Raw genomic sequence first — 72089 nt, 5'->3', positions numbered from 1 at the left:
TTGCGAAACCTCTTACTACATCAACCCAGAAAGGCGTGGCCTTTGACTGGGAAGTAAAACAAGAGAAGGCATTCCAAACACTGAAACAGGCTTTGTGCACCGCGCAGATACTATCCCTCCCCGAAGGGATAGAAGATTTTGTAGTGTATTGCGATGCATCAAACCAAGGACTTGGTTGTGTTCTTATGAAAAGAGGGAAGGTTATTGCTTATTCCTCCCGTCAGCTTAAGACACATGAAGTGAACTATACAACACACAATCTTGAGTTAGGAGCAGTGGTATTTGCTCTGAAGATCTGGAGACACTACTTGAACGGAACAAAGAGCACTATCTTCACCGATCACAAGAGCCTTCAACACATTTTCGATCAGAAGGAGCTCAACATGCGACAACGACGATGGGTCGAGTTACTCAATGACTACGAATGTGAAATTCGTTATCATCCTGGCAAGGCCAATGTGGTAGCTGACGACCTTAGTCGAAAAGAATACACTGGTCGGAGAGTCAAATCTCTGACTATGACTATGCATTCCCACTTATCCACCCAAATTAAGGAGGCTCAACTAGAAGCTTTGCAACCTAAAAATGTGGCGGGTGAATGCCTGAGAGGAATGGAAAAGAATCTAGAAATCAAGGGTGGCAGAGCATATTACCTCATGGACCGTATCTGGACATCGAAACATGGTGGTTTCAGAGACGTAGTCATGGCCGAAGCACACAACATGAGATATTCCGTTCACCCAGGTTCAGATAAAATGTATCTGGATCTTAAGATACTATACTGGTGGCCTAACATGAAAGCAGAAATTGCTACCTTCATAAGTAAATGCCTTACTTGCGCTAAGGTTAAGGTCGAGTATCAGAAACCGTCAGGATTACTACAACAGCCGGAGATACCAGAATAGAAATGGGAACGAATTACTATGGACTTCATAACCAATTTGCCCTAGACGACGGGTGGACTCGATACCATATGGGTCATCGTCGACAGATTGACCAAATGTGCGCATTTCCTACCAATCAAGGAGACTGACAAAATGGAAAGGCTTACAAGAACTTACATAAGGGAAATAGTGCGACTGCATGGTGTTCCAATATCCATTATCTCCGATAGAGATAGTAGATTTACTTCAAGGTTCTGGCAGTCACTACAAAGTTCCCTGGGGACTAGGCTAGACATGAGTACAGCCTACCATCCACAAACAAACGGGCAAAGTGAAAGAACGATACAAACTTTGGAATATATGCTGAGAGCCTGTGTGATTGACTTTGGAAAGGCATGGGATATCCATTTACCCCTTGTCGAATTTTCATACAACAATAGTTATCATACGAGCATAAAGGCTGCTCCATTTGAAGCCCTTTATGGCCGTAAGTGCAGGTCCCTTCTGTGTTGGACTGAAGTTGGCGACACCCAGTTAGCTAAAGGACGAGTTCCTGAAAGCACTATCACTGGTCCGTAAATCATACGGGAAACGACAGAGAAGATCGTTCATATTCGTGAATGGTTGAAAGCCTCTAGAGACCGACAGAAAAGCTACGCTGACCAAAGGAGGAAACCTTTGGAATTCCAGGTAGGAGACCGTTTTCTATTGAAAGTCTCACCGTGGAAGGGCTTAATACGCTTTGGAAAGCGTGGGAAACTAAATCCAAGATACGTAGGGCCTTTCGATATTCTCGCCAGAATCGGCCCTGTAGCTTACAAGCTTAATCTACCACGTGAACTTAGTAACATACATCCAACCTTCCATGTCTCGAACTTGAAAAAGTGTCTATCCGATGAGACTCTTGTTATTCCACTCGACTAGATCAAGATCAACGAAAGCCTCAACTTTGTGGAAGAACCGGAAGAAATCATGGACCGAGAGGTCAAACAAACGAAACAAAGTCGCATACCCATCGTGAAGGTTCGCTGGACGCCAAGCGAGGACCTGAATTCACATGGGAACGCAAAGATCAGATGAAACAAAAGTACCATCATCTTTTTCTCTGATTCACTAGTATCTTTACTACTTTAAATTTCGGGACAAAATTCCCTCTAACGGGGGGATGATGTGACAACCCGATATTTCAACTCTCTGTAATGACCTAAAAAGTCAAGTATTGTAACCACTTTTGATATAATGAAATTAACTTCGAAAATAAAATGTCCAAAAAGTCTCTAAATAATTACCTACTGTGTTTGATGTCATTAAACCGTGATCGTACATAAAAAGAACGCCCAAATCTGACTTCGTATAAAGAAGTTACGATTTTTCCAAGTTCGGCTTAGCGACAGACAGCTAAAACCTTGAAACGGAGATCAAGCGACTTTTGGTCGGAATGACCTAAATGAGAATCGAAGGTCTCGACAATAGTATTTCAACGGTAAAAAGTCTGGCAAAAACAGACGTCAGATAAAGACGTTATGAATTTCTAATGAAATTTTCTTACCGCGACCTTTTAAAAATAAATAATAAAAATAATTTCAAAATATGCCGACAGAATCTAAACGAAAGTTGTAGAGCGTAGTCTCACCTTCGCGTGGATATAATGAACGTCGAAAACGAAGTTTGTATGAAGAAGATATGAATTATTGAAGTTTATTAAATAATTAATATATAAATTTTATTAATAAACCTTGGTATTATCCGAAGGAGGAGTCATCAGGTCGGGCCGAGTTACGCCCAGCGTACGCTCGTATGCCCAGCGTACTCGAGGCCTAGGCCTCGGATTGTCCACGTCACGCCCTATGCGAAGCTAGGCCGTCCCATCCGGAGTCCGAAGCAGTTGAGGATGCGCTCATGTGTGACGCACGAGTACGCCCAGCGTACCGAGGCGGTTCCCACACCCTATAAAAGGGATGCGAGGGTTCCGAAGAAAGGGCTCAATATCTCCCAACTTTCTTGCGTTCTTGCCTCGTTTTCCGTGCCCGTGCTAACCCGAAGCCCCAGTTACCTTGCTCAAGTCCCGAAGGTTGTTTGTGCTCCCGAGATTCCCGAAAATCCCGAGAAAATCCGTTTTCTCGAGTCGAAATTCTGCTCGGTTTTCATCTCGCCTTTTCCGATTTTTTAAGTGAGTTCATACCCTTATAATCCACACTTTTTAATGTTTTTTAAATGCTTTTATATGCTTTTAAGGGGGGAAATACAAGTAAAACACACGATTATTATCGTGTGTTATATAAAGTTTCATTATACACTTTTTATCAACGGAATCATATGTGATTTATAACTATTATAGGGAAACATTCGCATGCAAAATATATCATGATAACCTCATATCTTTTGTAATGAAAAATGTTGATATATATGTATAAATCAAACATTCTGCTTATACTGTATGTATATGTGTCCATCTTAGACACTATAAAAAATTACACTTTTCATAACAAGTGAGCATTTTACTAGGGATTACTATGCAAACGAGACACATTTTAAGAAAACTATAATAGGTATATTTTTACGAGAGCATTACGAACTTTTACATACTAGAAATACTATTTCAAGAAGTTTACTTTCATATACAAGAACAAACGAACATTTTCACACGTAAATTTGTTTTATACTAAGTTTTGTGAGACATCAACTTCACGTACGTTTGAGTACGTATTTCAAGTCCTGTATTATATACCAGAATCCCTTGGAGGGGGAGCATGGTGTTTGTGTATAGATCTATACGGGCTTGACAACCCCGTGCCCTGACTGTTAGCTACAGTCCACCATTTGGGGTGACAAACGTCAAAACATTCCAACGCCTGAAGAATGTTGTGTATAGGCATTTCTAGTCAATAGCATGGTTATAAAACTCACATGGAGTATTAAAAACACATTGATTTACGGGGTTTTTCAGATGTATTGGAAATTTTATACGTACATACATTTTCTAGAAACAAACATTGGTCTTGATAGAAGGCTACATTTATGCTAGTACAAAATATAGGATTTTCTAGGAACAAACAATCAAGAACAAAACATTTCATTTCATACAAACATTGTCGTTTAATACTTATGAAACTCACCAGCTTAAATGTTGATCTACTCTTTCAAAACTACTTGTATGTCCCATGGATTCAGTAATTACAGGTAACAAACAGCTTTTGAAGAAGGAACGCTGCGACACCAGTTTAAATTCATATTTTGGCATCATATTGTAATTGGTTTTTGAACATGTACGTTTTATCAATGTAAACTTTCAATTATATATATGATGGTTGTATTGCTTTCTTTACTATGTATTCATTTGTTACGTTACCACATGAAGTCATCCGCCCCCGAACGTTTCCGCCGTTCCGGTTTGGGGGTGTGACACCAACCTTTAGATCAGAACCAATATGATGCTTAGATAGATAAAGTTTCCAACTTTATCCATTACAAGGTCACAAACTTTCAAGATCTAAACTTTATGCAATAAAGTGACGAAAAGCTCATAACATCGAAAACTAGCTAGATGTAACAAATTCATCATCAAGATTCAAGCTTTATACCTCCAAAAGAAAGATCAAGGTGAACAAGGTATGGATCTACAAGCTCCAATGCAACCAACACTTCTCCAGTGAGTTGCTTCTTTTCCAAGATGCACCAAGCACATTCTAATGCACTCAAAACACATTCTTTAACTCACAAGGCTCAAACTAGGGTTAGGGTTTCATGGGAGGACGTTGGGGAGGTGGAGGCTGAGAATGGTAAGGGTTTGGGGGAGTTAAGAAGCTTTAAAAAAAATGCTACAAACCCTCAAATTAGGGCTTAGGGTCTAATCGCACACGCCTAACATACTCCTACTACTCCCAACATACTAGGTTGATCCCCCAAGATCTTTTTTGCCCAGTACATTGAGTGTACGCCCAACATAAGTGGCTTAAACAAAAACTGTCCTAACTTCAAACGATGATAATTTCTTCGTTCTAACTGCGATTTCGACGATCTTTGTATCCACAAAAAGGTATTGAAGAGCCACATAATATTATCTAGATATCTTGGACTAAAAAATTCTCAAACAATAATCCATTTTTCATGCAAGACCCCAATCCATGATTTTCCCATTTTACCCTTCAACACAAAACACAATTCAAATGTCAAGATCTCGCACTCATCATTACCTCCTTCTACAAGGACTAAACTTAGGCTCCTTAAGGCCCAAAGCCTTTACACAATTGACTTTTGGCCCACAGACCTGAATCACAGAATGATCCAGAACATGGTGTTACAATATAACATTGTTGAAATTGAACATATGACGTGTATACCAAAATGTTTGTGAAAAGACGTGTGTGAGGGTTTGGTTATAGGTTTTACGGGAGTCAAAAATTTAACAAAGTGGTCAACTTTAATATCATTTATTGCTAACTATAATGTTGTATTAATTTAGTAGTGTGTATTGATTGGGAAGATATCTTATTATTTATAGATATTTTAAAACATATGTTGGCTTACTTGAAGGAGATACACCAACGGTCAATTCCCATGAAAAACATTCTTTAAAGCCTAACTCAAAATGTGGGTATATATGTCATTTGGTCATATTTTCTGAAACAAAATTGTTCATTTCCACTAAACAAAATCCACAAACCACTTTTTTAATTAAATTTATCAAGGTAACCATCTTTTTTATGCATTATTGGTTTTTAATGGATTTATAGTTCATTGTTGTAAATTTCAAATTCTTTGTTCTTTGCTTGGTGTTATGATTATTTTTTTTAGTCATTTTGGTCCATTCCTTTTGTTGCAATAGTTGCATGTGGTTATTGTGATTTGTGAGGTAAGTGCAATTACTTTTGTTTCTTGATTGCAACCACGATGATTTTATTATCTTCTCATTTGGTCTTCTAAGGGTGCCCCTCTTATATGTTAAACACAATATGATAATTAAAAATAATATTATGTTGGTTTCATTCAACCGAGGCTCAAGGGACTTGGATGATATAAGGCGGATCTGTTGTTTAAAATTTAATATGTCATGTTTATTAATCTTTATTAATCTAAGTTGGAGAAATAGAGGTTACAAAACATTGTTTAAATAAGTATTTTACTTAATAAATGTTAGTAATCATGGCCTTAAACATAACATCCCCAAAACCATGAAAACAATTTCATTTTAATAAAAACATTTCCATGATAAAGCATAGATAAATAACCATTGTTTTCAGATCATATCCCAGAAAATTAGAGCATCAAATCGATCTCTCAAAACATAAAACAATAGGAGGTTGTTTACGACCATGCCTTCGCCTTACCCCGATCATCAGAAGTAACTGAAAACATGAAATCCAGAGCTGTAAGTCAAAAATTTGTGAGTTCCCCCAAAATACCCCACATAACAATATATATATATATATATATATATATATATATATATATATATATATATATATATATATACAATGCATTCACATCGGTCCTATAACATAAGACTGGAGTACCCCTGAGCCCACAACATAAGATTGGAATGCTCTTCCTGACCATCAACTTATGACTCAATTACTCTCGGGTTTGTTGGTGTAGAGCACAAAGCAGTACCGCCTTAACCCAAACACACTATGTCGACATATGGAAACAGATAAACAATAACCAGCAATACATGTAATCATACATATATACCAATCTAACATACCATTATAGCATATGAACATCCTATACACAAGGATACATAACATAATCTAGTGGGCCGACATTGGTTCCTTTGACCCATGAGTATAATGAGATACTCACCTCGAAGTCTAGCAGATAGCCGAACTGATCATATATCTAAATAACAACTCTACAGATCAACTAGATAAAAAATAGGGATCGAATCTCAAACTACATTCCAAAATCCTTAATTTGACCTAAAGTCAAACTTCATCAAAGTCAACGGTCAGTGGTCAAAAGTCAACAACCATGAAACAACCCAAAAATCATAAGTAATATTTTCATTTTTAATTCATCACAAAACCATCAATTATTCAAATCAAACCATCCAAAAGTATGTTATACTAAAATATTTATCAGAGCACAATCCCAAAATCATATAAGTGCGGAAAACATGGATGAATGTGTTGCAATCAAATCGGACCCTTCCCCTTCGAACTGGAAGTACCTGAAACATAAACTTAAACCGTAAGCACAAAGCTTAGTGAGTTCCCCAAATACTATATACTATACATATCATACATGCACATCATAGATACATATCATGCTAAATAAAGTACATGTGTATTCCACCCCTGAGCCCCTTCCGACTCTCTGAGTCGCTTTCGATTTCCTTCAATATCTTCCAATCGGTATGGATCTATTTCACTACAGCTAAGCATACAAGCATACTAGCAAGAGTCATAAAGACAACAAGCTCATACATACATACTAGTAAGTGTCACACAGATCACTACTATCCTACTATATAATCCAGTGGGCTGGCATTGGTGCCTTCGACTAACAAGTACAGTGACGAGACGCACCTCAGTCTAAAGATAGACAAATAACACTCTCGAGTCGCTGCTACCATGGCTCCTCATACTGAACATTCCACATTAACCCTAATAAATAATTAGGGTAATAACCCATAAAAGATCCGGATTACCATCTAACATGCTAAGGGTAAAAGACCATTTTACCCTTCTTTTAATGGGCCCCTCAATCCATGGCCCATGCTCAAAAGACCTAAGGTCCAACAAGGCCCAAAATACCTAAGGCCCTACAATGGCCCAAATGACCTAAGCTCAACAATGGATGCAAAGACCTAAGGACCAGGAATAGCCCAAAAGACCTAAGGCCCAACAAGGCCTAAAAGACCTAAGGCCCAATAATGGACCAAAAGACCTAAAGCCCAAAAAGGCTTCTAGTGAGTACACTAAGCATACCACCAGTACGCCCCACATACCAACTTAGATCGAAAAAAGGAAAACGGGGGCTCAGACGCGTATGCTTATGTACACCCCGTGTATGCTTTAGCTTGCCAAAATCCCATTAAGCACTTAATGCTTTTAGTATAAATGTCCAATTTGTAGATCTCGCTCTTAGGCAATGTCTTAAACGATAAAGTCATCAACTTGATGCATTTGCATGGCTCAAGGAGACCGAACATGCATTTCTAACATTCTAACTTTATATAAGGACTATCAACTCATGCATGGTTGAGCTTAACCCATCAAGATGTCATTTTTACGATTCTACAACTCCAAGAATACAAAGAAATAACCAATACAAGTTCTAGAGTAACTCCTACTCACAAGAACCAAACCAAGGTACCAAAACATACCAAATATAATCCCAAATCTAGATCTAAGCTAAGGAATCATAAAGTTTGAAGCTTTATACCTCCAGAAGTTTGCAAAGGTGAAGAGAGTGATGGATCTTTAATCTCCAAATCAACAAAGGATTATCCAAAGAGTTCTTCTTTCTTCAAGATGTGCCATACAAACACTAAAACACACTCAATGCTAAAATCTTCTAAAATGGATTAGGGTTTAATAAATAATGCTTTTTGGGACAATGATAGCTGGTAACCAGAGAAACTTGGGGAAAAGGTGTTCAAATAGGGTCCAAACCCTAAAATTTAGGGTTTACCATTGGGTCACATACGTTCAGCATACCATAGGTACGCCCAACGTACCAGGGGGAAAATCCTGTGTCCAAGATTCCTCGAGGTACACCTAGTATACCTCAATTACACCCAACGTACTGGGCCTTCAAGAAAAATAAATAGACACTTATATTTTAAGAATTTTACCTGCAAACCGAGCGTTACAAGCCAGTCGTCACGATGTAGACAAGCTTATGCCACGTCGTGGGGATAATAAGACAATATAGACGAGATTCTACCAAACGCCACGATGTGGAGACCAAACGTCCACGTTGTGGGAACTGTCCAGACCAGCTAAATACATTAAGCTTATAATCCTTTACCCCACCCATCTAAACTTTCCAGAATACTTCCATACTCTCAAAAGATCATAAATAATGTAGCTTTATAGATATGCATGTCCAATGCATGTCTTGAGCTCAAGCTAAGTTAAAATGGTGTAAAATGGGGCCAAGATCTAATGCAAAAGTTCAAAACTCTATCAAACTCCAGATCCATCACTTCTAACTATAAAGGGTCTCTAGGGATCTATAAAGTTGGAAATTTTATGGAACCCTAACGGTCCAACTAGCCTAAACATGAAGAAACGCACAAGAAAACCTAGATTTAAGCATATTGAGTCATAAATCTTTGAACTTTGAGGACTTACATGAGTCCAGAAAGTATGCACGAAGAGGTTGGTGAGGCTTGCAAGCTGAGATGATGCACTAACACTCCTTTTCTTCTTCTTCTTGGCTGGAAATCACCCAAAAAGCTCAAGGACTTCAACAAAGGATCTAGGGTTTCAATGAGGGAGGAAGGGATGTAATGGAGGTTGAGGGTGTGCAAACCCTAACCATTATATCCCTTAGATAGGGGCACAACCCCCATGAATTAAGGTTTCCCATAAAATAACGACCATGTCATGGCGAATAGACTGCCATGTTGTGGCGACAACTTAACTCTCATGTAAACTCAGGCCATGGCCACGTCGTGGCATAGCTTTTCTCCAAAAACCTCATATTTGATTTCGTTAAGTCTAAGTTGATCTATTCATGATAAACACGATGTTACAAATTTAGATTTTCGAAATTTTATAGCTTCGAACCAAAATCAATTTGTTTATATGGTTTTGTTTTGAAGTTTTAGTTTTGGTCCCCCTAGTTGTGGTGCTCGTGTTCCGCCCCTGTATAAGTTAAGACAAAAGTTTTGAATAAAAATTACTTATTGAATTATTGACTTTTCCCCGCTACAAAAGCTAATCCAAACATTGTTTAAAAAACATATTTTCCCATCACCATAAGTCAATAAATCATTTTGCTTAAAAGTCTTTTTAAATTTCAAAATGAAATCTCAAATACCCTTATAGAGTGCAATTGTCACGCAACCTATAAGCAACAAGAACGTGAGCATAGAATGTTACAACGTGGAAATACGTTGCATATTTGGTTGATTATGAACTAGTCAACAAAAAACTGAGAAGATATTTGAAAGCTACTTCATTCATTACCAAACAAAAATTAAAAAGATAATGCATTATGCATCGAACAAACCAAACGTTGAATCACGCCAAAAGAGATAGCAATCAATTAACATATCAATCTAAAGTAATTTATTTAAAATTCAGAAACTATGTAATAATTTTCAGGGTTGTTGTAACAAACACACATGCTAAACAAAACATAAAAAGCATGGTCTATCCAAATAATATTTATGCCCTCATGTGCCACAACAATACGTATACCAATTTTCTCCGCTTAAGTATAATCTATGTGTCGTCATAAAGATGATCAAATAAGTCCCAGTTTGATATCAGTTTTTAAATAACAAACCTTGTATCTTTTTAAATACAAATCGTGAGTTCTTACAAATAAAACTTTCGTTATTGAATTGATATGAATGTCTCTACTTTTATCTTTTTGACTTTAAAGGTGCTTTGATACATGTCCATAAATATTAAAGCGCAGAAAATATTTTGTAGGACCAAACTTTATGGAATATGGTTGAGTTGCCCTTCAATTATAGAAATGTCGTCGAGTCCATTATGAAAGGATGAATATGTCATGGGCTCCTCCAACTAAAATTAAATAAATAAATAAATAATATATATATATATATATATATATATATATATATATATATATATATATATATATATATATATATATATATATATATATATATATATATATATATATATATATATATATATATATATATATATATATGGAAAAGGGAATATATGGCTGTTATGTATGTAATGTTAGGTATAGAACTCAAAAAACTATGTCATTTAGATTTAAAACTACATAGTTTTCATACATATCCTAAACTTTAATATATTTTCTTTCCAATTTAAACTGTTTTACTTTATGTCGATTCTAAAAAAAAACTTATTTCCTCCATTTTGGCTTTAATTTTATCACCTAAACATTTTTCTGAATTCAATCGTAATGTTCATTATGTACATAATGAACACTATTTTTATTTTAAACAATTATGTTCATTATGAGAAACTTTAAATATCAAACACTCGATACATGCTACATTTGAATAAAAAATTATAAAAAACACGTCTGCAAATTCTCCATATATTTACTTCCATTTTGTTATATTGTATCAGTATATTTGTTAACTGCAATGAATTTTCTTTAATTATTTTTATTCAAGAGTGTGTATTAAGGAAATATCATAGAAATGGTAAGCTAAAATGATAAAAATATCATTTAAATGATATTTTTAATCAACACTACTTATTTTTAATAGGTTCTATATGTAACATTGCATACATGACAGCCACATATTCACTAACCCCATATATATATATATATATATATATATATATATATATATATATATATATATATATATATATATATATATATATATATATATATATATATATATATATATATATATATATTTATATTTGACAAGTGTTGCTGAAGACTAAGACTAATAGATGCTATTAGTTGTGAATGGTCGAATGCCACGTCTTGCCAAGTAGCCACAAGGAACTATAGTTGGCATAGGTGTTCTGAGCTATAGTTTGTGGCAATAATGAGGAGTCTATGGAGTTAAAACATGAGGACCTTATGAGAGTCTAACTGGAAATCCTCAACATTAGAGAAAATCTTAGAGTTGTGAATAAAGAGTCTCGAAAAACTATACACTTGAGGATTCGTATATTCTAGTGTCATACACTCTATGAATATATACCAAGTCGGTGCGAAAAGTATCCAAAGATTTCATATGAGCGCTTGCTATTTTTTTCATATAATCGGTGTTATGATTATTATGTGCACCATTGTTAGGGATTACTCACTAAGCTTTTATAGCTTCACTTTTCTGATGTTCTCGTGAATTTATTAGAAAGCAAGGATTCTAGAAGATAAGTTGTGATACACGACTCGGATTGTAACGTTGTGATTTTTACCATATTTTTTTTTACTTTTAAAACACTTTTTTAACAGAATAGATTAGAAAAAGAGTTTTGATTTATTTTAGAACGTTTTCAAATCACCACGTTACTTCAAAATAAAATCATAATTACAAACCATTTAAAACATAAAAAAAAATGTTTAAATGTGTCCAAAAGGGTATCATTTAATTAACATAACTACCCTATAAGTTACCATTCTCACCAAGGCCAAACTCTTAAGCTGCTTACACCAATCGTAAGACACAAATGTCAATGCCTGAGTGAGTTCATTAAGGTTGCATGTAAAACATACAAACCCAAAAATGATTGATTATTCATTTTACAATGAAGCATAAAAATGACGAACAAATACCACTTAGAAAACAAGCATATATCATAATCATTCAATAGCATGTTCAAACCCATACATGCATAAATATCTAACCACAATTCTACCACATAAACAACCGCATAGCATATAAAAACTAGATTTCATATAAACAACATTTCCTTATTTTGTTCAACCTTTATTTAAAAATAACAGGAATTAGATGTAATTTTTAAAGTTAACAGTCAGAAAACCAACTCTAGAGGTCACCTTTAAAAATAACAGTGACCAGCACTTAGACTACAACTTAAAATACCCAAAACACCCTTGGATCACACTTGGTCAAAGTCAACGGTGAAAAGTCAACCTAGCTAGTCGCCACATCGTGGCCTTCTTGGCCACGTCATGGCCATAAACAGAAAAAACAGGTGGGTCTTGACAAAACCACCATGTCGTGGTGATGAGTCTAGACAACTTAACCCATTAAGTTATTTCCTTCCACTACAAGAGCTCTAAGGCTCATATATGGTCCTTCCCGTGGTCTTGATGGGTAAAGTTTCCAACTTTATACCTCAAACCACTCCATAAGCCGAAGCCCCAACCCTAACCACTAATGGTAACTTAATGCATCAAGACTCTCATTAAGCACCAAAGCCTTAGAGTTGCACCTCCAAAGTTTCCAACAAGATTTAATACTCCTAAGAGACCTTAAAAATCATGGATTTATAGACTTGCATGTCCAACACATTCCTTTTCAATTTAATGTCAAGAAATAGGGTTTAATGATCAAAACATCATGCATGCCATCTAAAACTTGATTATAATTCAGATCCAAGACACTAAATGTTGTACTTGACCTGTCGATTCATAAAGTTGCAAACTTTATGAGATACCATTACTTACATCCATCAAAACATGGAAAAAGGGGACAAAAACCAAAAGATCTAGTAACATGGCAAGAGAAGGTTAAGTCTTGGACACTCACCAAGGTCCAGGAGATAAGGTAGCATAAGAAATGATGCATGCCAAGTAACCACCTTACCAAGAGCTTCCTTCTGCTTCTACAATCACCAAGAATGAGCTCACAACTTTAATAGAGGCTAGGTTTAAGGTTTCTGAGGTTAAGAGGAAGATGGAGGCTGAAAACCTAGCCTTAATGTTCCTTATATATGGTCCAAATCCCGAAATTAGGGTTTTCACTAAAATGTCCACCATGTCGTGGTGACCCAAGGCCATATCATGGAGGGTCATTTAAATCTCGTGATCCAAAATGTTCTGCGACGTTGTGGTGATGCTCCACCACGTCGTGGCCACCCATTTAAGAAAATACATGAAAGTTGATTCATACCTGGACCAGATGTTTCAGGGTCACTGTCCTGAATTAAGAATGACTCAAAACCCACTTAAAGTAGATTTTGTCCTTGAAATCACTATGTACTACCTTCCAGGCAACCAGACGATCCAACCCATTCTTCTCGAACCCCACCTCGGGCTAAACGTCGACTCATACACACGAAAGCCCTCCAATGCTATAATCAAAATCTAAACTTATCATAATCACATACCTTGATGACAAACTAATACGTGACCTACTCACTTAATACAATGATGAATAACCATTACTACTCGACCCAAAATCCAAGAATCCAAAACCTTGTCTACATTTACATTATATAGAAGACCATTTTTTAAACACACACGACACAACTAAACGTCGTGATCCAAACCGAACGAAGTTCTTTCGACCTTGAATTATCTTACTGATACTACTGGATAATAAGATCCCTAACCATTCGTTGTTGTTAAAAATATCTTTCGCAAAAAACAAAGGTGACTTCCATCACGAGTCTCGTCTAAAGATTCGCATATTCAATTTATCCGAGATTTTCTAATTCCATGGTGACCTCCTACTAAGTTGAGATATAAAATCCAAAATCGTCCACTGAGATTAACAACCTCACGTCTAATCATATCACGTGACTCCGCCCAAGAGTCTAACGGGTAAATGCTACTATAGCCTAGCTATCATACAGATTCGCCCCGTTGACCACATATTCATCCTATCCTGAATGTGACCCAACACCTTAAAAAACCACTTTCTATCGGGCTCACTCATGCTATCCTCACCAAACGGGACTCACCTACGGCTCCCACCCATCCAAGAGCCATACAAACCCAAGACACCTTCACAGCTCCGACAATCCTCATTCCCAAGAAGTGGTCAACCAACAATAGCGATCCGCATAGACTCATGTGCACGGTGTAATCCCTTTGCAACCAACAATCACCCCCTACAATGGACTATCACATCCTGGTGAATGCAATGACTCCATCGCAGACTTACAAAACTTCCCCGACAGCTTATCGACCTTGTATATGCTACGGGTACCCCATAATCTTACAACACTTCCATAATTTTCTATCAAACTTGTGAATAATATGGCTACCTTGTAGTCTTACAACACTTCCATAACTGCCTTGGACCCAACCCATAGTCTTACGATCCATCTATCACAACAACTATAATCATCGTAAGTCGAACCTACATCCGACTATACCCCAATCTAGTGTTCATTTTATGCTTTGAATCCTAAAGCCTTTAGCATATAAGAAAATGCATGGAGGCTCTAACATAATCCCTCTAGTTTTATCTAATCACATCTTTTCTATGTGCCACAACTGATGCTTCACATATTCGGAAAAGGTAAGTTGAATGCCCATTCCTTCTGCAAATCTCATTCCACAACACAATTAGAATTGGCTCTCCACTTGCATGCAGTATAAAATTCCTCCTTGCTTCACACCTGGAATTATTCATAATAATCCCAACGATTCTTCCCTACTTGGATTCAACGACACTCCGTCAACCTCATAACCGATGGACTTCCGAACCATGTCACAATCTTACTATTCCACTCATGTCATCCTAAGCTTCAATGAACTAGGATTCCAAGACCAGCCAAGCTATGTTACCCACACCCCATACCAGATTAAACGCTTTGCTATCTAAAGCACTTCCCATGATACACCTTCAAATCATTGAGCCACTTCAGCAGGTGACAAAGAACTATAACCCTCGATTGAAATGGACGGATCACCAATCCAACTACCCACTTTTTGAAACCAATGCACTCATAACTTCTCTAACAAAGTTCTTTCAAAATTCTCTTGACAATCCCATCATCTGAACAAATCCATGTGATCAATTTATAACTAACACTTTGGAGTGATAATTCACTATTGCTCTATCCCTACTAGCAGTAGCAATCAGTTTAAAGCATGTCAACAAACAACTGACATCCATCATGAGCGACAAAAACACCCCTGAATTCTAAATTTGTTGTCCTAGATGGGGACAACCAACTCCCATTAGATCTTTTCCTAAAAGATTCTTGATGCAAGGACGACACTCACAATTCCAAAATGTGAACCAAGCAACAACTCCCTTGAACTCGCGTTCTGACCAACCCCTTACTCCTCTCAACCATGAAAGCTCACAACAACCTCAAATTTCAAATATTCAAATGAACTCACACAGAAGCTCTTTCTGGCTCATTGTTTTGGATTTATCACATTAATTTGGTTGTTGGTCCTCCGACGGGACACTTTGTTCGCTTCCACCCAAGACTTCACACTATAAATGGTTAATGTATCACGACCAACACATCCAGATACGCTCCAATCATGAATCTCGACATAAAAAATGGCATATGAAGATCTTTCAATAATAATAACCAGGAAACATAAAGAAACTATGATCCTAGGAGAGGACTTAACTAAACTGAATTTAATGTCTCATCACCCAATCACATAAGCAAAAGCAATTAAAATGCATGAAGGAATAGATACACGAAGTCTTGAAGTATTGGCTCTGCTTCCTGAAAGATCGCAGATGATGAGGTCTGAGCCGCCCCAATCTACAATCATGGCCAACTTGCCCTAATATGATCAGGCTGATGACAACGATGACACAATTCTACCTCCAGAGTAGAATCTTGGCGAACATGATCCTTTCTTCCACACCTGCCACATTTAAACTTGCAGCGCATAAGCTTATAGGTTCCTCTGCCCGCAAAAATGTCATGGCTCCTCAGTCCTCTAGCACTAGGCATGGCAACATCAAACTGCTTAGTGTTTCTAGTAGAGTCGGATCATGAATCTACTTCCTCTTTCCCAGTTGCCTCTCCAAACCAAGCTCTCACTCCCAAGTTACCTCAACCATCCCATCAGTTGCCTGCACGTTCAATATCTGATCCTCAAACTTGGCAACCAACCTGTCAACGCTATGCCTAATAATGTTAGATGTCTCCTCTTGTAAAGCTCGCGAAATCTCAGTGGCAATCCAATCATGGAATCAATCCTCCTTAAGGTATGATGCATGACCCACTTTCAATCCCTCATGGAAAGAACTAGCAATAAGGTCTTCTTTCTCAAAAAATACTCTAGGGCTGCACAAGCCTTGAACTCCCGACGAGCCACCAACTATCCTACTGCAATCTCGGTCTGAAAACCCCCGAGACGATAATCCAAGAGTTCCATGATTCCTTCCTTGAGGTACCAAACATCATAGAAGTTTGCTCCAAAATACCACAGGTGATCTCTGACAAGATGAATTCCTACATCCACTCATCCATCAACGCAACACCAATACCTAATCCTGAACCAGATCCTCCTCCAAGAGTGCTCATTACCATACTGAAAAGCAAAATGATATGTGCATATCAACATATATATTTTACAACATATTTTAATATGTTTAACTACATTTATAATTATTATAGAAAAAAAGGTACTAATTATGTTTAATATGTTATGTAGCATAAAAGACATGCTTGGAAGCAGGAAACGGGAAAAGGCAAGCTTAGGCAAGAAGAAACAACAAAAACAATGTTGTTGGACAGCTTGACCCCTCGTCGGTACTTTGACCATATCCCATGACTCGTAAATCTGATTGATGTGATTCAAAATGATATGAAAACTTGATACAATTTCGGATAACTTTCATGTTTTGAGAAAAATGTTGATTCTTAATAACCACGACATGGTGAATGGAATTTTCGCGATCATTCACGTTGACTTGGAGAATACTAGATAAACTTGAGGACCACAACATGGTAGCCAGATTGTAGATGTAGACAAGTATATATATATATATATATATATATATATATATATATATATATATATATATATATATATATATATATATATATATATATATATATCCAAACAATAGGATGAATTGGGAGACTTGGAGGTGAATTTCTGGAAAAGTATTACGACGAAAACCCTCTAGAAACCCTTAGAAGAGGATGAAACGATTGGAACTCAAGATCTAGAAGAAAACATCAACAATTCATTCGGTTTGATTATGTTTAAATTTATTCCTATTGATTTTTTGTCTTTGATTACTACCATGTGTAGCTAATTTAGTTGACTTTTGTTTAGTTAGATGAAACCTAACAAATATGGTTTAATTTATTAGTTTATGGATTTATAAAAGTTGGTTTGGCGCTTGTGTTTTATTAATTTACCTAGCATGTTAAAGTGTTTATCTTTGTTGCTTTAATTCAAGTTAAGTGTAGCTTAGTGACCATTAAATTACATGAACTTGTTTACCTAGTTATTTATGACCATTAAATTGCTAGAGCTAGGATTCACCACATATTAGTTAAGTGATAAAAGTAAAAATTTAGTTGTGTTAGAGAACATAATTGTGAGCATAATTGTATTTAAAAAATCTTACATAGTGTAATTATAATTAATAACAAATTTTGTATTTTCTTCTGTAAGACCTTACAAAGTAGTACATGAATTGGTGAAAATATTAGTAGATTGGACTACATCGCTAACTACATAATAATTGGTAACCAACTTAATTAATCCATAAATAGTAATTAACCATAGGAAAAACGTGGATTTGAAACTAAACAAAAGTGTTTTAGATATATTGATAACCATATTAGTTGAGTGATTAATTTTGTCTGAACTTGAAAATCAGATAAAAACCCTTTTAAATTATTAATTATTTTTAGATTAATTTTTAGTAATTAAATTATTAGCTAAAATATGCTCCCTGTGTTCGATACCCAACTTACTTTAATATAGTATATACTAACTAGGTACACTGCCTATAGATGCATTAGTAGATAATTAGTTAGGTTTATAAATTTAAAGCTAGATAGGTGATATCTTTTGCACCACACCATGTTTTTAGCGTTGTTGCCAAGAAATGGATTATTTGATTTTTAGTTTAATTGCTTTTAGTTATTCGATACTTTTCGTGGGGTAAAAAACACAACAAGTTAATTTTTCTGCATTTATTTTTCTATCTGATCAGCAACCACGTCGTGGCCATCTTGGCCACATCGTGGTTACGTTACAATTAATTTTTAGTTTAGTTATTTTTTGTTTGTTTTACGCATTTTTTAGTTTTGTTTTAGCAGAAAAATGGGGGACATCATGACCATGACAATGGAAGAGTACAAGTGGCATATGAGGAACGAAAACAGATGGGGTCTTGATCCACCAAAAATCCCAAGAACGAAAAAGTTTGAAACTCCAGGCCACATTCTTGGCATGCTAAAGGAGCTACCTTTTTATGGAAAGGAGCATGAGGACGCTTATGAGCACATAGAAGAGGTAGTGGAGGTTTCACATTATTTTAATGCACTAAACGTGAGTAGAGAAAGCGGTGATGCTTCGACTTTTTCCGGTCACATTGAAGGGTGAAGCTTAGGAATGGTTAAAATCACTTCCCTTTGGGACAATCACGACTTGGGCTGACATTAAGATTTAGTTCATCAACCAGTCTACCCCTCCTTCGAAAGTGGGGAAGCTAAAAAGAAACATATTGAATTTTCAACAACTAGAGGGGGAGTCGCTATATGGAGGTTGGGAACGTTACAAGAGATTATTACAACATTGCCCTCAACATGACTTCAATGTGCAACCAGAGATATCAATATTTTATGATGGAGTTAATGTGTGCACTCGCCAACTTCTAGACTCACAAGCGCCTATGATGAAGAAGGATCCGGAAAATAATAAAGCTTTGATTAAAGAATTCGCTAAGCATTCAAGAGAGTATCACAACTCAAAGGAGGATGTCACCAAAGAAAAATGAAGTAAAGATAGAGGTCAAGATGCTATTAGTGTAGTTATTACAAAGCTCGATGCAATGGAAGAAAAGATCACAAAATAGGAGGATCAATTCAAGATAGATGTAGAACTTGTGGAGGACCCCATTCTACTAAGGATTGTGAGTTGGAGTACAAGAGAGATCATGAGACAAAACAAATTCAAGAACTTAAGCATGATTTCTACCAAATTGAACTAATCCAATCAGAGAAAGTATTTGCTCTCAATTCAATGTTATTTAGATTCATGGAAGCTAGCGAAAAACAACATGATGTTATAGACGCATTACTTAGAGAACAAAAAGAATCTATTTTGAGCATCCACACACAAGTTGGGGAATTAACAAAACTTGTAAAAGAAAAGCTATCGGGTCTACTTTCAAGAAAAGTCGAGTCAATCCCTATGGATCACGTCATGGCCGTTGATACAGAAGAATAAGATGAGTTGGTGCATATGAAGGACCTTGATGTAACACCGGATTTTTCAAAACAAAATTTTCATTTTTAAAACATACTTTCATTCATAAATTAATATCAAACATAATGTATCCACTGTCATCATAGTAAAAACATGTCCCAGAATCACATAAGAAAAAATCCACGAGTGTGTACAGATCATGCCGACACCTTCCCGCGACCATCACTGGTACCTGAAACACATACACAAAACACTGTAAGCATAAATACTTTGTGAGTTCCCCAAAATACCACATATAACATATATCAGCCACTCTAGGCTGTAACCCTGAATGACCCTCTGGTCAAGTATATTTGTGGGACCCTCTCAGTCCCATAACTCTGTGGACCCTCTGGTCTTAACTCTGTAACTCTGAATCATACATAACACAAATCACATATAATCGCATCACATAATTAGCATACAAGATACTTCGTCAAATAACTCTGATTACCACTTTAGGTAAGGTATAGTAAGAAGACTCACCTCGGGAATCTCGGTAAAATCTCGAACTCAGAAATACTGGCCTAGCTAGGGATGAGCAAAAGGACCGAACCGGCCCAAACCGGCCCGAAACCTGGAACCGGCTTCGGCCAAAATCTAGAACCGAACCGGCCCGGCGGTTCTACCGGTTCTGGTTCCATCGGTTCCCGGTTCTTGTCGTGTCTTCAAATGTTGGAACCGGTCCTTGAAAAATAGCATCATACGGTTCCGGTTTTTGTCGGCTCTACCGGTTCCGGTTATATCGGTTCCGGTTCCTACCGGCTCTCGGTTCTAAAAATCCACAAAAATAACGTCTCGGTCCCGGCCCGACCGGTTCTATCGGGTTCCGGTTCCAGTTTCGGTTCCGGTACCGGTTCCGGCCGCTTCCCCGGTCCATATGCTCATCCCTAGGCCTAGCCTCAGCCTAGTCACAATAATAAATTACACTAAATAAATGTCTCTCCACCAAATTGGATATTCTCTCATAAAAATCCCTAGAAGGGTAAAATACCATTCTACCCCTCTACAGGCCAAAAGGCCCACTTGTTGACAAACCCTAAAAGTTAATTGTCCATTTTGACCAGACTCGCCGAGTGCATACGATGAATCGGCGAGTCCCATCGTCCCCACATACTCTTCCCTTTCTAAGTCTCACTCGACTCACTGAGTCACCCCCAACTCACCGAGTCACCACTGAAGTCAGACCCAGGGGCAACCCGATCCGACTCGTCGAGTCTACATATGGACTCGGCGAGTTTCCTCCATGGACTCGCTCAAAAAACCTCCTAAGGTCAGATCTACTTAACCAAATCATAGATCTAACCCTTAAACACTCCAAAGTCACGTAAAGGTGCAACCTTTACGTGCATGCAACCCATAACAAGCCTCAAATGGAGAAATAACACTAGAAATGGCAACCTAGTCTCCAAATCCTTATTTGATTACAAAAAAGCTGGAAGATAATGGCTCTAGGAACCTCTCATGGTCCAGATCTGGTGTTATTCATACCAAGGGGACCTCATACTCACTTGATCTCATAAAACTATGAGGGAAAAACCCTAAAACTATGAAATCCACCATATGAACGTGAAATGGAAAGAATTATAGCTCCAAAGACAATATCTCAAGATGATTAGCTCCAATCCAAGCTCCCTTCGCGTTCTAGATGGATCCTCTTTTCTTCCTTTAGCAAAATCACCCCAAAAATGAAGATTATAAGCCCTCATTTGCACTCAAGCCTTCATCACTCTCTCTAGGGTTTCTCTGGAACGGGGTGGCCGCAAATGAAGGCCATAAAGGTCTTTAAATAGGCTCCCAAACCCGGGGATTAGGGTTTTCCTAATCAGCACTGACTCGGCGAGTCAGATACCCGACTCGTCGAGTCCGGTCGCAAAACCACGTCAACAGGTAAGACTCTACTCGACGAGTTGAGGCACCAACTCGTCGAGTAGAGTCTTACCTGTTGACGTGGTTTTGCGACCGGACTCGACGAGTCGGGTATCTGACTCGCCGAGCACCAACTCGTCGAGTTCCCCCAAAAATAATAAATTAAAATAATAAAATTATATACCCAAACTACGACTGTTACAATTCTCCCCCACTAGAATCTGACTTCGCCCTCAAAGTCTCACTCTGCAAATAACTCTAGGTATTGCTCACGCATCTCGATCTCCGGTTCCCATGTCAGCTCGGACCCTTTCCGATGCTGCCACTGAGCCTGCACCAAGGACACCTCCTTATTTCTCAAAACCTTGATCCTTCGATCCCGTATCGCAATTGGCCTTTCAACATAATTCAGGATCGCATCCACCTGAATATCCTCCAATGGTACCAATGTTGATTCGTCGACAATACATTTCCTCAACTGAGACACGTGGAAGGTATCATGAATCTGACCCAACTCCGCAAGTAACTCCAAACGATACGCTACCCTGCCTACCCTCGCGATCACTCTGAATGGACCAATATACCGAGGCCCCAACTTTCCTCTCTTCCTGAACCGAATCACACCTTTCCAAGGTGATACCTCCAGGAGAACAAAATCACCAACTTGGAACTGAAGCTCTGAGCGACGCTTATCCGCATAGCTCTTCTAACAACTCTGAGCCGTCAGCAACCTCTGTCTGACCTATTGAATCTGCTCAGTAGTCTGGAGCACTATCTCCGTACTACCCATCACCCGCTACCCTACCTCTCCCCAACAAATGGGAGTCTGACACCTCCTTCCATAAAACAGCTCGAAGGGAGGCATACCAATACTCGAATGATGGCTGTTGTATTAGGAAAACTCAGCCAAAGGCAGATACATGTCCAAACTCCCTCCGAAGTCCAATACACATGCACAAAGCATATCCTCGAGCATCTGAATAGTCCGCTCACTCTGACCGTCGGTCTGAGGATGGTAAGCAGTGCTGAAATGCAATCTTGCACCCAGCTCCTCGTGAAACTTCTTCCAAAACCTGGAAGTGAAACGCACATCTCTATCGGACACAATCGAGACTGGCACCCCATGTCGTGACACCACCTCTCTCACGTATACCTCTGCCAACATCTCTACAGAAGAACTCTCACTGATAGCAAGGAAGTGAGCGCTCTTCATCAACCGATCTACAATCACCCAGACTACATCGACACCTCTTGAGGTTCTTGGTGACTTGGTGATAAAATCCATAGTAATCTGTTCCCACTTCCACTGGGGAACCCCAAGTGGCTGCAACTTACCATGCGGCCACTGGTGCTCCGCCTTAACCCGGCAACAGGTCAAGCACCTCTCTACGACCCATGCTACATCCCTCTTCATGCAAGGCCACCAATAATCTCTCTTCGAATCCAAATACATCTTAGTTGCCCCGGGATGGATCGAAAATCTAGATCTATGCGCCTCCTCCATCAAAACACCACGTGCCCCGCCTATATAAGGCACCCAGATCCGACCGGGATAAGTCATAAGCCCCTGACTATCGGTCACAAACTCAGATATCTGCCCAATCACTCGCTCCTTCTTGCGGTTCTCTGGTCTCGTCACCTCTGCTTGAGCCCCTAGGATGCTATCTAACACCGGTGTCATCACCATCATCCTCATACACATATCTTGAATCGGGGCACTTTCCGCCCTACGACTCAGTGCATCGGCTACCACATTCACCTTGCCCGGGTGGTATAGGATCTCACAATCATAATCCTTCACTACATCAAACCATCTCTTCTGGCGCATGTTCATGTTGGGCTGATACATTAAGTACTTCAAACTCTTATGGTCCGTGTATATAGTACACCGAACCCCATATAGGTAGTGACGCCAGATCTTGAGAGCGAACACCACTACCCCCAGCTCCAGATCATGAGTGGGATGCCTTGCCTCATGAGGCTTCAGCTGCCTTGATGCATATGCTATCACACGCCCTCTTTGCATAAGCACCGCGCCCAACCCTGATACCGATGCATCACAGTTTACGACAAAATCCTCCACTCCCTCTGGAAGAGATAACACCAAGGCTTCGCACAATCTTTGGCGAAGAGTCTCAAACGAGGTCTACTGCTCTGGAACCCATGAGAAAACAACTCCCTTCCTGGTCAATCGGGTAAGTGGCACTACAATCTTAGAGAAATCCTTGATGAATCTCCGATAATAACCAGCCAATCCCAGAAAACTTCTGATCTCGGTGGCTGATTTTGGTACCTTCCAACTCATGACCACCTCAATCTTGGTCGGGTCGACCAATATACCATTCTGATTAACAAGATGCCCCAAGAACTAGACCTCTCATAACTAGAAATCTAACTTGGAGAATTTGGCATAAAGCCTCTCTGACCTCAACACCCTGAGGACCTCCCTCAAATGCTCCTCATGCTGCTCTCGGGATCTAGAATACACTAGAATATCATCAATAAACACAATCACCGACCGATCCAGCATCGGCCTGCATACCCTGTTCATGAGATCCATGAACGCTGCTGGTACATTGGTGAGCCCGAAAGGCATCACCACGAACTTATAATGTGACACCCCAAATTTCCATTCTGTTCAACATATCAAGTCAATAGAAGTCAGAACAGTACTGCTAATTTTCAAACTTTTTGGATTAAGTTTTAGTATTTTAGGATTAACACTTTAGGAGATATCAGGAGAGAGGATGCCCTAGGGTTTATTGTGCAACAATAAAGTCCCGACACATCAGAAAATTGGAGTTTACGGCCTAAACAATGGTATTTACGGCCGCAAACCCCAAGTAAGGGGGTATATAAGTGACACTTAGGGGCTGTTTGTTTTTTTGTGAAGAGCTGCGCAACCACTTTTGTCTGCGCCGCGCAAACAACGCACAGACATATGCCCTCGCAGAGTGTTTGCTTTTTGGAAGTGCGCAGAACAAAAAACATCTGCGCGAGGTCTTCCTGGCGCAAACATGAGCCACTGTCTTCAAAGGTCTTCAGACCTCATTTTAACAAAAAAAAAAAAAAACACCCGTTTTTTTATTTTCTTTCTCTTTTTGCTGAAAATGCATTTTTAATCTTTATGACATGAAATTAAGATTGAAAAATTTATTTATTTCAACGGCTGCAGACGTTAAAAACAAACAGTCTTCTTATTGCAGACCGCAGACATTTGGTCCACCTCTTCTGCCGTAGAGGCTTGCATATGTGGTCCGCAGACTGCAGACATTTTGGCTTCAAAAAAACAAACAACACCTTAGTCATTTAAATCACTTTTCCACCTTTCCAAGAGTAAACCCCCAAACTCTCTCAAGTATCATCCCGGTTTTCTTCGAGATCTTCAATCTAGTAAGTGTTTCTATCCCTTTCAAGTTAGTATATCACCTAATCTATTGTTTTAACACACATCCATCCGTGAAAATGTTCCAAAAGGTTGATTCTTCAAGTTTCACCAAGAACACACACTAGTGTTCTTCGACTTTTGGCTCATTTCAATCTTCTATATTGTAAGTACTCCTATCCTAGAGTCTTATAAGCTTTATTACACTTCTAAACACCAAGAAAGCACCCAAGAAACCAAGGATCAAGGGTGTTTACGGTCCAAGAACATCTTGGGCCGTAAACCCAAATTTTGGTGCCAAAGTGTGCCTTATCCTTTCATAAGCCTTGGAAACTAGCCTAGACTTTTACCTTGAAGTGTTTAGGACTTGAAAACATCAAAATACCATGGTCCAAAGGAGTTTACGACAGCAAACACATGGAGAAATGGTCCATGGGAAAAAAAACTCCATTTAGGAGTGAATTGTTGCCCTAATCACTTCCTAAGGCTTAGACTTGGAGTTAGGATGCTTCAAAATGACTTCTAGGACTTCAAATCAATAAATGGTCAAAGGTTTATGAGCTTACGGCCGTAAACTCAAGGGTTTACGACCTTAAACTCAATGAGTTATGGTCATTAAGGAGTAAACTCATGAAAGGGGTTCTATTGAACCCTAGCCTCAATGGCCTTGTCCTACAACACTTAGATGCACTCCTTAGCACTTATAACACTTATATAAAGTTTTTATCATGTCCTAGGATGTCTTAACTTTGTTAATTAGTTGTTTAAAGACTAATTGGATGCATATATGTACTCCTATATGTTAAATAGGATCCTTGTGTGTGTACAAGTCTTCACTTGACACTTAGCATCCTACATCAGTCAATACATCCAAACCATCAACTACAGGTGAGTTCATACCCCTTAATCAATGTTTTAAATTTTTTAAATGCTTTTATGGGGGGGGGGGGGGAATACAAGTTAAGTCATTATATCAATCACATGTGATTAATAACCAGCATACCAATGGATTTACTACACTTTTAGTTGTTTTATCAAACAGATTACTTCAGATAGCTTTCTAAAACATTTTTACTTGTTTAAAACTCTTTATTAAACTATATTATGTTCCGTAAGTTTCCTTTCAAACTCTGTTATACTTTGTTATCAAAAGAATTACTTTCGAAATGCTTTATAAAATGACATCAAGTCATTATTATTTATTTATTGTTCAAAACCCTTAAATGTTTTACAAAACTTCTTTTATACTTTTAAATTGTTAAAAGCATACCTATATATGTATAATTATATAAGTAATATTTGAAGGACTTAGGAAGGCTAGCTCGCCTTATTTCCTTTTCCTCGTTGGGATGTGGCTTTAGGGTATCGGTCATCCGTCCGAAGGTCGTTCAACTATTAGTTATATATCATGTATGCATATATAGACATAAAAGTACCCTCAGTCAGTTCAGTACCTTTGGCTAGCAAAGGTATATCTTCGTTATACTTGTACCTTACTAGTAACTATTATACGTATAGTTAGGAGATACTACTTACCATTCCAAGTACAAGGAATACACCAGAGTCAGTTCATTCATGAGTCTATACTAAATGCTATATGAAGGGATACACTTACTTGGATACACTTACATGGATACACTTACGTGGATACACTTACATGGATACTTTTGCATAGATACCTTGTTAAAAGCATGTCTGTATATGTATAGTTATATAAGTAATGTTTAAAGGACTTAGGAAGGCTGACCCGCTTTATTTCTTTTTCCTCATTGGGATGTGGTATGGTGGGTATCGGGTATCTGTCCGAAGGACGTTTAGATATTTAGTTATATATCATGTGTACATATACGGACATAATAGTTCTAATCAGTTAGTTCAGTACCTTTGGGTAGCAAAGGTATACGTTCATATATATCCCTAGTAAGCTATTATAGGTATAGTTTGGGCTTATATATGAGTTGGTAATAAATATGGATTTCGACCTAGCAATTCGTTGCGGAAGTCACCTTTAGTTCCAAACGCAGAATAGGGACTACCAATCATATTATTACTTACTTACAGCGGGTCTCGTGAAAAGGCTACTTACATTAAGTGGGTCTCGTGAGAAGATTACTTACTTTCTTACTTTCTTTCACTTAAAGTCGTGGTAGAAGACTACTTTCAAAACGGTCTAGTTTTGGTAGAAGACTACCTTTTTATACTAGTAGGAAATATGGGATTTTCTAGGAAATTCAAACGTTTACACTTTTACTTATAAGACTTTTCATTAATACTTATTTAGATAACGACATTAAATACTTATGAATTCAGCAACTTTAAAACTGATAAACTCTTTCAAAATAACTTGTATTCTCAGGTCACAAATAGACAGGTACCGATGCAAGGTTTAGAGAAGACGGAGCAATCAAGACTCGTCATTTATTTTGAGTATTCATTATGTTGTTATTACTATGAAAGAATACACTTGTAAGTAAAATTATATGAATAATGCAATTGATGATTTTGTTGATTGTTTACTACTTTGCATTGTTGTGATACTATACATGACGTCATCCGCCCCCGAACGTTTCCGCCATTCCGGTTTTGGGGTGTGACAGATTGGTATCAGAGCATTGTTTATAGTGAATATAGTATATCAACCCATAAAATATATACTAACTATAAATACATTGGGATTAAAACACTCTGAATAAGAGTTTATACTTTTAAATAATAAAATATTTAAGTAAGTATACGTTCCTGCATTCATACTAAAATCAGTGTCACAATGACAAGAACAAAAGTATTACGATTGTTGGATATCACAAGTAAGTTTGGGGATGTATGGTCAGTCTTGGGAGTGGCATAGCCTGATCAACGATGCTATTCCGAGGAGTGTTTAGCATGTGCCCAAGAATGGTTGTGATGTGGCAACAAGTCTAAAAAATTACCAACACAACCACAAAGAAATACCATAGGGGTATTTAGTGTTACTATAGTTACTTATCTGAGAACTAAATAGATTTTTTTTAGTATGTCAATAGTCGTTTAGTGGATACACTAAGGTTATATGTACTAGGATGTCATAGACTTAGAATCTGTGAATCTTTGCTTTATATCCTGTCCTCGTTGGGTTGGGGGCTTAGGGTTAGGGTCACTTATTCGAAGGTCTATCCTATCCTAAATACATATAACTGGTATGCACTAAACAAGTATTGAAGCAACTGATAAAGATCATCTTATAATTATCTAAGTTAGTTCGTCTAGTTAGTTTGTTCTTATTATCCCTTTTCTCGCGTAGATATCATGGTTGGATTCCATCCCCACGACAACCCATACTACCCTAACCACGACAATGTTGGATGGCTCAGACAGGAGCCAGAGAATGATCACCCAATCCCTTCGAATGATCGCTCAACTTAGTAGTTCTCGACGCCGATAGAATCTCATCGACTTCTCCTTCGGATATAGCCTAGTTTATGTAAAACTCTGGTCTAATTTCCTATTGTTATAAATCTTAGGTCTATTAAGTCTTGATTAGGTCGTTGTCCTGTCAAAACTTGCCCATGAATGGTTGATGTAAGGCCTACTCCCAGACCACTTTTCCAGAACATGTTACATCTATAATTCCAGTATTTTCGACAGATACCAAATCGTATGGACATTATTGTCCAAATTCTTTCACCTTTCGATACTAGATCATCATTCAAACGTGTTATTAAATTGTGCTATTGGACTATGGAGAGTTAGTCCATGAGTCACTCTCTTATTCATTTATTCTTACCGTGTTGTCATCTTTCAAATCTTATTGTCAAAAGATGCCGCCTTGTAGAAATCCAAGGCGTAACCCTATTAACGAAACACCGACACCACCACCTCCTCCACCACCTCAACCACCTCCTCCTTTCGACACTTCCATGTTCCAAGCAGCCTTCACGACCGCAGTAGCAGTTGCCGTGTCAGCCATCAATACTCTTGTCCCTAGTGGATCGGGAACGGGTGCACCTCCTTCTCACCATGGCGAGAGCCATGGGCATCCCAAGGAATGCACCTACAAGGATTTTACGAACGCCAAACCCCTAGATTTTAATGGAACTGGAGGGGTTATGATTTTAAGACAATGGATAGAAAAGACGGAAGCAGTCTTTGAGATCTGCGCCTGCCTGGAGAACAACAAGGTCAATTTTGCTGCTTGTACCTTTTCAGAAAGAGCTTTAACATGATGGAATGGCCATGTTAAGGTACTGACTCTAGTAGTGACAAATTCGATAAGTTGGGAAAACTTAAAGATCATGCTGATGAGAGAGTACTGTCCTCGTGGGGAAATTCAAAAGCTCGAACAGGAACTTTGGAGTCTGGAGATGGTTGGTACCGATATATCAACCTATACGGGTAGATTCTGTGATCTGGAAAACATGTGCCCGGATATCGTTGCTCCTGAGAGCAAGAAATTAGAGAGGTGTATTTGGGGGCTGTCTCCCCAAATTCAGTCAAGTGTGTTAGCATCAAGGCCCGATACTTTCGATAGTGCCAAAGAACTAGCACAATCTCTGATTGACCACGGAAACCATCGGAACTCAAAAATTTATGTACAAGATCAACAAGAACGAAACAACAACAAGAACAAGAGGAAAGATGAGTCCTCACAAGGTTCCTCAAGGAAACAACAACAATTTACAGTCAATGCTGCTACAGTACCTACAATAGCCTCTACTAACCCATTACCAGCAAAGCCGTATGTGGGTAATCTCCCAAAGTGCAACAAATGCAACTATCACCACCATGGACCTTGTCGAGAGATGCAGTGCTTAAACTGCAACAAAAAGGGACACACCATACGTTACTGCAAGAATCCAGCAAGACCGATCAACCAAGTATTCAACGCTGTATGAGCCAGTCTTGCTACGGTTGTGGCAAGGTGGGTCACTACAAAAGAAACTGCCCAAAGGCAGCGAATACTGGCACAGACGGAAGGATAATAACGATCATCGCCACAGGAGAGACTACTCCGGAACCATGTTAGAGTATCTACGGCATTCGTTGTAACAGACTCATAAACTGTTTAGAACTAGTGCAACTAGAGTCTTATCTTTTGCAAGGTCCCGTCAGTTAAGGGATCCCCGTGCTGCGTATACTTGTCTTTTGTAGTATACCTAGTCCGCAGCAATAGTTTTGTAGTAAATCTATAGTGTTGTAACTCTGTTAAAAGATGCATTGTTGTGTTTTTCCTATAACGCCGTTATGATCAAATCTAGTGCCTTTTATTTCCAAGTGTTACCGATTTCATCATACGACTAGATTCCATTCGATCCTCACGATACCGGGTTCGTGCGTAAATCTTTTCTTCGAAATCATCCTTCTAGCGAAACCGTCCCTTCAGAACCCCGAAGTACTCAGGCATAGAGTACCTCATATTTCTAATCCTTTCTGAAGGAACCTCAACGAACCTCCACGAAATACCACTCGTCCAGCAGACCAAGTTCGAGCACAGAAGCTATGGACGAATTCAGCTCACCTATTACTATTTAGTGTATACGCAAGGGTGGTATATGATTATGATTATGCAGACTTAGTATGTGTGTTTCCGCCCTTTCTCCTGTTCCTCGTTGGGTTGTGGACCTGGGGCAGAGTCGCACATCCGAACGTATTACTAACCCTAATTATATACGGCTTGTATACACGAGGCAATGATAGATGGACCAAGTATGAATCCTATCAGGAACAGAAGGGCAAAGTTGCCATGTCTACGAGTGGGTATTCTGCCAATCAGTAGAGCGCAACCCCAATAGTGATGCTAAGAAAGCTAATTTCGGGACGAAATTCCTTCTAAGGAGGGGATGATTTGACAACCCGAAATTTCCATTATGTTCAACATATCAAGTCAATAGAAGTCAGAACAGTACTGCTAATTTTCAAACTTTTTGGATTAAGTTTTAGTATTTTAGGATTAACACTTTAGGAGATATCAGGAGAGAGGATGCCCTAGGGTTTATTCTAGCACAATAAAGCCCCAACACATCAGAAAATTGGAGTTTACGGCCTAAACAATGGTTTTTATGGCCGCAAACCCTAAGGAAGGGGGTATATAAGTGACACTTAGTCTTTTAAATCACTTTTCCACCTTTCCAAGAGTAAACCCCCAAACTCTCTCAAGTATCATCCCAGTTTTCATCGAGATCTTCAATCTAGTAAGTGTTTCTAGCCCTTTCAAGTTAGTATATCACCTAATCTATTGTTTTAACACACATCCATCCGTAAGAATGTTCCAAAAGGTTGATTCTTCAAGTTTCACCAAGAACACACACTAGTGTTCTTGGACTTTTGGCTCATTTCAATCTTCTATATTGTAAGTACTCCTATCATAGAGTCTTATAAGCTTTTTTAGACTTCTAAACACCAAGAAAACACCCAAGAAACCAAGGACCAAGGGTGTTTACGGTCCAATAACATCTTGGGCCGTAAACCCAAATTTTGGTGCCAAAGTGTGCCTTATCCTTTCATAACCCTTGGAAACTAGCCTAGACTTTAACCTTGAAGTGTTTAGGACATGAAAACATCAAAATACCATGGTCCAAAGGATTTTACAGCAGCAAACACATGGAGAAATGGTCCATGGGAAAAAAAACTCCATTTAGGAGTGAATTGTTGCCCTAATCACTTCCTAAGGCTTAGACTTGGAGTTAGGATGCTTCAAAATGACTTCTAGGACTTCAAATCAATAAATGGTCAAAGGTTTATGAGCTTACGGCCGTAAACTCAAGGGTTTACGACCTTAAACTCAATGAGTTATGGTCATTAAGGAGTAAACTCATGAAAGGGGTTCTATTGAACCCTAGCCTCAATGGCCTTGTCCTACAACACTTAGATGCACTCCTTAGCACTTATAACACTTATATAAAGTTTTTATCATGTCCTAGGATGTCTTAACTTTGTTAATTAGTTGTTTAAAGACTAATTGGATGCATATATGTACTCCTATATGTTAAATAGGATCCTTGTGTGTGTACAAGTCTTCACTTGACACTTAGCATCCTACATCAGTCAATACATCCAAACCATCAACTACAGGTGAGTTCATACCCCTTAATCAATGTTTTAAATTTTTTTTAAATGCTTTTATGGGGGGGAATTCAAGTTAAGTCATGCTAGTTATTATATCAATCACATGTGATTAATAACCAGCATACCAATGGATTTACTACACTTTTAGCTGTTTTATCAAACAGATTACTTCAGATAGCTTTCTAAAACATTTTAACTTGTTTAAAACTCTTTATTAAACTATATTATGTTCTATAATTTTCCTTTCAAACTTTGTTATACTTTGTTATCAAAAGAATTACTTTCGAAATGCTTTATAAAATGACATCAAGTCATTATTATTTATTTATTGTTCAAAACCCTTAAATGTTTTACAAAACTTATTTTATACTTTTAAATTGTTAAAAGCATGCCTATATATGTATAATTATATAAGTAATGTTTGAAGGACTTAGGAAGGCTAGCTCGGCTTATTTCCTTTTCCTCGTTGGGATGTGGCTTTAGGGTATCGGTTATCCGTCCGAAGGTCGTTCAACTATTAGTTATATATCATGTTTACATATATAGACATAAAAGTACCCTCAGTCAGTTCAGTACCTTTGGCTAACAAAGGTATACCTTCGTTATACTTGTACCTTACTAGTAACTATTATAGGTATAGTTAGGAGATACTACTTACCATTCCAAGTACAAGGAATACACCAGAGTCAGTTCATTCATGAGTCTATACTAAATGCTATATGAAGGGATACACTTACTTGGATACACTTACATGGATACACTTACATGGATACACTTACATGGATACTTTTACATAGATACCTTGTTAAAAGCATGTATGTATATGTATAGTTATATAAGTAATGTTTAAAAGACTTAGGAAGGCTGACCGGCTTTATTTCTTTTTCCTCGTTGGGATGTGGTATGGTGGGTATCGGGTATCTGTCTGATGGTCGTTTATATATTTAGTTATATATCATGTGTACATATACGGACATAATAGTTCTAATCGGTTAGTTCAATACCTTTGGGTAGCAAAGGTATACGTTCATATATATCCCTAGTAAGCTATTATAGGTATAGTTTGGGCTTATATATGATTTGGTAATAAATATGGATTTCGACCTAGCAATTCGTTGCGGAAGACACCTTTAGTTCCAAACGTAGAATAGGGACTACCAATCATATTATTACTTACTTACAGCGGGTCTCGTGAAAAGGCTACTTACATACAGCGGGTCTCGTAAGAAGACTACTTACATATAGCGGGTCTCGTGAGAACACTACTTACTTACAGCGGGTCTCGTGAGAAGACTACTTACTTGCTTACTTTCCTTCACTTAAAGTCTGGGTAGAAGACTACTTTCAAAACGGTCTAGTTTTGGTAGAAGACTACCTTTTTATACTACTAGGAAATATGGGATTTTCTAGGAAATTCAAACGTTTACACTTCTACTTATAAGACTTTTCATTAACTCTTATTTAGATAATGACATTAAATACTTATGAATTCACCAGCTTTAAAGCTGATAAACTCTTTCAAAATAACTTGTATTCTCAGGTCACAAATAGACAGGTACCGATGCAAGGTTTAGAGAAGACAGAGTAGTCAAGACTCGTCATTTATTTTGAGTCTTCATTATGTTGTTATTACTATGAAAGAATACACTTGTAAGTAAAATTATACTAATAATGCAATGGATGATGTTGTTGCTTGTTTACTACTTTGCATTGTTGTGATACTGTACATTACATCCTCCGCCCCCGAACGTTTCCGTTGTTCCGGTTTTTGGGTGTGACACATAATGCCCATAACGCGTCCTGAACGCCGTCTTCTAGATATCCTCATCACGTACCCTAATCTGGTAATATGTAGACCTCAAGTCTATCTTGGAAAACTAAGACACCCCCTGCAACTGATCAAACAGATCATCGATCCTCGACAACGAATAAGGATTCTTGACTGTCAGCTTGTTCAGCTCCCGGTAATCAATGCACATCCGGTTCGAACCATCCTTTTTCTTGACAAAAAGGATCGGAGCTCCCCAAGGCAAGCTACTCGGTCGAATAAACCCTTTCCCCAACAGCTCCTGAAGTTGCGAGGATAACTCTTGCATCTCTGGCGGCGCAAGACGATAAGGCACCTTGGCGATAGGCGCTGCTCCCGGAACCAAATCAATGTGAAACTCCACCTGCCTTTCGGGAGGCACACCCGGCAAATCCTCAGGAAAAATATCCGAAAACTCGCGCACTACCGGAACATCATCAAGTGAAATCAGCCTACCCGCGGCTGCTCGGGTATCCATCACATAGGCTACAAACCCCTTGCAACCCTGCTGAAGACTCTGCCTGACTCTGGTGGCTGAACAAAACGCTGACTCACTTCAGGTACCCTCGCCATATACCATCAACACTCCCCCACTAGGGTCTCGTATCGTCACCAACTGTCGCTCGCAGTCAATAACAGCCGCGAAGCGGCTCAACCAATCCATGCCCACTATAACGTACACGTCCCCCATCGCATTTGGAACCAGATCTATCGGAAAATCAACACCGAAGATCTCAAGCACACATCCCCGAATCACATCCCTGTCATACACCACTCGCTCGTCGGCTATAGAAACCCACAGAGATCGACTCATCGCCTCCCGTTGAATACTGATATGCTGACTGAACACTAAAGACACAAATGACCGAATCACACCCAAGTCAAATAACACCAAAGCAGGTACGAAATTCACAAGAAAAGTACCTACACATATCATAATATAAACACAATATCTCAAGAATAGCATAAATGAATGGAAGGATACATACTAGCCACAACATCAAGCGCTGCGCGGACCTCCTCCGCTGTCAACTGTAAGGCTCTCCCATGAGCCTTAGGCGCCTCGGCCTTCACTGGCCGACTCTCTGTAGCTCGCACCGTAGCAGGGTCAGATCCCTGTGATGCTCCCTACGCCGACCCCCACAGATGTGGGCACTCAGCCTTCCGATGGCCAGTCTAGTTGCAGTGGAAACACACTACAAATCCCTTGGGGCAGTCCTTCGCCATATGCCCCTCCTTGCCACACTTGTAGCAAGATCCATATCTACATACCCCCTCATGACCCTTGTCGCACTTACCACAAGTGCGGCCCTTCTGGCTCCCCGACCTCGCATTAGCGGGCTTTGCCCGCTTGGCTGCCGGCTGAGACTGAGTTGGTCGCCTCTCCGTCCTCTGAGACTTAGCCTCCTCCCTGTCCTGTGTCTCGAGCTCGATCTCCCTCTTCCGAGCATTTTCCTGAAGCTTGGCAAATGTCTGGTACGTCGAGTTCACCACAAACTCGCGAATTTCCCTCCTCAGAATACTCAGATATCGACTCATGCGTGCCTGCTCCATAGACACCTACTCTGGGAAAAACATCGCCCTCTCTTGAAACATCCTGGTAATCGTGGTAACAGACTCAGTACCCTGCTTGAGGGTCAAGAACTCCTTTGCCAGTCGTTCCCTTTCCACCGGGGGAACGTACTCATCTCGATACATAGCGGTAAACCTCTCCCAGGTCACCGCAGCAAGCTCTGCAGAAGTGATGTGTGCTGTCGTGAACTTCCACTAATCCTTCGCTTTCATGCGAAGCTGGTTCAAAGCGAACCGTAACCTCAGATGCTCCGGACATGAACATATGTAGAAGCACCCCTCAATGTCAGAGATCCATCTCATCGCAGATATCGGATCTGAGTCCCATCAAACTTTGGTGGCTTCGTGTTACTGAACTCCCGGTATAACAATGCGTCACCCCCTTGTGGCCTGGCAGCAGCAACGGCTACAGTGGCTGCAGCAACAACAACATTAGTAAGAGCAGCATACCGCTCATCAAAAGTCTTAATCAGAGTGGTCTTGATAGACCCGAACATCTCTAGAATCTCAGCTCGGATGGTAGCAGCCACCTCATCATGAATCATCTGGCGGAGCTCTTCATCGCTCGCACCCCCCTCGCTAGTCCCTGGCCTATGGCGTGTCCCAACCATGATATCTCTGAAATACAACATAAAAATTATCATAGACTCGCTCGAGCATACTCGCACTTGATAACTCAACCCTACTTGCTCCCTAGTATCCTAAGGATTCCTACTTGGACTGTTCATTGATCCGGTGTTTTAAGTAGTACGGGCCCTATACTACCTTCCACACTACATCAGTATTCATTCCAAGTCCCCCTCCACGGATCCCATATCACAAGTACTCTATCTCTTGCTGCACACAAGCTACCCTTCGGTAGGCTCTCATAAGCTCCTCACTGCTACCTACTCACTCTCTAGCATCTCATAGCAGTAATCTCCCTAGGATAAGGCATCACAAATCAGGCAACTCTAGTCCTAATGAAAATATCTAGCCTACTCTAGCATGCATACCATATCATAACATATCTCATAACACATAATGTAAGGGTATTTCTGGGAAATCACCATTCGGGCGTTGGCAGATCGTACACACTGCTTTTCTCTGTTTTGTTCTCAATCCTTTTACTCTTGGGAAAATCATTTATTTTATGAAAACTTTCTCAAATCCTCAGTTTGAGTTCAAATACACCCGAAGGCGAATCTGAATCCCTCAAACCAAGGCTCTGATACCAAATTGTAACACCAAATTTTTCAAAACAAATTTTTCATTTTTAAAACATAGTTTTATTCATAAATTAATATCAAACATAATGTATCCACTGTCATCATAGTAAAAACATGTCCCAGAATCACATAAACAAAACTCCACGAGTGTGTACAGATCATGCCGGCGCCTTCCCACGATCATCACTGGTACCTGAAACACATACACAAAACACTATAAGCATAAATACTTTGTGAGTTCCCCAAAATACCACATATAACATATATCAGCCACTCTAGGTTGTAACCCTGAATGACCCTCTGGTCAAGTATCTCTGTGGAACCCTCTTAGTCCCATAACTCTGTGGACCCTCTAGTCCTAACTCTGTAAACTCTGACTCATACATAACACAAATCACATAGAATCACATCACATAATTAGCATACAAGATACTTCGTCACATAACTCTGATTACCACTCTAGGTAAGGTATAGTGAGAAGACTCGCCTCGGGAATCTCGGTAAAATCTCGAACTCAAAAATATTGGCCTAGCCTCCGCCTAGTCACAATAATAAATTACACTAAATAAATATCTCTCCACCAAATTGGATATTCTCTCATAAAAATCCATAGAAGGGTAAAATACCATTCTACCCCTCTATAGGCCCAAAGGCCCACTTGTTGACAAACCCTAAAAGTCAACTGTCCATTTTGACCAGACTCGTCGAGTGCATACGATGACTCGGCGAATCCCATTGTCCCTACAGACTCTTCCCTTTCTAAGCCTCACTCGACTCACTGAGTCACCCCCCCAACTCACCGAGTCACCACTAAAGTCAGACCCCGGGGCAACCCGATCCGACTCGTCGAGTCTACATATGGACTCGGCGAGTTTCTTCCATGGACTCGCTCAAACAACCTCCTGAGGTCAGATCTACTTAACCAAATCATAGATCTACCCCTTAAACACTCAAAAGTCACGTAAAGGTGCAACCTTTACGTGCATGCAACCCATAACAAGCCTCAAATGGAGAAATAACACTAGAAATGGCAACCTAGTCTCCAAATCCTTATTTACTTGCAAAAAAGCTGGAAGATAATGGCTCTAGGAACCTCTCATGGTCCAAATCTGATGTTATTCGTACCAAGGTGACCTCATACTCACTTGATCTCATAAAACTATGAGGGAAAAACCCTAAAACTATGAAATCCACCATATGAACGTGAAATGGAAAGAATTATACCTCCAAAGACAATATCTCAAGATGATTAGCTCCAATCCAAGCTCCCTTCGCATTCTAGATGGAACCTCTTTTCTTCCTTTAGCAAAATCACCCTAAAAATGAAGATTATAAGCCCTCATTTGCACTCAAGCCTTCCTCACTCTCTCTAGGTTTTCTCTAGAACACAGTGGCCGCAAATGAAGGCCATAAAGGTCTTTAAATAGGCTCCCAAACTCGGGGCTTAGGGTTTTCCTAATCAGCACCGACTCGACGAGTCAGATACTCGACTCATCGAGTCCGGTCGCAAAACCACGTCAACAGATAAGACTCTACCCGACGAGTTGAGGCACCAACTCGTCGAGTTCCCCCAAAAATAATAATTCAAAATAATAAAATTACATACCCAAACTCCGGCTATTACACTTGAAGAGGAGTCTAATCAGTCACTCGAAGTAAGAAAGAAAGAAGAAGAGTATCGTGAAGCTGCCCAGTCGCCACGACGTGGAGACAATAGTGTGACGTCAGAGACAATAAAAAGAACATTATGATTTTTCTGTTGTTGATTCGTATCGGTCACCTCTTCCTTTCCCATCTCGTTTCAAGGGAAATCTGGTGAAACAAGGAAACACAATGTTCATGGAGCATAAAGAACTTGAAGATCAATTGGAAAAAGAAGAAAAGCATTCGAAAACTCCAATGCTAACGCCAATGATTTTTGAGGTGTTTGCTTTTAGAAGGCTACCAAATCAAGTCACAAAGGCAGTTGAAGAAAGAGAAGAAGAATATGATGAGCCTCATTTTGACAAGAAAAACCCAGAAAGGGACATGACAAAAGCTAAAAACATGATAATGAGGAAAGAACCCAAGTAAAAGCACAAAGAAGATATCAACCCACCAGTGCAAGAAAGCTCAAGAAAGTCATTCAATAGAAGGGTTTCCTACAAACGAACGAGACATAAAATGATGGAGAACGAGGAGGCTACACTTCCACCTATCACAACGTAGAGTGGGAAGGAGTCCGACTCATGACTCTTCAAAAAGAAACGCTTCACGGGAGGCAACCTGATGTTTTTAAGAGTTTGCATTTTCGTTTCCTTTTGATTTGTTTTAGTTCTTCATTTTTAATTTATATTTTTAGTTTAACTGAATGATGATGTGTTTCTCTAGTTCTTGATCCTATTTTGTAGTGTTGAACGAAAGTGAAGCAGTGAAGGAGCTTAATTTGAAGAAGTTGTACGATTTTTGAAGATCATAATTGAAGAACAAGTTCTTGAATCAGTGTGGGGTTCCCACATAATGAAGAGAAAAGCATTTTGAAGCAGATTTACTAAAAAGAAGATTGGGAATGGTATTACACGTTACAAAGAGTCGAAGCCCACCTGTGTCAATCTTAAAATATTCTCTGAGAAGACACCATGACGTGGATATCATCAACACGTCGTGGAAAAAAATTTAATCGCGACTAAATCTGACTACACCACGACATGGCATCCTTAACCTACGTCGTGGAGACATTATTTTGCTCAACCTTGATGACCATTTGCTCGACTCCACGACGTGGCATTGCTTTCCCATGTCGTGGAAGCGGTTCAGAACCATTTTCAATAATGGTTCTTTGATTTCATTCGATCCAGCACATTTGCATTCACAAGAAGAAGGTCTAGAAGTACTATTTCCAGCAATTATAGGAGAAGTCTAAGCCTTCCACACAAATCTTAGAATTCGATCTCATCACTATTACCCAAGGGAGTTTGTTCTAACTCTTTCTTTTTAATTATTATGTTCTTTAATTGGTTTACTATGCAATGGGGACATTGCATCACTTAAGTGTGGGGTAGGAGGTTAAATTTAGGGTAAAAAGCATTCTGATAAAAAAAATTAAAAATGACTAGGATTAAAAAAATATATTATAAGATTTGAAATAATAATCTAAAATTAAATCTAGTGATAATTAACAAATAAAATGCTAGTATTGTGTGTGATGATCCTATGAGAGCCCAAATGTTTACCTAAGCCAATATATGTTATAATGTATTTGTGGCTTCCCATTTCCTAGTGAAAAGTCATGAGATTTTCAAGATAATCTGATAGTTTGTACAATGTAATAATTTTTGCAGCGTGTACTTGAAATTCATCTGAGAGAGCTTATGTAGTCATTGCACTTAGATTAATTCCTCTAACCAATACAGGTTGAAGTTAAGCTCCCTTCCTTAGGCATGTAGGAATTGAATGAAAAAAGTGAGCTATAAAAAAAATTACAAAAAAAGTTGTAAAAATTTTGGAGCTATCAAAGGATGAAGATCAAAAGATCAAAAATTCTGAAGAATCAAAAAATTGAAGATACCAAAAATCAAACAAAAAGGTGATGAATTCAAAAAAAAATCAAAGAGCAAATATCAAAGAAGGGATGAATTCAAGAGCTACGTTCTGGTATCAAATTTGTAATTCATTCTAGATCATATGTATGCTTGGGAAGCTTAAACAAAAATAGCTTGAGGTTATGAAAGATTTCTGAGGAGGGATTCGAAGGGTTGCAAAAATGAGTGTTATAGAAACTAAGGGGTGAATGTTCATTAGGATTGTGATTATTTAGGATTGGGAAGTTTTTAGGAATTATAGACACAAATACATGCAATGCGGTCTTGGGATAATTTTTGGGTTTAAAATGGGTTATTTTATGCGATATTGTAAGTTTAAAATCAATTTGCTTGGGGGCAAGCAAATGTTAAGTGTGGGGTATTTTGATATATGTATATCTACATATATATCACTACTAGAAAACAGTCTTTTACGACGCACAATGTGTGTCGTAAAATACTCAGACGACGCGCAAATGCATGTCAAGGAAGTCCCCGTCATAACGAGAGACGACGCGATTTTTCGTGTCGTCTATAGGCGACGCGCATTTACGACACGCAGTTATGACACGCATTTACGACGCTCATTTACGACGCGCAATGCGTATCAAGGAAGGCCCTGTCATAAAGGAAGATGACATGCATTTGCGTGTCGTAACATTACGACACACATTTAGGACACGCATTGCGTATCATTAAAGCGCCTGTCATAAATGAAGTTGACACACATTTGCATGTCATAAACTTCAATAACCATTTACGATATGCATTTAGGACGCGTCTTTACATTACTCATTTGCGCATAATACAAAAATACGGAAACAAATATATACCAAAACAATCAATTTCATCCAACATCATGACAAAAAAATTTAATACATTGGAATTAAGGGGATCTGATTGTACATTGTTATTAAGAGGTGTTCCCTAACTATGTGACTTTTGCAATAGGCTCAGTGACACCACCCTCTTGCAAATTAACTCCTGATCCATTAGATATTGATGTTGCTATCAAATTCCTCTCTGTAAGGCATCATTCAAGACCAAACTTGTAGTTTTTGCTTCCCTTTTTCAGTTAGAAGATAAACTGCATCATATAAAAAGCAATTGATAAAACAACTCATGTTTATCTTATCTCGTATTGGGGATCACAAAAAAGGATTAAAATCTTTGTGCTACGGCAAGCTAATATATTTAGCATCAACCCCAAGCTTCTTAATCCCCTAACACTGTGTTGGGTTGGTTTTGTTTTCTGAAAAAAAAAATTATGAATAAATTTGTTATTATGTTGGTAGGTCATTGAAGAATGTGTAGTCTGTCTAAGGGCAGTTATTATAAACTCACTTGTTCCCCCAACAACATTTATAACTGGCATAGGGCTGACAACAACAAATATAATTTATCAAAATCTAAACCACTGGAACTCAAACTGTCACATTCTTTAATTTCACTCCATTTACTTGAACTGTCTTTCCAAGATAATCTCCTTTCCTCTCCTTGTCAATCACAGACTACACACACACATTCAAATCAATAAAATAAAAAAAATCATTCTTGTTTCACCATAAATAGAGTACAAAATACATTCATTACCTGGTAACTTTTTCCTGTCGTGATATTATTATCACGGGTCAGCTTAACATCTAGAAACCGCTCATAGTTCCCAAGGTCCAAATCCACCTTTAAATAAAATTTCAAATTTCTGCTCAGTAACTGTAATTCCCTATTTGTATATCAACTAAACTCACATGCACACATGCCTTCTTTATGATTTTTATTATACAATACATTTTTATTATAACCCTTGCAAGTAGCAACACCACATCTTGGAGTTAAAGTGAACAAGCAGGGTTTTTTTCTTTTCTTTTTTCTTAATAGACAAAATACATAAATGACTAAAATACCCCTAGAAAACCTTTAGGGACCAAAAAAAACATTACAAAACCTAAAATAAGGACCAAATTCACAAGAGAAACTAATTACTTTATTAGAATCAAAATTGCAAAAATCAACTATACTTTAGGGCTAAAATGGTAATTTACTTACCTCAGCATTTTTAAGAATGGTATCTTTTGCCCCTGTTGCCTTCAAATCCAAAAGATGTGGAATATCCTGAGCTCGAGACTATATAGGTATCTGTAAAGTGTAAATTCAATTTTTTTATTAGATATTAACTAATTTACGTATTTAACTTAAAAAACAATTGAAATCTTTTTCATATTTTCAAAAAATTACTGTAGAAATGCAAGAAGAATCCTTTCAACAGCTTCAAATGATCTCTCTTTTCCCTCATACATAATCATGAGTAATTTATAAGAACCCTACTTATTTTCTAAATTAGAAATTGTTGAAACAACCGGGTAAACACAAAACAAAGGTTGTCCAATTCCATTGGACAGTAAAACCTTCTAAGTGTCGCACTCAAGGAGAACCCTGCTTGTTTTTTAAATTAGAAATTGTTCGGAGTTTCTACCAACCTGAAGGATATGATTTACATTCAGTTTCTTGAGTTTGTGGAGAGTAGTTCTGATCCAATTAGAAATCAAACGCATAGAAAGTATGAACATGTCTGAGTATCTGGTGAATCTTCTAATTTCAAACCCTGAAATTCTGCCAATAGGTATTGGCATGCTCAGGTATCGTGACACATGTGATAAAGCCATTCGCTTCTTCAAAATGAAAGGTCCTATTACCAAAATATTTGAAGCCTGCAAAAAAGTTACTTGAAGTTAGTTGTGAGGAATTGTTACCTAGTATTGTGAAGGGGGGTCAATCCAAATCTATACTCTTTGATGGTTGCAGTCGTAGACTTTCATTAGCTTTGAGAACGATGAAAAATGGGGAGATAATATGGAGAGTGATGACTCAAGATAACGAGAAGACATAACTTCCAAATCGAGCAGCCCAGTGAAGGGCAATCCAGCCATTAATGTCACAAAATTTGACCACCTTTTGTGAGAATTAATTAATAAGCTAGCCTTTTGGCCTTCATTTGTCCATGGAAAAAAATTAATTAGTTGACATCAAAGACTCGAGCTCTCATCCAAGAAAACCAATCTTGATTTCTACTTTTATTTATCTGAATATTTAAGATACAATTTTCTTGGATTTTAAAAAGAAAAGGGTAATAACAAAGATAGAAACTTGACTTCAACAAAGTGTCTAGCTTGTCAAAAAGATTGACCATTTTTTGAACTTCCTCAGTGGCATTAAGACAAGGATCTTTTGATGCAGTTGCTTCAAATCCACTGAGGGCCCTTTCGTAATTTTCCAGATATGTATTCACAGTAGCAAAATTGAAATATAAGTCTGGGTTTGACTTCATGCTTTCATCTTTCTCCTGTTACATCATGAAAGAAAGAATATCAGATAAAAGTTGACTTTTTCAAGTCAAATCTAAAAAGTAGATTTCCAACATACAACATTTTGGTATGCTTTTAAAGACTGGTGTAATTTGCTATGATCACATGCCCCCGTGACAAAGAAGCATATCAAACAAGCATTCCCTAGGTTGTCTGTTGGAAGAACAGAGAGGGTAAAATAGTCCATGCATATAAATTCTTATGTCTTGATGATAACTTATGCAATAAACTTACACCATGAATTCCCATCCTTGACATCTAAAGCAATAGCTTCCTTTGCGTGTTTTATGCTTTCAACAACAATTTCTTCTTGATTATCAGCACCTACAAGTGAAGTGATAATCAACCTTGCTTAGAGCAAGGGTAAAACAACTTCTTGTAGCAGGTAAATCTCTTTTTTTTTCCAAATGCAATTTCCTAAACGCAGCAAGCATCTCCAAGAGATGGATTTAGTTTAACCTGTAAAGTCAAATAGTTGATAAAATGAGAGATTTTATTGAACATATATCTTTTATATGATTAAAATATATGATCAGTTGACCTACAACTTTAGAGAGATGGTCTTATGCTTTTTTAGAGTATTCAGGGAGCACATCCAATATTTTCCCTCTCAAGTATTCATATGTTGCACGTTGTGTAGTCAATTTCCTTTGTTCTGCACATCACAATCATAATAAAACCCCACATAGTTTCATCATCAATCCCATTAGCACCATTAAAGTTACATCATATGATTTTATTCATCCAAATTAATCTAATCTGGCATTCTAATGCACTTTTTCTACCACTCTAATCGATAATTAACACTTAACCTAACTTGTATTCGATTAACCTTCTGCTACGAGAAATCATATCATGCAATTCAAACAAAATAAGTGACCATACACTAAAAGCACACACATATAGAGAATGACGATTACAATTGTGAAAGCTGAAAATCGTAGGGTTTCGAGGGAAGCGTACCAGGAGGAACGAAATCTAGGAGATTGAGAGTGATTTGAGACTGCGTTTGCAATTTGGAAAATTTTTCAATAGGTTCTGAAGGGAAATAAGTGTCTCGTATCGTGTACAGATCACTCGTTGCTTCTGTTGCTTTCTCCATTAAATCTGATGCATCTTTTCCTTCTTTGTTGAATCGATTTTCCCCGCTCATCATACCAGTCATCTGTTTACTGAATGTCACACCCCCAAACCAGAACGGCGGAAACGTTCGGGGGCGTAGGACGTCATATTCAGTATCATAACAGTTCATAGAAAGGAAAGTACACACCACCATACAAATTAAGGTTTCCAAAATGTTTACATAATTGTATTCATTACATGTTCAAAAGATAATTACATAAACATCTTTCAAAAGAAGTAATTAACGTCAGCACGTTAATCCTCAAAAGTTGATTTCCAAACCTGCTTAGCGGTTCCCTGAGAATACAAGTTATTTCAAAGAAAAAGTGTCAACAATTAAGTTGGTGAGTTCATAAGTAGTGTTTTGAAAAAAATATACGCCATTCAAAAGTTCATGTATGTTTTCCAGAAAACGCGGTATTTTCAAATGAAAAGAGTTATGATTCGTTGGGTTGAAAATGAATGTATTAGATCCAGAAAATCCCATATTTTCCCTAATAGTTGAGATGTGATTTGTTGTGCTTTCCAAGAAAAACCCTTATTTTTTTTATAAAAGTATGAAATGCATATGAATGTTCGTGTTATAAACTGTAAATAGTTGCACCAAGAAAATCCCTTATTTTCCAATTAGTTGTTTGTTTTAGATGTAGGAGAAACCCTTATTTTCCTAACATAACTGGCAGTCTCTAAGACCGAAAATCGCAAGCAACCGACGTGCTTAAAAGTTGTGGCATAGTTTTATATAATAAAGCTATACGAAGATCGCACTTGTTAGATGAAGAATAGTTTTAATAGCTACTCGTTCATAAAAGCATAATACCATAATAATTGTATATCCGATGAGTTTTATAACCATACTAAACATAATATGCCTGTAGCGACGTTCTTCAGGCGTCGTAGCGTTATGACAACTGTCACCCCAAAAGACGGACTATAGCTAACAGTCAGGGCTCGGGATCATGACTTCCTGTATAGATCTATACACATTTGACATGTTCTCCGAACGGGAGACTCTAGTTATAGACAGGACTTGTAGCGATACCTTTTATCAAAAAGGCAGTGTTTGAAGATGTACACGTCTCATGGATTCTCAACTAAGTCTGTATTAAAGTAGTAATTTTGTATGCAAAGTTTATCCCTTTTCACAATGTTTGACAAAGCATAAATCATAAGTTTTTAGAATGTATAAAACGGTTTAGCAACGAAGAATACTTTGTATAAATCTATTGCATGCAAAGTATAACAAGAGTTTTCACATAGTAGTACTAAATCACAAGTGATTCATTTGATAAAAACGAGTAAAGTGAAATTCTACGAAATACACAATAATAACCGTATGTTTACTTGTATTTCCCCCCCCCCCCCCCCTTTAAGAGTATAGAAAACATTTAAAAATGTATTTAAAGAGTGTTTGTAGGGGTATGAACTCACCTGGAAGTTTGAAGATAGCTAGATGGAAAACCGGGCAGAGTTTCATCTCGGGAAGCAGATTTTTCTCGGGAATCTCGGGAGAAAATCGACCTTCGGGACTTGAGCAAAAATGACCAGGGCTTCGGGTTTGAACGGGCACGGAAAACGAGGTAAAACGCAAGAGAAGTGAGAAGAAATGAGCAATTTTTCCGGAGACCCTCGCATCCCTTTTATAGGGGCTGAGAGGCCTCGGTACGCGGGGCGTATGCTCGTACGCAGCGCGTACTCGTACGTCATGCATGACCGAGTCCTCGACTGCCTCGGCTTCGGATGGGACGGCGGGTCGGATGGGGCGGCGGGTTGGATGGGACGGCGGGTCAGATAGCTTCGCATAGGGGCGACGTGGACGGACCGAGACCAAGGCCCTCGGGTACGCGGGGCGTACGAGGGTACGCAGCGCGTAACCCGGATGAGGACGCTGACTCCTCCTTCGGATATTACCGGATTTTGATATAAATTTATATATTTTTTATTTAATAAACTTCAAAAATTCATATCTCCTTCATACGAACTCCATTTTCGACGTTCTTTATATCCACGAGTAGGTGAGACTAAGATCTACAACTTTCGTTTAGATTCCGTTGGCAAATTATGAAATTATTTTTATTATTTATTTATTAAAATGACGTGATTAAGGAATTTCTTTAAAAATTCATAACTTCTTTATCTGACGTCGGTTTTTGCCAGACTTTTTACCGCTGAAATACCATTGTCGAGACCTTCGATTCTCGTTTAGGTCATTCTTGCCAAAATTCGTTCGATCTACGATTCGAGATTTTAGCTGTCTGCTGCTGAGCCGGACTTGGAAAAAACTTAACTTCAACATACGAAGCCGGGTTTGGGCATTCTTTTTAAGTATGATCCCGGTTTAATGATATTAAACATAATAGGAATTTAAATAGATACCTTTTGGGCAATTTATTATCAAAGTAAATTTTATTACCCCAAGGTGGTTACAATACTTGACTCTTTAGGTCATTACAAAGAGTTGAAATATCGGGTTGTTACACTGAATTACATCAAAGATTTGAAATCAAATGGCCCATCCAAAGCCCTCTATCAATTGAGACCACGACTTTACTTCACCACCTTCTTTTTTAGATAATAATATTTGAACAAATCTCACAAGTAATAATAATTCTTCTGAACTTCTCGAACATTTTTACCTCCTCTAGGGTTACTGATTCGTTGTTCTTCATGTCTTATCTCATAACCCTAAACAGAATACAGGTGCGTTGGGGGGGGGGGGGGGGGGGGAGGGGCAGTGCGCCGCCGCTTTGTGATGCCAAAATAGACAGTAAGTGTTGGAGGCGATGGTGGTGGTGGTGGGTTACGACAGAGACGAAGGATGTGAGATATGAGAGAATGATAGTCCTCGTGACGTTCTTGAAAAAAACCCTAGTTTTGGTCCCCATTTTGTAATAGGAACGCGTGTTTAAAAACTATAAAGTTACATGGTGCACAGGACACACGTTTATGATGGGTGTCTTCTGTGTTTTTATTTATATTTTTTTGACATAAATTTAAGGCACGCAAAAATGTGCGTCCTAAATCCTTCAAAATTTTGAAGAGATGACATTATTTTTACGTCACACACTTTTGCGTATCGTAAATTTGTGTGCGTCATAAATTGCGTATCATTAAAGGCCTTTTTTCTAGTAGTGTATTTTACATCATATCTTAATATGTTTAGCTATATTTATGCTTATTACAGAACAAATAGTACTTATTATGTTTAATATATGTTATGTAGCATAAAAGACATTCTCGAAAGCTAGAAGCAGGAAAAGGCGAGCTTAGGCAAGAAGAAGACACAAAAATAATGTTATTGGACAGCTTGACCCCTCGTCAGTATTTTGACCATATCTCATGAATCGTAACTCCGATTGACATGTATCAAAATGATCTAGAAGCTAGACACGATTTCAAACAAATTTCATGTTTTGCAAAAATATTGATTCTCGATAACCACAACGCGGTGAATGGAATCTTCGCGATTTTAGACGCTGAATTCGAGAATACGGGATCAACTTGAGGACCACAACATGGTGCCATTACCACAATGTAGTGGCCAAATTTTAGGCAAGTATGTATATCCAAACATTAGAATGAATTGGGAGACTTGGAGGTGACTTTCTGGAGAAGTCTTACGACAAAAACCCTCTTGAAAACCTTAGAAGAGGAGGAAACGATTGGAGCTCAAGATTTGAAGAGATCTAGAAGAAAACATCATCAATTCATTCGATTTGATCATGTTTAGCTTTATTCCTATTGAATTTTGTGTTTGATTACTGCCATGAGTAGCTAATTTAGTAGACTTTTGCTTAGTTAGATGAAACCCTAATAAATATGGTTTAGCCTATTAGTTTATGGATTTATAAAAGTTGGTTTGGAGCTTGTTTTTGATTAACTTCCCTAGCATGTTAAAGTGTTTCTCTTTGTTGCTTTAATTCAAGTTAAGTGTAGGTTAGTGACCACTAAATTACATGAACTTGTTTACCCGGTGATTTAGTGACCATTAAATTGCTAGAGCTAGGATTGACCACATCTTAGTTAAGTGATAAAAGTAACAATTTAGTTGTGTTGGAGAACAGAATTGTGAGCATAATTGTATTTAACAAATCTTACATAGCCCAATTATAATTAATAAAAAATTATGTGTTTTCTTGTGTAGGACCTTACAAAGTAGTACATGAATTGGTTAAAATATTAGTAGATTGGACCAGATCGCTAATTACATAATAATTGGTAACCAACTTAATTAGTCCATAAATAATAACTAACCTTAGGAAAAATGTGGATTCGACACTAAACGAAAGTGTTTTAGATATATTGATAACAACCATATTAGTTGAGTGATTAAGTTTGTCTGAACTTGAAAAATCAGGTAAAAACGCTTTTAAATTATTAATTGTTTTTAGATTAATTTTTACTAATTAAATTATTAGCTAAATTTGTTCCATGTGTTCGATACCCAACTTACTTTACTATAGTATATACTAACTAGGTACACTGACTATATGTACATTAGTAGATAAGTAGTTATGTTTATAAATTTAAAGCTAGATAGGTGATATCTTCTGCACCACACCACAACCATACAATAATCAGATCGTACCCATAGAACTTCTCATCTTATAAGCTTCCTTGAATATTTGTGACCATCCTTGATTCAAGTATGCATCATGTGCTTTCAGCAGTACGGGCCCAATACTACCTTCCATACATGTCCATACTTTCCTCAAGAATTATCATAAATCCTCTAAGTCACATGCGCAAATTGATATTCCAAATACCCACTAATTCACACAACCAACCCACTAAAGCATTTCCTAGGCTCTCCTAGGTTCCCGACCTCACCCTGCCATCAGTTACTGTAGAACTCTCACTAATTTCAGCTAACTACTTCGTGATACAATCACATGCAACAAATCTTAGACAATCCTTGAGTAAAAGACTCAACCCCTACAACGGTTAGACTCAAACGAGAGCTGTGTAATAGAGCCAAAACAATCACTCTGAGATTACTTAACCTTTTCAGTAAGTTACTTATCATACTCACTTAATAGTTAATTCACACCGATAAGGGTTCCACAAATCACAAAGAAAACACTACATGCCATAGAACAAAAAAAAATACATCCCAAGCTCACTTACTATAACTCATGCTAGGAACTTCTACCCTCACTGTTTGTTGCCTTATGCATGCAAATTATACATAATACATGATCAAAAATATTTTCAAACAAAAGACTCTACCCTAGAACCACAACCAGACGAGGAATAGGAAATAAGGCTAAATCAATCATTGAGGGCTATATGATCCAAATTGTATACAATTTTCAAAACATACAGTTAGCAATTACTTCTACAAATACAGATTCCAAATCTAGCATAACATTCGATCCTCCTAGACTATGAGGCATCACATATCAGACGAATATATCATACAATTCCTAAAAGTATCCCTAGCCTTATCCTAGCATGCAAGCATTCATATCATGTAACATATCAACATGTATGTGTATTCTGGGAAATCACTTATTTAAGCTCGGCTAAATGCACGCATCACACCTCCTTTCCTTTAATAAAAAAATAGAAATTTTTTTTCTTTTAAAAGATTCAGTTTCAGTTCTGTCGTACCCGAGAGTGTGCCTGAATCCCTCAAACCAAGGCTCTAATACCAACTTGTAACGTCTCGAAAATCCAAGGTAAAATTTTCATTTTTGAAACAATAATTCATATATCAATTTGTTCCCAAACCAATTCTAGTGAAAAATAGTATTTAAATATCATAATAAAAATTATCAACACAGAATAAACTCTGGGGGATGTTGTGCAGTCACGTCGGGCACTTCCCTTTCAAACCGGAGGTACCTGAAACCATAAACATAAACCGTAAGCACAAAGCTTAGTGAGTTTCCCAAAATACCATATACCATACGGAATATAGTGAATGTTATGGGTCGAATCATAGCCTTACTGTCACTTTCTGCCATGTACCAAATCATGATATTTCCTTGCAATAATGAGGGCCAAATCCCAGTCTTACATACAAATTGCCAGTTTCATCCTGGTCTTTCATTGCAATGTCGAGGGCTAAATCCCGGTCTTACATATAATTTGTCAGGGGGCAGATCCTAGTCTTTCCTTTCAATGACAAGGTCCAAATTCGGGTCTTACTTACAAATTGCCAGGGGCCAGATCCTTGTCTTTTATGCAAGTATCACAAAGACAACTAGCATCAAACATAACATATTCTAATGGGTCGTCATTAGTGTCTTCGACCCATGGGTACAATGAGGAGACTCACCTCACAGCCATAGGAAATAGTTGTTGCAACACGGTGCTCCGAAAACCAACTCTAACGGTCACCTTTACATATAACAGTGACCAACACTCAGATTACAACTTCAAATACCCAAAATACCCTTAGTTCAAACTTGGTCAAAGTAAACGGTCAAAAGTCAATCCAGCTAGTCGCCACGTTGTGGCTTCCTTGGCCACGACGTAGCAACAAAACGACAAAACAGACGGGTCTTGACCAAGTCACCACATCGTGGAAACCTCAACCATGTTGTGGTAATGAGTCTGGATAGCTTAAACCATTAAGTCATTTCCTTCCACTACAAGAGCTCCAAGGCTTATATCTGGTCCTTCCCATGGTCTTGAAGGGTAAACTTTCCAACTTTATCCTTCAAACCCCTCCATAAGTTGAAGCCCCAACCCTAACCACCAATGGTAACTTTATGCATCAAGACTCTCATTAAGCACCAAATCTTTAGTGTTACACCTATAAAGTTTCAAGAAAGATTTCATATTCCTAAGAGACCTTAAAAATCATGGCTTTAAGGACTTGCATGTCCAACACATGCCTTTTCCATTTTAGGTCAAAAAAGTAGGGTTTAATGACCAAAACCTCATGCATGCCATCCAGAACTTGATTATAATTCAGATCCAATACACTAAATGCTCTACTTGACCTGGAGATTCATAAAGCTGCAAATTTTATGAGATCCTATTACTTAAATCCATCAAAACATGGAAAAAAGGCACAAAAACCAAAAGATCTAGTAACACGAAAAGAAAAGGTTGAGTGTTGAACACTCACCAAGGTCCAGGAGATAATCTAGCTGGAGTAATGATGCTTGCCAAGTAACCACCTTACCAAGAGATTCCTTCTCCTTCTAAAATCACCAAAAAACACCAAGAATGAGCTCACAACTTTAATGAAGGCTAAGGTTAGGGTTTTTGAGGTTAAGAGGAAGATAGAGGCTGAAACCACAGCCTTAATGTTTCTTATATAGGGTCTACAACCCGAAATTAGGGTTTTCACTAAAACTACTGCCACGTTGTGGTGACCCAAGGCCATGTCGTGGCGAGTCATTTAAATCCTCCGATCCAAAACGTTCTACCATGTCATGGTGATGTTCCATTTAAAGAAAATACATGAAAGTTGATTCATACATAGATCAAATGTTACATGGTCACTGCCCCGAATTAAAAACGACTCAAAACAGAGTGTTACATTATAATCAAATGTTTTTTTTTATTTTGTTATGAACATTCTTTATTTTTCGACACATAAAAGAAATTAAACTATCTTATAGTCACATGTTCTTTTATCATAGCACTTGTTTTATTTTAGACATATAAAATAAAACCGTGACAATAAAATACTTAAAGATAAATGTTTTATTTATCATGAATATTATTTACTTTTAGACACATAAAATAAATTAAATCATGACCATAAAATAGTTAAATTCACAATTCTTTTTTGGTTTCCTTATAATGATTGTTAACTTTTAGACATATATATATATATATATATATATATATATATATATATATATATATATATATATATATATATATATATATATATATATATATATATATATATATATATATATATAAAATTAATTTTTTCTTTTAACCGGCAAATCTAATCTACTCCTAAGCTAACAACACTTATTCCACCTATGTCCGCGACGGGACTTAAACCCTCTTATAATAGCAGTTTCTTACATTTTGGCTAATAAATGTTCATCTTTGGTCACACAGTAACTTCCATGACTATAAATATTACATTTTCGCTATAATTTATTGATGTAATTTATTACACATTATGATTTAGTCATATACAATTAGACTTCATACAACGTTATTTGTTTTTTCGTCTCAGTGAATAATCATTACAATATAAAGCAATATATCAAATAAAAAATTTATAAAAAGTGATAACATTTTGCCATAGCAATTGACTGTGGCTTTTGGCTATTATATGTCATAATGGTTATGTAAAGTTATGGTTAAATGGATGAACATGATTTGTAATGGTTACGATTGTTAGCTTAAATGTGACTAAAACAATAATGGAATTCCATTAAAGGTCTTTAGTCACACAATTAACCAAATCTGTGACTATCATGTTCTTGAAAAAGTGTGACCTAAATTCCTTTTAGTACTAGTGTTTGTGCAACCGTAAGGCTAAGGGGTATGGTCACATCCAACCTACTCAAAAAGTGACGCCACATCAGCGTCACATCACCTCCACTACAAACCCAGCACCAACCTACTATCTCATGGAAATGGTCACCACTCTACATCATTTTTTCTTTTTCTTTTTCTATTTTTTTACATTAGAATACTTCAAAAAATAATTATTAAACAAAAAAAAAACATAAATATTAATTAAAAATATTTTACATTATTTTAAAAAACATAAATTTAAAATCTACATTACTTAAAAAACATATTAATTTAAAACCTAAAAAAAAAAAAAAAAAAAAAAAAAAAAAAAAAAAAAAAACCGTATAAAATATTACTCATCGTGTTCGTCGTCGTCATTGTCACCGTGTTGCTGGAATTGCCTTTGTCATATATGCTCAGTCAAATCATAACGTAAATTGTGATGTGTTTCACTATTTTGTATTTCCAAAAGTCGGGTGAACTATGCTGGGCTGCCGACTTGTATTACTGCAGGTGGGTTAAGAATATCTTACGGATTATACATACAAATAGCCCTACCCTCTTCTTCAATTATCATGTTATGTAAAATAACACAAACAGTCAACACCTTCGTCAATTTCGCCCTATCCCATGACTGTGCTGCATGTTTGATAATGTGCCACTTTTGTTTGAGGACCCCAAACGCCCGTTCCACATACTTCCTTGCCGATTCTTGTGCTAACTTGAACAATTGTCGTTTTTCATTGGCCGGAAATGAAACGACTTGACAAACGTAGCGTACTCTGCATATATCTCATCACCAAGGTAATACCCGTAGTTATATTGATGTTCATTCACAACAAACGACATGTTTGGTGCTTTACCTTACAAAATATCATTAAATATCAGAGAGGCTCCAAGCACATTCAGGTCGTTGTTCGACCCCCCCATACCAAAGAATGCATGCCAAATCCATTGGTCATGTGATGCAACGACCTCTAGTATAATAGTCGAGACGCCATGATCACCTCGTGTGAATTGACCTCGCCATGCATAGGGACAATTTGCCCACTCCCAATGTGTACAATCAATGCTGCCAAGCATTCCTGGTAAGCCATGTTTAGCTTCATGTGCGTCATACAATTGTTCGATATCCTTTCTAGTTGGATGCCGCAAATATATGTCACCATAAAGCTTTATGACATAAGTCCTCACAAAAAAGATAAGCACATTCTCGTCCAGTCCTCTCAGAAATTTTCAGATACTCATCTGAAGCATCTGCTGCTATGCCATATGCCAATTTTCTAAGGGCTGTTGTGCATTTTTGTAGGGTACTAAACCCACGTTTACCTCTTGCATCCCATCTTAATTGGAAAAACTCATAATTGTTTTCCAAATATCTAGCAATACGTAAAAATAAATTTCTACTAATACGAAACCAATCTTCAAATTTTGATAGGTCATACAAACTATCAGGGGCAAAGTAATCATGTACCAAAAGCTCGTGTGCCGCCATACGATCCCAAACTATCGAAATTCTACGCCTCTTCTCAGTATTTGTACTTTCGCCTCTTTGTTGCACCCTATTGCGTGCCGCAAACAACAACGTGTGCAACACCAAGTCATCTTCACCAAAGCTATCATCATTGGATGACGAAGAAGCAATCGAACCCGCAAAATTATACATATCTATGTTTGAAAGTGTGCTTGATAGAGGGAATAGAAATATGTTTGTGATGTGAATAGAGATGTGTTTGTTTATATGTTGTGTATGTATTTATATATGTGTATAAAGTGTTGTTTGATTTTTTTTTAACTTGGTAACGGTCAAAAAGAGAGAAACGGTCAAAAAAATTATCCACCAATTGTATCAAGTGTCTTCGTCCATGATTCCCACTACGCCACAAGGCACCTACGCGCGCCTGGGGCGGTGTTCACGTGTAGGTGGCCTTGACACGTAATCCTCACGCGTAGGTTTGATTACTCGATACCGTTTAGCCTAAGACCGGAGGGTGTGGGAGGGAAGCTTCCTTCACTTTTTGCGGGCCATACCCTCATTTTCCTTACTTTTTTTCCCTCACCTAAAAGCCAAGGAATGGGTGGAAAGTCCTTCCCACTTTTTTTTTAAATATATTTCATACATATATTATACTCGTTTTGTAGGGAATTAAAAACCATGAGTTTTGATATGTTTTTTATATTTTTTTAGTAGGTATATAATTTTATAAATATTAAAGAAGATATAAAATAAATAAATAAATAAATAAATACAAAAAACTAACCAATAGCATGAAGGAGAGAGTGCGGCACCCCCTCCCCCTATCTATTTCCCGCAGTTTTTTTCCCTTACCTTTCCTTCACCCACAGAATGTTATGCAGGAGTGAGGGAAGCTTCTCTCACCCCTTTCCCGCACCCACTCCGTCGAGCCTAAAAAGAGGAAAAGAAAATGGATGTGGACTTCTTGTTAACCAAATAGGCTAGCCCAACTTAACCCAACTTGGAGCTATATGTACATCTATACATGAAAAATAAATGCACAAATGTGTGTACGCATATACAAAATCATTTTTTTAAATCAAATATCGATGATGTTTAGATTGAAAAAAGTAATACCAAAGCATAGATACATGATTTAAAATAAATAAATAAATAGTAATAATTTATTCATTAACCTATATTGAAATAAATAAAAGAAGAAAAAGTTAAAATAATCATATAACCTACATTAAAGTAAAGAAAATAAAATAAAAAACCAGATAACTAGATGTGATGGAAAGTTAAGTGATGGTTAAGGATTTATTTAAAATCAAAAGGCTTTTTATCTTTTAGATGTCTATTTAATCAAAGGAAACGGTATGATATATCAAGTTTATTTATGTTCCACATTCACCTGTTGACATTTGATATTTAATGAAAGGAAATGATACTAGTTGCTCGTGTTGTAGGTTTCGGAACTTCTCTATCCGACAAAACATGGTCACATGACCAACGATGAAAGCCCACGTCTCATACATCAAAAACCCCACAAAAGAATTATGTTTTGCAATCAATCAATGTTTATTAATATATATTTTGTGATCGTAATTGAAACGTATCATATTTCATTGAATCATTGCCTTGCCTAAAAGGTAAGTGTAGCAATTGTTCATCGTGTTGAAGTTTGGATTGGTCCCATTTTGATACAGATCTAATAAATTGATTCGTCATAACCAATCTGCTTGTTTTCAAAAAGATTTTTTTTCTTGTAACAGTTAAAAATATAATAAAACAACACAGGTAGCAAGGAGCTAGTTTGTATTAAATGAATAGGATGAACTTAATTGTTAAAAAATAACATGTTTAAATATTTGAAAATGTTTGGTGGATATTTGATTAACGGGAGCATGATAAAGTATATTAAGAGTCTTCTATTTTTCAAAACAGAAATTGTGTCGTGAAATGACTTTTTAAATTCAAATGGATAACAACGGCCAGACCAATTTGGATCAAATCCAAGTCCCATTTAATCAAATCCGATTTTAGTTTAGTTTTTTTAAACATAAAAGTGTTAGTGGTATTTGTATTATTCATATTTATGTTATTTGTTTACTTAGCTCATTTTGCATTTGGTCTTATATTGTAACTAGTTCATTGTATTTGTATTGAGCCCACATTGTATTTGGTGTATATAATAATATCTCAAGGCTATTAGTCGATTCATGGAAAAATACGATCTGCAACATGGTATCGGACTCTTCTTAAACTAGTTGATCATTCATGTGGACTTCACCATCGTCGTAACTTTCTCCCTTTTGATTCATCGCTTGCTCGTCGCTTCTCTTCTCCTTTCAGTGCTCTCCCGCTTTGTGCCTCACAATGTCGGGTTCAAGCAGTTCTAAACCTAATTACACTGATAAAATATATGGCATCACCAACATAAAATCATATGTTCGTCTTCTTGACATGGATAGACAGAATTATGATTCTTGGAAAGAGATTTTTAAAACTCATTGTATTGGTTATAAAGTCTTAAATCACCGTGAGGGAACTCCCAAAAACATTATTGATCCGGAAGAATGCGAGACAATAGATTAATAGCATAAAACAATGGACATACGACACTCTTACTCAACCGGTTTTACAATCAATTCTCAAAATTGATGCTATTGTTGCCGATGTATGGAAAGCAATCAGGGCCGATCCAAATATATATGTGGCCCGGGGCAAAAAGAAAAAAAAGGCCCCTCGAAAACAAATATAATAAATATTAAAAAAAATATATATATCATTTACTTTTTAATATAGAGGTGTTCAATTAGCACTAACAAGAAAACTAAGTTATTTATCTTTTGAGCTAATTTGAGTTTCAACCAACTTTAGGCCCTAAAAATCATTTAAGTAATATATATATATATATATATATATATATATATATATATATATATATATATATATATATATATATATATATATATATATATATATATATATAAACTACATAGCCCATAAATTTTGGGCCCCGTGGAGTCGTGGGCCCTGGGCGGTCGCCCGGGTTGCCCACCGTCTGGACCGGCCCTGAAAGCAATTGAAGGTCTTTTTCATGAGAACAAGGAAGCCAAATCCCTTGAACTGGATGATGAATTGCACACAATCACTATTGGTTATTCCACTGTTACTCGTTATGGAGTATTGTACTCGTATCAACTCTAAACCAATCTTCTTGACAACATTGAACCCCAGTACCCGAACGAAATCTTGTTATTTATGCCATAAATGGTGTGTTGCATAACTAGAATCACCCACCTGCTTTTGTTTTGTGGCCTGTGATGGTGATACCTCCACAGCAACAATAGTGTGGGTTGTTGCCCTCACACTCAGCTCATCCCTTCTCCTAGCCCACTTCGGTACCTAGCCCACGGAGGCCAATTCAACAACCTTGTCTCAACACAGGAACAATCCATCAACAAGCTTTTCTCAATGTTGTTGGACAGCTTAACAACTTGAAATGGTTTCAATACCCGCCCCCTTTGGATCAATCAATTGCGCTCTCTCAATCTTTTAGCACCATGAGCCTTCAAGACCCGGGTAATGTGGATTGATACATGAACACCGGGGTAACCTCACATCTTCATGCTGACTCGAGTATACTCAATTCTCCTAGTAATATTTGTGACAATTCTAATTTATCCGTTTTAGTCGGTGATGGATCTCGCATTCCCGTTACTAAAATTGGCCATGACACCCTTTCACAAATTACACCTCAATTACGTTCTTATTGCTCTTCAAATTATTAAAAATCTCATTTTCATTCGTAAACTCACTCGTGACAATAAGTGTTCTGTTGAATTTGACTAATTTGGTTTTTCTGTAAAGGATTTCATGACTAAACAACCCCTAATTCGATGTGATAGCCCGAGAGATTTGTATCTGTTTACCAAGTCCAACATTTAGGCCCTTGTCTCCATCAACTCTTCTTTGTGGAACCAAAGACTTGGTCATCACACTCAATCTATATTTAAGCATTAAATTTCTAGTAATTCTATTTCATGTAATAAAAAGGAGTCTCATTTACTTTGTCATGCGTGTCAACTTGGCAAACATGCTCGATTATCTTTTTGTTTGTATAAAACTAATGCATTGTTTCCTTTTCAAGTTATACATTATGATGTGTTACTTCTCCTTAACAAATTCATAGTGACATTAAATATTATGTGTTTTTCCTTGATCAATTTACGTACTTTGTTTGGGTGTATCCTCTTAGAAGTAAATCAAATGTGCTCTCTAAATTTCTTCATTTCGTTCCTTAATCAAAAACCAATTTCAGACCGATATTCAAATTTTCCAATGTGATAATGGTAAAGAATATGACAACTTTAATTTTTGCCAACTTTGTGACACTCATGGTATTCATATGCGCTTCTCATGTCCATATACCTCCCAACAAAATGGTAAATCTGAACGTATGCTTTGTACGCTAAACAACATGATGTGTAATCTTCTATTCCAAGCCCATCTTTCACCTACATATTAGGTGGAATCCCTTCATATGGCCACCTACCTATTAAATATTTTTCCATCAACCGCTTTTAAATATGACACTCCATTTCACAAACGGCCATCTTACACCCAACTTCGGGTGTTCGGATATCTTTGTTACCCCCATCTCAACAATATTAACAAACTCTAACATCGATATGTTCCTTGTATTTTCCTTCGCTATCCCTCCAAGTCTTAATCTCCACACCAAAAAATCATCATATCCCGGCATGTCGCTTTCAATGAAATTGTCTTCTTATCTGGTTCAATGACCCCCAACCTCGCTCCCAACTATGACTTCCTTGACTTTGATGAATCATGCAATCACTACAACAACCCAAACACACCTGCAACACCTATTGGGACCGCCCCTCCCCACTCTGATGATGTTGATCCTCATAATCACATGTATTATGTTGTCGTTAACTCCTAGAGAGCCGATTCATCCAATTTCGATACCTCCTTTGTTATGACGTCTCCATTCTTGACCACCCCATGCAATCTCAAACAGCCTCGCGAATATCTCACACCCTTTTGCGTTATTCCATATCAACCACCATATATCGCTCCTGGTATGTACTCCATGGCTACTCGTGCATCGCAAGGTATTTACAAACCTATTGAAAAACTTAATCTTCACACCAACATCGTCTCATCTTCCTCTCCCATTTTGTGTTCTTACACTCAAGTCTTTCGAGATCATAATTGGCTAAATGTGATGAAAGACGAATATAACGCACTTATTTCTAACTAGACTTGGGTACTTGTACCTCGACCTCATAATGCTATCGTGGTTAATTGTATTTGGTTGTTCAAAAAGAAACTTAATGTAGATGGTTCTCTAGCTTGATAGAAGGCGAGATTGGTTGCTAATGGTCACAGCCAGCGACTAGGTATATGTAACAACCCAAAAACCGAGATAAAATTTTTCATTTTTAAATAAGGTTTACAACCATAAGTTTGATACAAAAAATCCATTACATAAAAACCAACATACAAAATCATCAGAGTGTCTATATCAATGAATGTAGAAAATAGTGGAGAGTGCATGTTGTGCCATCAAAAAGGGCCTTTCCCTTTGTAACCAGACGCACCTAAAATCACAATACAAAATGTAAGCAAATGCTTAGTGAGTTTTCCCAAAATAAAACATACCAATCATACAAATGGGCCCAGCCCTGGGGTTCATTCCAACCCAACACAAGTATGGGCCCCACCTAGGGACCTCACCCTGGGGTATATTCAACCCAAATAAATCGCAATGGGCCCCACCCTGGGGTATATTTCAACCCGTTATGTCATACTGGGCCCTACCCTGGGGTATATTTCAACCCAATCACAACATATAACATACAACTACTAGCATACTACATAAATGAATATTGGGTCGGCCTTGGTGCCTTAGGCCCGAAGTTATAGTGAGAAGACTCACCTCAGTCTGTTGAAAACAATAGCTGCTCGGCTACCAATCCAAAAATCTCACATTGAATAAATATACAAATTACCCTAATTAGGATTATGACACAACCTATCCAAGGGCCCAAAATCCTAAGTCCAAACTCCTTCAATATGGCCCAAAAGCCTTTCTTTCTAGATGGGCCTAATATCTAAGGTCCAAAAATATAATGTGCCACAAGACCCAATAGACCCAACCATGCCACATAGGGTCCAAACAAGTATAAAGGCCCAATAACTCTTAATGGGTCCAAGCCCAAGGCTAAATAGGGCCAAAATAGCTCAAAAGCCCAAAGAAGCCCAACCTCCATTGGGGAGCGTACGCCCAGCATACCGCATCAGTACGCTTAGCGTACTGACTCCTTTGGTTATACGCGCAACGTACATATCATTACCCCTAACGTACAAACAATTCTTTCACAAAATTCCATTAAGTGCTTAATACTCGAAATCTCAACATCCAATTCTAGATCTAAGTCTATTAGTATGTCTTAGGGCACAAATTAGGCAACTTAATGCCCTTGCATGCCACATGGGACCTAACACTTCATTTTTCCCATTAAGATCCCTTTTAAGACCTTATAGTCATGCATGGTCCCAATACAACCATCAAGTTAGCATTTTTATGCCTCTAGCATGCCCAATGAGATGAGATCTAACATTAACGTATGGAGTTGCTTAAACTCACAAGAGAGGGTCCATGGACCAAAAATTGACTCCATAACAAACCCTTACTCATCATAGCAAAAGAAATAGCAAGGTCTATACTTTTTTCCTCTAGAAGTTCCCAAAGATGAACTATATGTAGGATCTAGAAGCTCAATAACATCCAAGACTTGATCACCATCTTCTCCTTCTTGAAAACCCAATAAAATGGCCACCAAAAACACTTTTACGCTCAAGGATCACACTCTCATGCAAATCTAGGGGTTTGGGATGTAAGAGGCAATGGAGGCTGTCTAGGGTAAGGTCAAAATAGCATAAAAGTGTTTAAATAGGGTCCTTGACCTAAAATAAGGGTTTTGGTCTTAAGCCACGTACGCCCCATGTACTGCATGGGATGCCCCGCATACGTGGTGCATGCCCGCATCCAGTCCTCACTAGTATGCTAAGTGTACGCATATATACACCCAACATACGTAGGGACCCTCTGGACAAAAGAAATTTATTCCGATTGTAGAAAGGGTAAACACCTGGATTTCGACCATTACAAATTTCCCCCACTTGAATTACACTTTTTCCTCGAAGTCTGATGATGCGAATAAATCTGGGTAATGCTCCTTCATCTCGTCCTCTGACTCCCAGGTCCATTTAGAGCCCCTTTGGTTCTGCCAGTGCACCTTCACTAGCTTCACCACTTTGTTACGAAGAGCTTTAGTTTTTCTATCCAGAACGAAAATGGGCTTCTCTAAATAGTTCAAGCTCTCATGCACCTGTATATCATGCAATGAAATAACTGTAGCCTCATATGATACACACTTCTGCAGCTGAGACACATGGAATATCTAATGGATCTGACTCAGCTCATCAAGGAGATCCAACTGATAAGCAACCTTGCCAACTCAGGCAGAAATACTGAATGGACCAATGAATCAGGGTCCCAACATGCCTCTCTTCCGAAATAGGATGACACCTTTCCAAGGTGACACCTTTAGCAATACGAAATCTCCCACCTGAAACTCGAGATCCGATCGGCGTCGGCCATCATATCTTTTCTGACGACTTTGCTCGACTCACAGCCTGTCACGCACCTGTTGAATCAACTTAGTCGTCTTAAGCACCACTTCGGTGCTTCCCAAGACTCGATGGCCAACCTCCCCCCAACAAACCGGAGACCTACACTGCCTTCCATATAACATCTCGAATGAGGTTCGGTCAATACTAGCATGATAATTGTTGTTGTAGGAGAACTTTGCTAGTGGGAGGTAAGTATCCCGACTTCCTCTGAAGTCTAGAATTCATGCCTGAAGCATATCCTCAAGTGTCTGGATCATGCGACCGCTCTTCCCATCGGTCTAGGGGTGGTATGTTGTACTGAAATGTAATTGAGTGCCTAACTCCTCATGAAACTTCCTCCATAACCAAGAGGTGAACCGAATGTTGCGGTCCGAGGCCACAGATACCAGCACTCCGTGCCTGACTACCACCTCCCGAACATAAATATCTGCTAATTTCTCGGCGGATATACTCTTAGTAATTAGAATAAAGTGTGCACTATTGGTCATCCTATCCACAATAACCTAAATAGAGTCGACACCGCATGCCGTCCTAGGTAATTTCGTGATTAAATCCATGGGGATGGGTAATGGCTAGACCATGTCGTGAGGCCTCTAATGCTCGGCTTTGACCTTCCTACAGGTCAAACACCACTCAACAAACCAAGAAGCTTTCCTCTTCATGTAGGGCCACAAGTAGCTCAATATCAGGTCTTGGTACATCTTCGTAGCCCCTAGATGGATAGAAAACTTGGACATATGTGCCTCCTCCAAAATCTTCTGCATCACCCCCACAGAATGCCGGAACTCAAACCCTACCACACTGAGTCAGTAATCCTCTGCTATCTATGACAAACAAAGGAATATGCCCCCTAATCTGCTCAATCATCCAGTTTTACTTTTTCAATCCTTCTACCCGTTCCCCCTTAATCATATCCACCAATGATGACGTAACCGTCATTCTCAAGCAAATATCTCGGATCGGAGTACTCGCCGCCTTACAGCTCAAAGCATCAACCACCACATTGGCCTTCCCAGGGTAGTACAAAATATCGCAGTCGTAATCTTTTACCACGTCTAACCACCTCCTTTATTGCATATTCAAGTTCAGCCGATCCATCAAATACTTCAAACTCTTATGATCGGTGTAAATAGTGCACCGGACCTCGTGCAAGTAATTGTTGGGTTTTGAGCATAACATCATTCCTATGGTGTACATGCAACCCTAATTGCTTTGATTAAGGGTTTTCTAATTTGAACATACAACTATGAATACCAAAGCAACAACCATATGGACTAGAATATAACAATCGAAATTGTCATATAAACTGGGGTTTAGATCTTACCTTTCTTGTTATGTAGCGATAACAAGTTCACCTTGAATATCCTTGACCTTTGAAAGCTTAGTGCCTCAAATGCCACACCTCTAATGGAGTCACAAACACCACTAGCAATCAGGAAGAACAAGAAAGAGAGGAGGAGGCTTCAAAACCGTCTAGGGTTCTCTTAGAACTCATAGGGACGATTTTGGGAGTCTTTAGGGTTCCTTTTATAGTTGAGGTTTCTAGGGTTATCAACTTAGAAACCCTAATTCCCTTTCTTAGGCCCTAAGAAACATATGGACACCCATTGGACAAGCCTTGGAAAAAATCTTTATGGACTCTCACAAAGATTTCGTCCACCTTATACCAATAAGGTCCATGAGCCCAAACTATAAATATTACTGATTTACATAATCAGTCCCCATTAATTTAATCAGTTTCTTTTGATCACCAAATTAATTCCAAGTTAATTTCTGGATCAATACTAATTAAATAATATAATTTCTCAATTAATATATTATTCGTATAATATATTAATAAATCATAATTAATCCACTTTCTCCATAATTCATCCTATCGGTTGCTATGGTGAAGGCAACCCAAAAGGACCATGCTCATAATCAAATCAAGTACACACCAAAATAGTTATGGGCTTAGACACCTAATCTAACAGTCTCCCACTTGGATAAGTCTAATAACTATTATTGTGTATGACTTCAGAATCTGATTAGCAATTGTAGCTTTCAAAAGCCATTGTCGAACTCTAATCTTATCAGCAACATGTCCTTTAGATAAGGGATCATATATTCCTCCATTCTAGATATCGTATATAAATGAGACATGTATTATAATCATTCTCTCTGTCTATGTGTTGTTTCCTGATTTCCGATTTATGACGACTGGCTAATTGAACAAATCAAATCACTCCTGGCTTAGCCAAGCACTTAGGGTGGTGTCATCACTAAATCATCTAGGGGACCACATATATCACTTTTATCCCTCTTAGGGTGAAAGGAATAGATAAACTTCGACTTATATGCTTGTACTATTTACTCATCAAATCAAACACAATAATACGTTTTATAACACCAAGTTAGTGGTACATTTAGACATTATCACAATGTGCAACTGACTTGTAAACAACAACTATATGTCTCCGTTTGAAGAATATAAGATATTATCGTCTCACAATCACTCGTGATAAAATCCATTAAGTGATTCAAGTGAGAGTGAGATTAATCCAATACTCAAATCTTATTTTAGAAGCACTCATGAACACTGCATCACACGTTTTCTATGTCTAAACACTTTAGACAATCTACAGTCAAATTCATGACATTCTTACCTCATTAACTACTTCCAAAGTATGATTAACTATGGATGTTTGAATAACCTAGTTATTCTGGAAGTCAAAACATGCGAAGTGAAACACAAGAATAATCGAATCTAATATGACCTCAACACTTTGAGTATAATAAAACACCTTTTATTTAATCACCATATTGATTACACATTATTTACTATATAATGTTTCGAATAATCAACATAATACTTGAATTGAAACAATAGTTATCCCATGCTCCAAGCATGCACACAATGTTTACCTATGGTCCTTACCTTGTGAAATAGATCAATTGAACACATTTCCAGTGATGCTCATTTCCCAATTCCCAATCCTTAGCACAAGTGTAAGAATACCAAATTCTTGATATGTGTTAGATTCTAACATTTTTGCAATGATCCTTTTGTAATGACATAACACCAAAGTCACAAAGACTTTGCCAATAAGATTACAAAGCGCTCCATTGTAAATTGTTACAAGACAACTCCATAGATATGAAGTCTCACATTCAAAGTACATTCCTTTGAACATCCTTCTTGCATAAAAGTTTCTAATCTACATAAATTCTTAATATCCAACTCCCATTATGAAAACATTTCCATATTTGCCATATGACAACACACTCTAAATAGAATCCTATCTATTCATACTAATGTCAATATGGTCCATCAATTACTATACTTCCAGCTGCTCACAATCGACAAATCCTCAGAAACCTTCGATTGTTCTTGATAGTTGTTTAACTTAATTTAGTCATATCCGGTTTTGGTCCTTTTCCCTCTTAAAGCCCTAGGCATTCGGAATAGGCAGAACGGTCAAATATTACAACACATGTAATCGATCATATACCCAAAGCGTATGAGATACGATACATAATGTCTTACATAAAGACATGATACTTTACCAGTTTCTTGCTATAATATTGCTATATATAGAATTTCCTTATGTTGAATCTTTCCAACATAACATTCATATATGTTCTTTGACTAAATTTACTTCAAATTTCTCAATCTAAGCTTTTAGATTTGAAATGAAGTATAAGTTCTTCCCCCTTAATTATAACAAAACAACTTTTTCAACCTTTGCAACTTTACAAATTGAAACTTTTATTTTCTATAATTAATATTGCTAACTTGCAACACTTAATATAATAATCATGCTCCCACTAACATGATAATTATATCTTGACCAGCATAACATTTATGCTCCCAATATCTTTGACATGTACTCAGAAAACAGTTGGACTTCTAAAATCAATACTTATTGACTTTCTTACCAATGTTCATATTTCTGATACGTAATGCTTCGATAAGACTTTATCTAAGCTTATACACCTTTTATTAGGAAGCTCATATGTGTGTCTAAACTATTTTAGAGCTTATATCAATAAGCCCCAAATGTTCCGACTAATTGCCAAATCTCACAATTTGAACTATGAAGAGGGATGCAATAACCATAATCTAATTTGAGAATGCAATTTACACAACTGCTATCTCCTTAAAATCTACCTAGTGAAAGCATTTCCTCACAATCATTTTCATGAAGCGGAGAGAAACGTTACCACTTAGATTTTATGGTGTATGTGTTCCTATCCATGTGAATTTTTCATAACCATTATCATAAGACAATGTTTAAATCCAAAATCATATGGACTGAACTTGTTCAATCTTTATTTCTTGCCATCTGGCAGCATAAGGGCCTACCATGTCTTCCAAGTAGTGAAGCAGCTCACCCATACAGATCAATAAACTTTCATTGATTTAGGTGCTTTGCCTTTATGCATTCAAATGAGAACTCATAGAACTCATGCGCATAGTCAACTAAACTGGAATGGCACAGAAACAAGAATGTGTCAACATGATAGGTTATAAACCTCGAGTCGTGTGCTAGTGTAAAACAATAGGTTTACTGTTGATTAGTTCTTGAACTTTTCAAGATCAATTAGACTCCCACTGACCTCTTGACATATAAGATTCTCTTGTCAAGAAACATTCGTTGATAAACAAATATTCAAGAGTTAGTGCGGATTTTTTTATCAAGATAAACACGTCACACAATTGGTCTTAGTTGGTCTTTGTCTTATCCAAGACATTACAACTTACCAATTTTAAATGTGCACGAATAAGAAGACATTTTCTACTCCACATTTGATGAGTGTGTTATAAACCTTGTTAAGATGTGTCACTCAAGTCATAATCCTAGAGTATAACTCTAAGACTTGATTTTGAAACGAAGTATGATTCACCTTTTGATTTAACCATTTCAACAATTTCCGATTCCTCTTCTTAGCAATACTAGTGTGCTAAGGTGTCCTTAGAGGATCAATTGTGATATGGTTTCATAATCATTAAGATGATCATAAAATACGATACTTAAGTACTCTCCCTTCTTTTTCAGATTAGAGAAACTTTTATCTTTTCTGCCTAATTGATTCTTCTTATTCGTTCTGCTTTACATTGAAACCTTTTCAACGATTCAGAATTACACTAAATCTTTTAAGCATAACAATATTTACTAAACCTTTAGCAAATCATGACGAATGTTCTTATCGTTCCTTGTGGTGGACTTAACCTAGTGCACAACAATGCGTATTAGATCCTTCATTCCTTCACGTGACTCACATACTTATGTGCATCAAGGAATTAGTCTTAATTTCCCAAATACGAAGGTTCTCATTCATCATACAATACCAGTTGCATGATTCCAAGTTTCTGTCCAATTGAAACTTGGGTGATGAGAATCATTCCTTATATATATATATATATATATATATATATATATATATATATATAAGAAAAAAAAATCAAAATTTATTTTATTTATAAAAACACGGAAAAACTTATCCTTACAACGCAATTACAAATGAAAACTATGTTACTAAATATTTCTAAGCAATCTATCCTAACTCTTAAACAGCAGCTCAAAAATCCGATCTTCGAACCATGCGATCGAAATCCATTTCCTCGTGATCAGACTCATCTCACTCTTCCTTTAAGCTTCCTTTCTTTTCTTCGATCCTACAAAACATCAAAATGCAATCTTATCACATCATGTATTAAGAATCTACAAGTAGGAACTTAATAGAGTTAGATAGTGGATTTACCTGAAGTAGAGTCATACATCTTGACACTCCCATTTTCGCAATCCTTCAAGTAGATATGGCAGCTTCGCATCCAATGCCCCTTCTCTTGGCAGTAGAAACAAATGGACTCTTTCGGAATAGCACATGGGACAATCTCATATTCAGCCTTTCTCTTTACCATCCGGTCAAGCAGTTTGACATTGGCCGATCCCTTTCCATTGGGAAGAGAAGACTTTTCTAGACATTCAATGTTGCCATCGTCAACATCCATGGAAGTTTGAGAGGTTGACCTACCAGTCAAATTTGCTTTACCAGTGCGCCAAATCATTGTTGATTCAGCAACAATAAGCAAATAGGTTAGATCAAAAAGGGTCACGTCGTAGTCTCCCATATAGTAGTCCTTGATGAACCTGCTATATGACTTAGGAAGTGATTGAAGAACCAAGTCAATAACGAACTTCCTTGAGACATTGACACCCAACATTCCCAGCCTGTCAATATGTAACTTCATCTCTAAGACGTGAGCACATATAGACTTTCCAACTTCGTGTTTGCTTTCCAATAGGGCTTGAGTGACCTTGAACTTTTCAAGTATTCGAACACGTAGGTCAGGGAGAATTATTGGAGGAGGTGGGGGAAGTGAAGAATGATTTCCATTTCCACGATCTAATCGTGAAACATCACCTTCATGTGGAAAGCTTTTTCCAAAAGGTTTGGGAAGACCATAGATATTAGAATTTGACATCTACAAGATGGGAGAAATTCAAGTTAGTTGATTCAATCCTTAATATAACACCCAAATGAAATATTAAGGCTAGGACCCAACACAATATTCTACCACTCTTAAGAGGGATGTCGTCATCCAGTTGCAGAATATTTGAAGGTAGGTAAATGACGATTTACCAATTTCCACCATGAAAAACAAAAATTAAAATTAGGTTTTAAATGAATTGAAACTCCTAGATCTTTTGAGATTCATTGAAATTTTCAACGGCATGTTTAATCTTGATTATGCCCTTCAAGTTTGTGACTGGGATACCGAGGATCATAAATAAGGTGCGAATAACCTTGCAAATTAGCTTGGTACTCTCGAAGACCTATATCACCTAATCAATGTACCGGTTAACCACACACGCTCCATTGATCTATGATAATCTATGAGCTACCCATTTCCATCCTTCATTGGTCCCATATTAGTGTGTCGGTAAACCACACACGCTCCACTAACGACTAACAAGGTGCAATGTGCAATTTCATGGATTAGCACTAAATTCACATTTTTCCTAAAGTAACTAAGATTTGGGAATTTATAAAAGTGTTTAGTTACTTCGTATTTCATTATAGTTATAATGGAAGGTTGCGTCCTATCCTACCCGTTCGGCTAACGACCCTCCACTAGGGAAGGGTGCGGTGGGTAATAGTGGATACCCAATGACGGTCATTTTACAGGCCGCTTCCTTAAGGGTTACATTTACTTATACACATATAATATTAAACTTTTAATTCTATATAGTATAAGGGTGTATTTTATACTTTTAAAATACTAGGTGATTTACTCTATTAATAAATTAGACTTTTAATTTGGTTAATCATAAACCATATTATTATGTATTTATTAATTCTCTCTTTTAATTAAACTCTTAATTAATTTAATAAAATCCATAAGGGGGTAAATTAAATTTTTCAAAACACTAGGGTTTTAGAATTTAATATTTCAAAAATAATACCTTTTAATTAAATTTTAAATTCCAAAACTTGAGGACTAATTTTGAAACCTTTCAAAATATTAGGGTTTAACTATTTAAATTTCAAAAGCTAAAACTTTTAAGTTCAAATTTAAACTATAAAACCTAAACGGTGTAATTTGAAACTTTCAAACTTACTAGGTTAAATATTTGAATCAAAATAATCTTATATTATCCATATTTAACCAAATCCACCAATTTTGATAAGGATACCCATACCAATCTTAAAAAATCGAATTTTGGCAAAAAAACGAGTTTTGGTAATTATCCCAATCAAAATCTGGCCAGAAAATCGAAAATCCAGGCACCAGCACACCCAACTCGTCGAGTTCATGCAACTTGTCGAGTCAGCCAGTCAGACAAAAAAAAATTTGATTTTCTGATCTTTGGCAGTTCACTTTTACATCTATTCAATAGAAAAACGACCTAGGCTTTGATACCAATGTTGGGTTTTGAGCATAACATCATTCTTATGGTGTACATGCAACCCTAATTGCTTTGATCAAGGTTTTTCTAATTTAAACACACAACGATGAATACCAAAGCACCTCTAATGGAGTCACAAACATCACTAGCAACAAAGAAGAACAAGATAGAGAGGAGGAGGCTTCAAAACCGTCTAGGGTTCTCTTAGAACTCATATGGACGATTTTGGGAGTCTTTAGGGTTCCTTTTATAGTTGAGGCTTTTAGGGTTATCAACTTGGAAACCCTAATTCCCTTGCTTAGGCCCTAAGAAACATATGGACCCCCATTGGACGAGCCTTGGATGAAATATTTATGGGCTCTCACAGAGATTTCGTCCACCTTATACCAATAAGGTCCATGAGCCAAAACTATAAATATTACTGATCTACATAATTAGTCCCCGTTAATTTAACCAGTCTCTTTTGATTTCCAAATTAATTCCAAGTTAATTTCTTGATCAATACTAATTAAATAATATTATTTCTCAGTTAATATATTATTCTTATAATATATTAATAAATCATAATTAATCCACTTTCTCCATAATTCATCCTATCAGTTGCTATGGTGAAGGCAACCCAAAAGGTCCATGCTCATAATCAAATCAAGTACATACCAAAATAGTTATGGGCTTAGACACCTAATCCAATAGTAATGCCTCAAAATCTTGAGGGAAAACACCACCGTCCCCTAATTCCAAATCATGAATGGGTAATTCTGTGACATACCCAAATTCACGCCCAGAGAAGAACGATCTGTTTATGCTTTATTTTAAAAATCAGAGTATCCTTTTAAAGAAAAGTGATGCAGAATTTGTTCCTAGAAAAACATGATAAACATATTATCAAAGCATTTCCGAAGAAATGTATTTTTTTATATTAAAACTTTAGGATGTCATCGTCAATACAAAAACATAAGCATAAACAGGCGTTAATTTCATTTACACTAGTGATCTACATCTGTTTTAATCTCTCAGTGTAATGTACATCATATCGATACCTTTCATACAAATAAACTGAGTGGGTCAGGTTAGGAAACCTGGTGAGTACATAGGGTTTTCAAACAACAATAATAAAGTTAGTATGTTTTATCATCAAACAATTAACACAATTACTAATCCCCGTTATCTTTTTTATTTCTTAAGTATCTACCCTAAGAATCATCTATCACTCGTTCCTAAGGAATAGACATGAAGTCCATCGTCGCCATGGTTTATACAACAGGTACTAAAATCCATAGTTGCCAGGGTTCATCCAACGGGCTCGAAATCTATAGCTGCCAGGGTTTATCTCATTTATTGACAGTGTTATTTGCGAGAGTCCACTCGCAATACATGTCAATGGGTTTTTAGAGTACACTGGGTGAACATATCATTCACAACACCTACAGGTTGCAAGCCTATTAGTGTTCCACCAGACTATCTAGAATAGTCTGTGGTTGTCATCCATACTGTGACAACCCGGAACTTTTATTATGTATAGTTGGTCAATTTTATCAATATTAAACTCGATTCCATTACCTTTTAACGCCATTTAAGGGTTCGTTTAAGTGTTCTCAGTCTGAGTACAGCAGGGAATGAGATTAGGAATGACTCAACAAGTCGTACAGGGTCAAAACCGGGCCGTAAACCCTCTTAGGAGGTGTGTACAGCCGCACACCCACCCCCAGCCTCACACTCACCTCTATATATAGAGGGAGACCCATTCATTCACTCTTTTCCCTCCTTGGCTGCACTC

At 37.6% G+C, this 72089-nt stretch overlaps 1 protein-coding gene, 1 non-coding gene and 1 pseudogene across 2 annotated transcripts; all 3 read right to left on the bottom strand.

Annotated features, from left to right (window-relative positions):
• Positions 1–19098: 19098 nt before the first annotated feature.
• On the bottom strand, positions 19099–19205 carry LOC111903148 (small nucleolar RNA R71). The gene has a single exon (XR_002854059.1). It is a non-coding gene; the product is annotated as a small nucleolar RNA R71 (small nucleolar RNA).
• A 24061-nt stretch (positions 19206–43266) lies between these two features.
• On the bottom strand, positions 43267–44828 carry LOC111903134 (uncharacterized; annotated as a pseudogene).
• Positions 44829–53521: 8693 nt separating this feature from the next.
• LOC111903135 (uncharacterized) lies at positions 53522–54896 on the bottom strand. Its single transcript, XM_023898920.1, has 2 exons — positions 54397–54896; positions 53522–53528 (listed from the first exon to the last, which is right to left on the bottom strand). Exons 1-2 carry the CDS (start codon positions 54894–54896, stop codon positions 53522–53524), a joined length of 507 nt encoding a protein of 168 aa, XP_023754688.1.
• Positions 54897–72089: the final 17193 nt, after the last annotated feature.

This window comes from Lactuca sativa, chromosome 3 (assembly GCF_002870075.4).
Source record: "Lactuca sativa cultivar Salinas chromosome 3, Lsat_Salinas_v11, whole genome shotgun sequence".
NCBI classification, from domain to species: domain Eukaryota; kingdom Viridiplantae; phylum Streptophyta; class Magnoliopsida; order Asterales; family Asteraceae; genus Lactuca; species Lactuca sativa.
This window is presented reverse-complemented; position numbering and strand designations above follow the sequence as displayed.

Excerpts from the sequence above, each read along its gene's own strand:
- LOC111903135 (XM_023898920.1), bottom strand. The coding sequence starts at position 54,896 with ATGTATAATTTTGCGGGTTCGATTGCTTCTTCGTCATCCAATGATGAT.